Source organism: Lactuca sativa, chromosome 7 (assembly GCF_002870075.4).
Source record: "Lactuca sativa cultivar Salinas chromosome 7, Lsat_Salinas_v11, whole genome shotgun sequence".
Taxonomy (NCBI): Eukaryota; Viridiplantae; Streptophyta; class Magnoliopsida; order Asterales; family Asteraceae; genus Lactuca; species Lactuca sativa.
In genome coordinates, this window is record NC_056629.2 from 83,141,607 (window position 1) to 83,213,695 (window position 72,089).

Genomic DNA, 72,089 nt, shown 5'->3' on the forward strand with positions numbered 1-72,089 from the left:
TAAGAGTCCATATGTTGCTTAGGGCCTAAGCAAGGGAATTAGGGTTTCCAGGTTGATAACCCTAGAAGCCTCAACTATAAAAGGATCCCCAAGGCTCCCCAAAATCGTGTCAATGCATTCTTAGAGAACCCTAGACGTTTTTGAAGCCTTTCCTCTCTCTCTCTCTCTTTCTTCCTCTCTCTCTCTCTCTCTCTCTCTCTCTCTCTCTTGTTCTTCCTTGTTGCTAGTGGTGTTTGTGACTCCATTGGAGGTACAACACTTAGGGCACTAAGCTTTCTAGAGTCAAGGACTTTGTGGATTGTTCTTCTTATTGCTACATAACAAGTAAGGTTAGATTTCAAACCCTTATTTACATATGAATTTCATTCTTAGACATGTTAGATTAGGGTTTATGCTTTGGAAGATTGTTTTCATGTATAACTTGAGAAAAACCTAGATCCAAAGCATTAGGGTAGCATGTACACCATATGAATGATGTTATGCTCAAAACCCATCACTTACGTACGATGGGCGTACATTCATGTATGTTGGGCGTACACCAGCATGGGACAAAGCCTAATTTTTAGGGTTTAGATCCTATTTAAAGATCATTATGACCCCAGACCCGTCCTTACCTCTAACCTCCATTCGTCTAAACCCTGAGATCGAAAACCCTAGCCTTGAGAGTGAAATTTGAAGCTTTTATGTGAGCTTTGTGCATTCTTGTTTGTGAAGGAAGATGATCAAAGGAGTAGTTTTGCTCTCAAGTCTTTGGATCCAACAACTTCTCAACCTTGAGCATCATTTGGAGGTATAAAGCTCCAACCTTTATGTACATTTCTTTAGATCTTGTTCAAACTTATAATTTTACACCTTTTTGTCCAAATATTGACCCTTGTGAGTATGGAATACTCCAAATCCCTAAGGCTGTCCTTTCAAACGTTTTAGGGTGTGTTAAGTCATAAAAATGCAAACTTGGACCTTGTTTTTCTTCCATGCAAGAGTTATGGAGTTGTAAATGGTTGATTGAGTTAGGGTTCTGATGTTGGGCTCCTTGTGGCCATGCAAAGGCATAAAGGTTGCAACTTTATGGCCTTAGATGTGTTTTCAAGCTTAGATTTGAAGTTGGACATGAAATCTTAATGCATTAAGACCACTTAGATAAGGTTTGGACGTCGGGGTATTACGTTGGGCGTAATGCTCTGTATGCTGGACGTAGAGGGCTGAGGCCCTATGACCTTTCCTTCGAAAACCAAGCCGTATGTGTGGCTTAGCAGAGAGTATGTTGGGCGTACTCCCAGAAAACCCGCTTGGGCCATTCTTTTGGGAGTTGGACCATTAAGGTTTGGATTTTTTGAGTTAGGCTATGAATGGGAAGGTAAAATGACCTTTTTTACCTTATTAAGATAAAGGAATAGTTAGAACGTTTATTTTTGGTTGAAAACCCTGATTATTTATTAGGGTTATTTTTGGGATATGTTTAGTGTGAGGAGCTATGTTAGCAGCAGCTTGAGTGTACGGTTCAATTCTCTTCATTAGAGGTGAGTCTTCTTACCACACTAGTGGGTCAAAGGCACCAATGTCGACCCACTTATTTGTATATGTTGGATGTATATGATTATGTGACTATGATTGAATGATATATATATATATATATATATATATATATATATATATATAGCTAATCTGGGCTCGGAGTCATTATGGACTCGGGGATTGATACGGACCCGACAGAACTACTTGTTGTCATATAGGTTGATATCGATTCGGGGGTTGATACGGACCCGACACATCTACATGTTGTCATATGGGGTTGATATGGACATGACATAGCCACGTGATGTTATATGTTCATGTGAATTGAATGTGGTATTTTGGGGAAGCTCACTAAGTCGTGTGCTTACAGTTATGTTTATGGTTTCAGGTACTTCTAGCTTGAAATGGAAGGGCCCGACATGATCACAGTGCATCCACCTATGTTTAGTTTTTCTTATGCTTTGAACTTATACTTTGATGATTTTTCTCATATTGACATACTTTTTTTGGGGTTGTTATGAATACTTTCCGATTTTCGATAAAATTAAAAATGAAAATTTTATCCATGATTTTGGGGAGTTACATAACTCATCTCATGTAGTCTCTTATACTCTTATATATGCATCTCATACATTGTGCATGTCTCATCCCGGTTATATTTTGTTATACTCTATATATCTCATCCCTTACTCGGTCTCATATACTTTGTATGTCTCATCTCAATTAGATCTCGTGTATATATATATATATATATATATATATATATATATATATATATATATATATATATATCTTCCAACAATCAATCTTATATACTCTATATGTATCATCTCAATTAGATCTCGTATACTCTATATATCTTGTCTCATACTCAATCTCATAAACTATGTATGTCTCACTCGATTAGATCTCGTATACTCTATATTTCCCGTCTCGTACTCAATCTCATATTCTATGTATGTCTCATCTCAACTAGATCTCGTATACTCTATATATCTCATCTCATACTCAATCTCATACACTTTGTATGTCTTAACTCGTCTCATATAAAAATTTGACTTCCCACAGGAAATATACTCATTTTGTAATCTCATTCCCGAAGCAATATACTCATGTTCCCAAAGAATATCAATCTCATTCCTGAAGGAATTATGCTCATCACATGCTCTGCTACATGTTTTTATGTATATCCTATACATATATTCCAAATATATACATACATGCTCAAATACATGATATCTATGTATATTCATGATCTATTTTTGTCTTATAACTTGATGGCATTCACTTAGTACCCCCAAGGTTCTCATACATATATGTATAAATATATAATTTAAACATATAACATTCATAAGATAGAGTGAGAATAATAACTCACCTTATCACTTAGTGAGCACTAACTGTCCCACTATGGATCTTTTTATCAATTATTGCATCTTGATCCATCTTTTGCTTCTAGGCCTATTCATACACATTCACAATAAGCTTAATACTTGTCTTAATCTATTAAGAGCTAAATAACTCTTAGAATAAAATAACCACTTAATGGGTTAAACTCTATCTTTTCATTATCTGTCTCAAAATCTCAATCAACCAATGAATTAAGTTCTCCATAATACTTAATTCATTATAATTTAACTCTAAATCATCAATTACACAAAATCATTAGTTAGGATTTCATATCCTAACTTTTAATGGGTTTATTTTACCATGGAAATCACTTCCCAAGCTTGATTAAAGCTTCTAAACACTCTTAATAACATCTTAGACAAGCAATAGGTCAATTAATTCAACCAATATTACCTAAATAACAATTTCACCAAATGGAGAAATCTTTCCCTTAATGGAGGGAGGATGAAAATCCTTGCAATCCACCACCTCTAGCTTGTCTTGGTATCATTTTGGCATCCTAATCGAACCATCTCAGCTCCCAATTGATCCCTTATGAAGAATAATCAAAATGAGCTCTTAAAACAAATTATATTGTGTTTTATGTGTGTCGTCACATCATGACAAAGGTTGGTCAAGTCGTGATGGTTGCAGATCAGTTGATTCCATTCCAACTCGAGAAAAATTTTCTTCCAACTTCAAACACCCATAACTTCTTTGTTTCTTATTCATTTTCAATGATCTTTATATCCATGCAAAGCTAGGAACATATTCTACAACTATATTAAGTCATTTCTCACTAAATTTATACATGTCATAATTTATTAAGTCACAAAGTAGGTCTAAAAAGCATAAAAAGTACCAATTTTACACTTTTGGCCAATAATGCATTTCTCATGCATTCTTTCTCTAGAACTCACTCATATAACCTATTATAGTGACTTAAACTTATATTTGTCATCTTCATAAAGTTACAAATTCATATTCTAATCTTGTATCATAAATGACCAAATTGTCCTTTTTGGTCAATATTTGACTAAAAGTCAAATCTTTTTAAATTTTGGGTTGTTACATGTGATTTATATGATCTATGTGATTGTGTTATTTTGGCTATTATTCACTAAGCCATTGTGGCATCCCTAAATTTTACGGCCAGAAAAGACCAATTTGTTTATGCTTATTTAAAATCAGAATATCCTAATATTATGAAATTTGTTCCTAAAAAACATGATAATAATATTATCAAAGCATTTACGAGGAAATGTATTTTATTTATATTAAAAAATTTGGGATGTCATTGTGAATATAATACATAAGCTTAAATGGAAATAATATAGGCCTTACAGACGCTTATCATTCTACTGGTCTATAATCTATAAATCCTCGACTGATCATCACACATGTGCTCTCGTGTGACTACATATAACACAAGAAGCTGCTTGGGTCATGCTTGGGAGCCTGGTGATCACATAGGGTTGTCAACCCACAATAATTAAATCTCTTAATTATATTTTATCATCTGAACATCAACCTGATTACCCTTTTCCCACTATCCTCACTATCTGTCCCTAACATCTATTTTCAAGGGACCTATCCTAAGGATCATATTCGGGATAAATAATATTTATTAGGGGATTCCCTAACAATATATGTCAATAAGGAAACCATGGGGGATGGGGATGGAGTACACCTGGTGAACACTTAGTTTAAAAACACCTACAGGTTGCGAGCCTGCTAGCGTTCCACTAGATTGTCTACAATAGTCCGTGGTGGTCATTTATACTCCGCTAGACGACTGGATCATCTTTAAAGTCAAGGCCTCTCATTATCTATATCATCTTTCATCTCTCGTCATCTATATCATCTTTCATCTACCAATCTTTACCCAATATATTTATAGGTAATAAAATACATATAAAATTTAAATTAAGTAAAACATGTATAAATCGTTTATCTAGCATAGATACCAGTAACACAGATAATAGGCACATATAACATGTAACTATCTTAAATACTTTATATCTATGTGTAAGATGAAAGTAACTATGCACTCACTTGTTAAAGTGACGACTCGAAATTCAGGCAAAGCTTCGCTTCTAACAACTGACCTTTTCTTTGACGTGAACTAGTATCATTAACACTAAGATTTAGCCTAACGTTTCTAATGACAAACTAGACTTATCAATCATTCCAATGCATACCGATAGTGATGGGTTTTATATGTTACAAAAACTATTTTTGGCAGAAAAACATAAACCCCAAGTTCACATGCACCCTAAAGGATCTATGTTCTCACTATGATTTGCAAACAACTATTAAACATCAAGAACCTTATAAGTACATTGCTATTTTTGAAATCCCTAAAGGGTTGTTAGAAAATAAGTACCTTAGTTTATTATCGCAAATAAACTAGTATTCCTTCCTTTGTAGATCTTCAGAAAGAAAGCAACAGAAGTCTCGCGCCTTTAATGGCTCACACCCAAACCCCAGCATATTGGTAGGGATGAGCATGGGTCGGTTTGGGTCGGTTTTTGGCTAAAACCAAGCCAAATCGTAGAAAGTCGGTTTTTCGGTTAAACCCATATAGGTTTGGTTTTTGCATGGTTCGGTTTTTTGGTTTTCCGAGTTAGTTTTATGGATTTTCGGTTTTAAAGCGTGGGTTTATGAGCTCCTAATTTTTTTTTCTAATTTTTGGGTTCACACCTAGTGAAAGTACATTGCGATAAATAGTATCGTATCTACTTTAAATATACTAAAATAAATAGTATGGATTCTAGTATTCTAAAAGTAGAAAAGTGTTCAAAAGATCAAAGTTTAACACCACTAACAGTTTGTTAAAAATAAACATAAAGTAATAAAATGGATAAAGTCTAAAGTCTAAAACTAAAAGTTTAAAACATAATAAATAATATATATGTGGGTCGGTTCGGTTTTTATGGGTGATTTTTTACATCAAAACTGATCCAAACGTTATTTTTTGGTTTTTGTGAAATTCAAACCTAAACCGTTGGTTATTGCTTTGATTTCGATTTTCGGTTTCGATGATGTCGGGTTTTTTTTGGTTTTTCGGTTTTTGGTTCGATTTTTGCTCACCCCTACAAATTGGAGGCTTAAGAGGAGAGAGGAGGATGAAGGAGAATTTTTGGTTTTCTTTTAGAGAATGAGATGGCCAAAATTATGAACCCCATGGAGGGTTTATATAGGTGACTAAGGAAACTAGGATAAGACATGTTTCCTTAGATAAAAATTATCATCTTTCCTTGCTCCTTAAGGATTCCTAGGCTTCCTTAATGCCCAAGAAAATCCCCATAACCATCTAGAATCCCCCCCCCCCTCTCCTAAGGAGGTTCTAGAATTGGTCATTGTTCAACTTTTGAATATTGTCACCTTTAGTCATTCCATTTTTAAGTATTTCAAATAATCCTAAAATTAATTTATGATTAATTTATAGTTAAATAATATTATTTCCAATCAATATATTATTCTCATAATATATTAATAAATCATTTATTTTGATTTCTAATTAATTTATTAATCATATAATAAATTAATAAATCAATCTCTCTCTCTCTCTCTCTAAATAGCAATCCAGTCCATTACTATGTTTGAGGGCAACCCAAAAGGACTTTGCTAATAATTCAAGATTATAAAAATTTAGTTATTAACTTAGACAACTAATCCAACATATAGTTCTATCAAATAAGGACCAACCAGACAAGACAGTTGGGAGGCATGATTATTTCGGCATAATAGCTTTTTTGAAATCCAACAACCAAGCCAATGTGACCATTCTAGACACCTTTCCCATAAGTAGATCAATCAGTATAACACCATGGAATTACTGATAGTTCTTATTTATAAATTCTTAACAACAACTATGAATTTAAATATAAATTATACTAAAGTAAGATAGAGTGTAATTTAACTTACAGGGGTTCCCTAGAGAAAAAATATGGGAATTGCACTGGCGGAACTTTAGGATGATAGCTACTAGATACTGGGCTCTTAGGGACTTCTAAACTTGCCAAAAATACCCTAACTCTAAGAAGAATTCAGACCAAAAGAGGTAGAATCGAGAGAGAGAGAGACAGACAGAGAGAGAGAGAGAGCAAGCGAGTGAAATGGATTTGTGTAGGAAAGAATGAATTTATGGTGTCTATTTATTGGCTAAGATATATGCATGCATGTCACACACATGGTCGATATGCTTGCCTTGATGCGGTGTCACGTGTCAGATTTTGGCTGGTGCTGTGCGGCAGCTTCTAAAAGGTCATGCGCAAGGCGCGCATACATGCAACGAATCTCAAACTTCAAAATTATGTAACTTCTTCATACAAACTCCATTTTTAATGTTATTTATATCCACGTGTAGCTATTTACGAGATCTACAACTTTCATTCAGACTCTATTAGCTAACTTTGACTTTATTTATTTCATACATGCTTATACTGTTAAATCCAGTATAAAATGCATAAATTGTCGTCTAATGTCCGTTTTCGGCTATCTTTATATTGTTGGACTCCTATTAATGAGATCTTCAACTCTCGTTCAGACCGTTTCGGCTAAAAATCTAACGATCTAAAATTTGATTTTTGAGTCATATATTACTACGCTGAATTTTAGAAAAATCATAATTTCCTCTAATGAAGTCAATTTTAGACTTTCTTTATATGCACACTCTTGGTTTAACAACGACTACGGCTTTTGGTTAGGTTACTAAGGCTAAAAAGTACCCTACAAAAATTTATGTTTTACGATGCGCATTGCCCAATCAAGTCGAATTGAGAATATTCGAATGCTCGTAACTTCTTCATTATAATTCAGATTTAAGAATTTCTTATATCTCCAGAATCCTTGTCATGACTACTTCAACTTTCATAAATGATATTCGGCCTAATCGTTATTCTATTTTAGACGTGTATTTTATTCATATTTTATTATACTATTATGAGCACGTATACTACCAATAATTACACATAAAACACATAATACTCACATAATGTCCTTTATCTTACCAAATAGGTTACAATTTGTTGACCCTAACTATTACATCATATTATTAATGCCTAGCGAGAAATGCAGACGTTACAACCTTGAGGCTTACATTTTTGTCATGATCTAATTTGCAGGTAGATTATTGTGACGCCCGGCTCAATACTATACTTGTGGCCAGTACAATCCTTGTGCTAACTTCTTGTATTCCAGAGTGCCAGTGTACACAAAGATTATATTTTTGTAAATTTTAAATGAGAAAAGAGAAATTTTGGGGTGTACTTGGTCTGAAAATTTGTGCGTTACTAGTTGGTATTAGATATGTGGTTTAAGTTAATTAGGTTTTATAGTAGATTCCTAATCTTAAATCATAAAGTAAAGATGATAATTGATCTAATCTGATAGTTATGAGTTATATATATTATTTTACATTTAGGGATTTAGATACACACACACACACACACACATATATATATATATATATATATATATATATATATATAAAGAGAGAGAGAGAGATAGAGAGAGAGAGAGAGAAAGATAGGTTCACATATTTTAACTAATTATTGTGTGGATGTAGGAATGATTGTTGGCTAATCATTCCAAAAGGGTATCTGTGTAATGTTACATTTTAATTAATATTTTTAATTTAATTAATTTAATCTTAAATATAGTTAATTAGGATAAAAAATAACTTTCATACTTAAATTCCTTATAATTATGCTAAAAAAATTGACTCCTTAAAACCTAGTTGTTTGGCCTTTTATCTGATCAACCTCACAAACACACACAAACCTCATAAAGAAGTCGTCTCCTTCATCATAACAAAGACATCCGATTCTTCCATATCAATCTCCGCCACCGGCCTACTTCCTCTTCGTCTATGTCGCTGCTATTCCTTCGTCTAATACCAACAACACCCACCTCTAGTACCACCCTCCACTAACACTGCCAGCCTCCAACGCCTCCTCGGTTAACTCTTTCTCTTCGTCGACTCTAGCCCTTCGACGACAGTAGCTTCCACTTCTTCATCAGAAGAGCCTCATGCCTCACTTCTCCTGATTCTGTTTTTAGCCATTACTCCTTAGGGACTCCAACTTTTTTTTCCATATTAGTCGAGATATTTGTGGAATCATACGGATTCGCCTTCTCCTTTAAAACTGGGTACTAAATTAACCATCTAGTTATAAATTATCTTGAATCTATTTTTTAAGGTTTTTCAATTGTCAATATTGTAATGGTGTTTGGGTTATCGTAGTAAGATTCTCTACTCCATCAATATGGAGCTGCTACTTCAGAGGGTTTCATGTCTACTCTACATGTATGTGTGTTTATGCTTTAGTCTTGTCATTGATTGTAATTTTGATGCAGTAGATATATTTTTCCTTTATTTTCATATACTAAAACTGATCGTAAAACATTTAATGTTAGTTTTTAGTGTAAATATTGATGATGGGTGTGATAAGTTTTCAAGTAAGTATTTGTATCTTTATTTATTTTCATTAATTTATAATTATGGAGGTCTACTTATGGAGAATTAAAGTCTCTCAAAGCGCTACTTGGGATTCAATGATATGTCAAATGTTGTCCTGGCACACCTAAAAGGTGAAATCTCTAACATTCATGTGTACTTAACATACTAATATTTTCCAAAAGTTCATATATGTAAGCTTTGACATATGCTGGAGAGCTTGAATATGGATTCACGTAGAATTGGGGATAATGGATTGGTTCACTTAGCAGGTAATTACCCCATATTAAAAATTCTTTCAAGTTTATGATAAAATGTGTACTTGTCTAGAATACATATTAGAAAGCTACCTGAGAGAGGCTTCATATCAGCATCAGTAATGCAATTACAACAGTTCATATTAAGTGCCTCCAGCTTTTTTAAACTGCTATATATTCATTATAGTTGATTATCTAATTCTGATTATTGAATATAATGTGGTACAAGAAGAAGAAGAAAAAGACCTCTTAAATGGACAAGACCACCATTGTTATTGTTTTCCTCAATTGAAGAACCCACACACATATGTAAGTAATCCTTTATTTAAAATTTGCGTAGTCATTTTAAACCGAAGCTGAACTAAACTTTATTTTGAGCTGAAGTGTTGTAATCTATGAGAATTCATCATGCTACCAATTTTTTGATGTAATTACTGAGTACACCAAATTATCTCTATTTATGTAAAACCTGAGTACACCAAATATTGACAAACTATATTTATGTGTCTACACAAAGAGTTTTTTATTTAGTGGTTATGTTTGATTAAGATGAAGATATCATGTTTTCCAAGGTACAAATTATGCAGAATTTTAGCCTTGTTTCAAATTGTTCTTGGAGTGTACAGACATTGCTGAAGCGACGTTATAAATTTTTATGAAGCTATAAATTATGAAAGAAATAACATCAAGTAAACAAAAAAGAAGCTTGATGAAGAATGGAAACTCGATTTGAAGCCTGGTGAAGAATGGAAAGTAAGGCAACAATATTCATTCAGAATGGATTAACATTTTTTTGTCAGAATGATTAGCAACATATATTCTATCAGAATGTATTAGTGTTTTACTTAGATTTCAATGTTTTTATTTGATTTTTAACCATTCTCAGTTTATTCTTAAAGAAGAAATGTAATTGTCAACCATTATTACTTATATTATTTCAGAATGAATGTCATTTATGTATGTTCATAGTTGTATTTGTTAAGAATGAATGTAATTATTGATTTTAAGATATTAAAATTAGTTTCATATAAAATCTGTTTTCATTAAAAATTATTAATATTGATAATATATGTTTATAGTATTCTTCTAGCATTTAATGTTTTTTTTTCAAGATAATCATAAACACATTCTTTTAGAATGTCCGAATTAATATATTTATTATCCAAAAAAAATCATATTTTTAAAGTTTAGAGAATTAATTATTCCTTAAAATCTGCAATTTTTCTTTTTAAAATTTATGTTAATTGACTAAAATACCTTTAGAATGAAATTAGATGATATTTTTTAATTATCTTTAATTTAATAATATGTATTAATCACTTTCTTAAAATAAGTAAAATGATTGGCCCACAATCATTCCTACATCCACACAATAATTTGTTATAATACAATAACCTAAGCATATATATATATATATATATATATATATATATATATATATATATATATGATTGTGAGATCCACTGTGGAATATGTAGAGATACACGGTGCAGTGATTAGAGATATGAGATGCAAGTAGATCGATAATTGGAAATGTACTTCACTAACCACGGCGTGAACATGGAGTATCCATGGCGTGGTCTTAAAGTAGGATGATATACTTAAGAAGCGGAGAACATGATGTGGTTGGAGCATGACCACGACATGGTTATGAAGAGCGGGTAAATGGGGTAACATACTCAGTGATACCGCGACACGACGAGAGTTTTCTACGGCACTGACTGAAAGTACCACAGCGTGACGTGAAGTTTACCAATGCGCGATGCAAAAATGGAAAACAAGTAAGAGTACATACATATGCAAATTGGTAGTTCGACACTTTTGTACTCTCAATGACAACCCTCTATTCCAATTGATTCATTGATCTTATCAAACCTAGAATCACTACCAATACCCTAAAACACATCGAAGGGTCAACCCATCGAAGGAACCCACGTCTTGAAAAGGTCCAAAATTACCTTCCAGGGTTACAATTTGTCCACAAAGTGACCTTCATTGCTTCATTCCCACATCTGCAAGTCACCATCTTTGGATACAATTTTTTTGGATCTTCTCAAGGGTGCAAAAGTCGACGAACAGTGGAAGAGAGAAGAGAGAAGATGATCGCAAGTAAAGGGTTTTCCCAAAAAATCAGTTATGCAATCTTTATTTTAAAGAATGAAGGTTACAAGTGAAAGGACAAAGTTTCCCCTGTAATATTCTATTAAAAATGAGTTAAGGACTAAATGGTAACGGAGTGAGTCATAAGGATTGAACATTAAAAGTTTTGAAACCATTGCACAGGGACCATCTGTGAGGTTTTTGAAACTTAATGATGAAACTTCATATTTCTAGAAACCATAGGGACCATTTATGATTTTTTTTTTTTTAAACCATTTTTCTATCTCATAATGTTATCTTCAACGTTTTCCTATATTGTTATTAGTTTACATTGTAGATAAGAGAGTATAATAGTTGTAATCTTATGTACTATATAGTATATACATTCATTTCAATACAATAAGAACATTCAATGCCAAAAGAATATTTCTTACATGATGGAATAAGTAAAATGAAAATATAGAAAATAACACTAATTATTTTGATTAATAACCTAGGAGGGTAATAATGTTATAATTTTGTCCACATTAGGTCCCCAAGGTTTTTCTTGTACATATTATACCACATGGTTGTTATAACCGTTTAAATGTCGTCCCTCTTACCGTTTAAAATGATGATATTTAAATGGTTATAACAAACGTGTTGTAATATGTACAAAAAGACCCTAGGGACCTAATGTGTACAAAACGCTCCTAGGTCATTAATCCTTAGAAGCTTTTAGAAAAATTGCATAAATAGACCTTACAATTTACAAAAAATCATAAATTTAGTATTTAGTTTTTTTGACATGGATAGTCTTGTGGTTCCAACTTCTGATTGCATGGTTGATTGTAATTACTTAAATATAATTTTTAATATTTTTATAATTTCATTTAACTCTTTTACAATTTATATTAGTATCTAGTTAAATGTCTTCATCATTTCATCTTCTCATTTTAGTCGTCCATTCACTACAACCAACGGTTTCAATTGAAAGGTTACATAACAATTTTTTGTCATTTTTACAAAAAAAAAAAAAAAAAAAAAAAAAAAAAAAAAAAAAAAAAAATTAATGCTTAAGGCTATGTTTGGCGCACCACAACTAGCTGAAAAACTAGCTTATTTTTCGATCTTTTTTAAGTTGTCATATTAGACAAGCCAAAAAAATAGTGTATAAGTTAACGTTTTAAAGAACTACTTAGGCTAATTTTTTAAGAGTTGTTTTAAAATTTTCCAAATATACTTATTAATTAATTATAGAAAACATATTTTTTAAATGATCTTTTATGTTATTATATAAATTTCAGATAAATTATCAACTAGTAGCGGAGCCATGATCAAAGTAAAAGGGTATTCAGACAAGTAAAAGGGTATCCCCGACAAATTATGTATCTCTAATCTATTTTAGAAGGGTTAATGACCTAAGAGGATAATAAGATTTCAAATTTGTCCACATTAGGTTCTTAAGGTCTTTTTTTGTACATATTACACTAACATGATTGTTACAACTGTTTAAATGTTGTCCCTCTAATTTTAAAATGACGACATTTAAAAGGTTGTACAACCATCTCGGTAAAATATATATACAAAAAAAAAACTTTAGAAACCGCATATAGACAAATTTAAAAGCTTATTATCCTCTTCAATTATTAACTCCTAATTATTTCTTAAGAGTGTCGGTCCCATGTCAGACTTGTCTTACCTACTATGGTCCAACGGGTACGTCTTTTCATATGCCTCTTTTTTTCTAACTTATTTATTTGGCATACATCACCTTGTTTAAAAGTCAAAACTTATCAATGCGGCATGAGTGACTTACACTAATTGAATACATGAATTTGATAGCATAATATAACCTATATCTAGTTTGGTTATAAATTCATTAATTCTTGTAGTTGTTGCCATGTAAAAAAAATTAGAAACCTTATTGGTATGTGAAATTAACTAACTATAGCCGTCGAGTTTGTGGATTTGTCACAAAATAAAGACTAAAACAGTAAAACTTTCGTATAATCATTCACCTTGACATGATTTTATATGCATTTCTTTTCCAAATATAATTGTTACTTTGAAAGAAAACTAAAGAAATTAACAAGTAATTTCTTTATACCAAAAACATTTTGTTTTGATCATATCTTATTATATAAAAGTAACTTCCCTTGCGTCTGTGTACACAGTGGCGAGTCTAGAATAGAAATCCAAGTGGTTTACCAACTAGGGTCGGTTCAAGAAAAAAATCGGGTTTACCCAGAAAAATAACTAATTCAACATGTATAAAAACTAATGGTGAGAGAACCGAGCCCAAACCGATCAACCTTAATTATTTTTACTAAAATCAACTTAAATTTAAAATAAAACCGATTTGTTAATTATTATTCACACATGATACAAAAATCTATAAAGAAAAAATGATATGAAAATCTATTTAAAAGTAAATAAAACGTGTGTGAGTGAAGGTTTTTCTTTAAAGAAAAAATTATATAAAAATCTATTTAAAAGTAAATAAAAACAAAAAAGAAATTAACAAAATGGATATAAATTCACGATCAGATTGGAGATGATTTATCCGCAGGTTCCCTAAAACAGCAAAAATCAATAAATAAGATATATGTTTATTTTTATTATAACTCTAAATATAAATTAAAAAATAATAATATGATAATGTAATAAAAGAGAGTCCATTATCCTTAATGGAATTGGGAACTAAAGTAGCAAAAAAACCTATTATTCCTAAATAATTTGAATTGTTGTTCCATTGCCTCACCTCTGTTTCAACAATTGAGTTTTTTTTTACCAACCCAAAATCTCTTTTTCTTTTCTTTCTTTTTCTTTATAAGGTAGGTCCTTAGAAAACCTTTAGGTAGTTCCTCAATGTCTTGGTATAGAATTTCTATTATTATTTATAAAATTAGGTGGGTCATATGACCCACCTTAGCCATGCATAAACTCGCCACTGTGTGTACACAAGATTATTTCGAGTATAAATTAAAAATGGTATATGGCTGATTTTATGGAACATATTTTAATATCAAAGAAGTAGGTAAAAGTCTACATGATCATTATTAGATTTAACTTCATTACAAGTCCTCCTCGCCTGGGATTAAATCCATGATGTCTTTCTAATACATCATGTCTTTCTAAGCTTTTATTATTGATCATGGTTATTCTCAATCAAATTCAAGGGTCCTTATCGCCTTCCCCAACCAAGTATGACGTTTTTCTAAGTTTCAGAGGTGTTGACACTCGTAATAGTTTCATTGATCACCTTCACAAGGCATTGTTGGATGCCAATATCAATACCTTTTTAGATGAAGAAGAGATCCAAACAGGAGAAGATCTTAAGCCAGAGTTGGAGAGCGCAATCAAAGCTTCCAAGGCCTCCATTATTGTGCTATCCAAGAATTATGCTTCTTCAACATGGTGCCTTGATGAACTGGTATTGATCCTTGAGCTACGTAGGAACTATAAACATATTGTTATCCCAATCTTCTACCATGTGGAGCCCACACATGTTAGGAAGCAACAAAGCAGCTTTGGAGATGCTATGGCTAAGCATAAACACAGGATGGAAGCAGAAATAGATGTGCAGAAGAGAAATCAACAGGCATATAAGATGGAGTTATGGAAGGAAGCCCTTGTGGAGGTTGTTGATTTGAAAGGAATGGATGCAAACGGCTGGTAATTAATCAATCTTGCTAATATTTCCACAAGTTTTCCATCACTTTTTGTTTAATTAACATCGTCTTTTTGACATTTCTTGTGTTAAACGCTACTTAAAAAAAGTTGATAGTCGCTGTTAACCAACCAACTATTTTGTTTTATCATCACTAAGCTTTTTTTGTTGCGTGGTGTAGGTCCTTAAACTTTTTAAAAAATGTGTCAAAAGTTAATATTATTCCATAATTGAAGGGGGTCATTGACATTCAGTACGTTTTGGTCAACAGAACTTGTTCAGGTGGCGCTTATATGACATGTACATCACTTTTATTATTTATCAGGATAACATTGTTTTAAAAATAAAGTATTTAATTATAGTATCGTCAAATCACCAACACCAACAAACGGATTTTATTGCATAAAATGGAAACAACTTTTTTTTTTTTTAATTTTTGTTTTTACCTGCTTGAAAAGGTCATTTTACAATTTTATATTTTTTCTCCAAGTTCTAAATTTTGTTATGTTTTTAGTCCAAACTTTTATTTTTTTACAAATTCTGTTGAAAATTAGTTTTTCTTTACAAATTCACTTTTAAAAGACTTTTTTACAACTTTTATTGAACTTTTTATAAACAAAAATTTACAAATTTTTGTCCAACCTTTTCTTTTCCTTTGGCAAATTGTTAGCCCATTGTAACCTCTTCCATTGCCTATTTTACAAAGATTAATATCACAAACTCTGGTACATACTTTTGTACATTTGTTTATTTTATTCTATGCGTAAACTTTAGATAATGGGAGTTTACTCAGTGATTAGTTAATCAAATAAAATATAAAGTTAATTTTCTTGAAGTGGTTCTAATGTTGTCATTGCAATTACTATTTAGTCGAGAAACGATGTTCATTCAAGAGATTGTCATGAACATTAGCAGTAAATTAGATCAATGCATACGTGGTAAAACCCCACACGTAATTGGGATGCACTCATCGGTTAACACCATCACATCATGGCTAAAAGATAAATCCTCTGACACTACTGACATTCTCACAATATGGGGAATGGCTGGGATTGGAAAGACATCACTGGCCAGATATGTCTATGAAGTGCATTATAATGATTTTGAAAGATGCAGCTTTATTGAAGATATTGGAAGGAGATGTACTGAAACGACCCAAAAATACGACCCAAAAATTTTGTTTTTAATATGATCAAAACTGTGATCAGAGCATCATATAATAAAACCATGCGTGATGTATTCCAAAACATAATAAAATACTATGCGGAAAACTGTATCATACTACATCAGATCAAAACATCTAAATCAATCCCAGGCTAAAGCTGAGGCGGTGGTGTGTGCGATGCCATCATCCCGAGCTCTTCCCTTTGCTTGCGGAAGTACCTGAAACCAAAACTGAAACTGTAAGCACGAAGCTTAGTGAGCTCCCCCAAAATACCACATACCATACAATAACATATAACACATATTGGGCCTTGCCCACTGCATCGGGCCGAAACCCGGAAACTGCATCGGACCGAAATCCGGAACTGACTGGGACCTTGTCCCCTGCATCGGACCGAAGTCCGGAACTAACTGCATCGGACCGAAGTCCGGAACTAACTGGGACCTTGTCCCCTGCATCGGACCGGAGTCCGGAACTAACTGACTGAACATATCATAGCATATCAACTAGCATGAACACATATACTGCATACTACATCGAGCCGTAGCCCGGAACACATAACACGTAACACATAAAACATAGCACATAAATCCTGTCTGAGCCACGAAGGCATCAAACGTTCTAGCTGCTACATCGGACCGAAGTCCGGAAACTACTGCTAACTGGACGGGCCGGCATTGCGACCTTAGACCCGTCCCTACTTGAAGGAAACTCACCTCGTAAACTGGCGGCTGAGTGTGTGTCTCTGAAAGCTACCGGCTGCTGCTCCTGAATCTCCTCGGCTACAAGCCCATGAACACACTCAATCAAATACTAAACACTGCACTTGGGGTAAAAATAACTCTTTTACCCTTGGTCAAAGTCAACTTACTTTTGGGGCTGACTCGCCGAGTTGGATCACCCAACTCGCCGAGTCCTACTCTCACTTCTCAGTTCTACCCGCTGCTACTCGTCGAGTGTGGCATCGACTCGACGAGTACCCTCTTGATCCAAGAACTCAAACAATCTTCATCCGACTCGCCGAGCCGTATGAACAAACTCGACGAGTTGTTCATGATCCTAAGAAGATTGTCTTGGACTCGCCGAGTTGTATGAACAACTCGCCGAGTCCCTCCATCACTGAGTCTACCCTCAACTCGCTGAGTCCACTTTCTAACTCACTGGATTCACTCGACACTGGTCAAAATGAAGGACTCGGGAACTCGCGACCCAACTCGCCGAGTCGTTCTTCCCGACTCGCCGAGTTGCCGCCATGCAACTGATTTTTACTCGATTTTGTTTGAATCCAACGCATACAATTGATAGATCTGAGTCCAATAAGCTGATTTACCACGTAAAGTTTCCAACTTTACGTGCACAACCTCATGAATAAGGGAAATAAGGCTAAAAGATGCATAAAATGGGTAGATCTATGATTAATAAGCAAAGTAACTCCAAAAAGACAGAAGATATGGGCTCTACAACACCCCAACATTCAGATCCAAAGGTATTTCGACTTATTAAGACATTCATGCAAACATAAGGCTTGGAACAAACATCAATTAGCTCTTAGAAGAGCTCTAATGGAAGTTTAAAGCATAAAATAAGAAGGGAACTCCGAAAATACCTCAATAAACTCATATTTGCCCTTGGATCTTTGCAATACAACTCGTTTCCTTGCTTCTTTCTTCTTCTCCTTCTTCACACCTTCACAAAATGGCACCAAATCACTTATAAGCTCTCAAGGGAGGATTAGGGTTTTCTCACTGAGTTCTCAGGGTGAGGGAGGCAAGAATGGGGCTATAAGGTGGTTTAAATAGTGGGCAACCCGGGGATTTAGGGTTTCACCCAGACGGATGGACTCGCCGAGTCCAGAATATGGACTCGCCGAGTCCCCGGCTCACGCGTGCTCGCAGCCGCGACCCTACTCGGCGAGTCAGGCTATGAACTCGCCGAGTTCCTCTTGCAAAACTCACAACAAAGACCAATAAATTAACATACCGGGAACGGGTCGTTACATGTACACAACAAGTGAATACATTGTTTGATTTACAAAAACATCTACTTGTAGACATTCAGAAAGGAAATTTACAAAAGCTACATGACGTCAATTGGTGCACCAATAAGATTGAGAATGTTCTACTCCATAAACGAACACTGCTTGTTCTTGATGGCATTGATAATTTCGAGCAGTTGGATGTGTTAATTGGAACAAAAAGATTTCATCCAAGAAGCAAGATCATAATAACAACCATAGATGGATCGTTGACTGAAAAGAGTGGTTTATTTGGTAAGAATATATCACTCAAGCATATGAAGCACTTGCTTGAAGGATTGGATGAAACCGAATCACTACAACTTTTATGTTTACATGCCTTTAAGTGCAATGATCCCAAGGAACGATACCAAGAATTGTCAAGAAAGGTTGTGAAACATTGTGGAGGACATCCATTAGCACTTAAAGTTATAGGTAGTTCTTTACGCAATGACGATGTGGTTGCATGGGAGGATGCCATAGAGTTTTTGGAGAAAGAACCAAATCCTGATATACAAAAGTTCCTACAAATAAGTTATGATTCTTTAAGATCCGAAAACGAGAAGGAATTATTCAAGCATATTGCTTGTTTTTTCGTTGGAAAAGATAGAGAGTTCACTGAAATGATACTAAAGGAGTGTGGTATCAAGACAACGTCAGGGTTCTCAAAGCTCATTGATACGTGTCTTGTAACTGTTGGACCAAGAAATGAGTTAATGATGCATCAACTACTTCAAGGTATGGGGAGGGACTTAGTTCGTCATGAATCACCTAAGAAGCCATGGAAGCGTAGTCGATTATGGCATCATGATGAATCATATGATGTGTTGAAACAAGATAAGGTAATAGAGGTCAGAGGAGATACATGTGTCCTTATTTTTTTATATATAAATTATTTTGCATTATACATATACATGAATTAATAAGTTAATTTGCTAATGTGTGCATATTTATTTTTCTTGTTAGGGTACAAATAAAATTCAAGGCCTTGTCCTTTCCAAGAAAGTGGTTGAGGATGATACTTTAGGTGGTACAAATACATCCACCAAGGAACTTCCACGGATTCATTGGCTTTGCAACTTTTTCTCAAAGATTTGGTGCTTATTTGTTTGGGTATTCTTATTGTGTTTCTCTCATCATGACAAAGTCGACTTAAGAACAATTGCACTTAGTAAAATGGATAAACTAAGACTACTCCAACTCAACTATGTACAACTCCATGGGTCCTATAAACATTTTCCAAAAGGCTTAAGATGGTTGTCTATGCATGGATTCCCTTTGAGTTACATACCTTTTGACCTACAAATGGAGAAGATGGTTGCTCTTGATATGTCTTATAGCAATCTGCAACAACTTTGGAAGAAGCCAAAGGTATCAAACATCCAAAGCATTAATCATTTAGTTTTCTCAAATGGCTAATATCTGTTAATTTTCTTCAAATGGCTAATATCTTTTAATTTAATGCTAAAATCAATAGTTGCTTCCATCATTGAAGATTTTAAATCTCAGTTTTTCCAAGATTGTGAGAATCGGTGACTTCTCATGGCTACCAGCACTTGAGAGATTGATACTAACAAGATGTGTAAGTCTGGTTAAGGTGTGTGAATCAATCGAGCTATGCAATAAACTTGTTCTCCTTGACGTGAGTTATTGCATTAAGCTCAAAAGGCTTCCAAGAAGCACGAGAAGGTTGAAAAACATTAGAATTCTATTAGTAGGTGGTTGTACAAATCTTTGTGAATATCCACGCCATATGAAAGATATGAAGTCATTAGAAGTTTTGAATGCTAGAGAATTTATCATCAACTCGCAATCATCTCCGTATGCCATTGTGGATGTGATACAAAAAGGTTTAAAAGGTTTTTCACTTTTCAACTCCTTAGTAAGAATATCCCTCAAAAACAACAATTTATCCAACGAGTTATTCCCCATGGATTTTAGCAGCCTGACAAAGTTGAAGGTGTTAAATTTGAGTTGGAATCCGCTAACTTCTTTGAATGTGAGAAACCTTAGTAGACTTGAAGTCCTCTGTTTGGAAGGTTGTCATTACCTAAAGTATGTATCATGTATCAGTATGATCGCATATATGAATATCCATAACTGTAGTTCACTAGAAAAATTAGAATATGAACCGGTGACAAAACCAAATATCAGCTCTTTATCATCTGTATCCGTGGTTGAAATTGAAAGCATGCGCAAGGTACAACCCCTAGCACAAGTGAATGAAAACATAATCCGTAATTTAGGCTGGAAGGATTTAGTAAATGTGAAAAACCAAAATGTGCATATTATAGATGGAATCAGATGGGATACACCGCAGAAACTTCAAGTCCAGGTTCTTCTCTCTCTCTCTAACATATACATACATACATACATACATACATACATACATACATACATACATACATACATACATACATACATACATACATACATGGATCTTAAGCTAATGATGATCTAGAGAGTAGAGACATGAAATTAACTTGGTTTATATTAATTAGACTTCTTGATTTTGCAGATGCTATATGAGCTTGGAATATTTAGCATATTATTCAAGCAAAGAGCGATTCCAGAATGGTTCAGTCAAAGAAGCAAGGGATCATCAATAACATTTATTGTGCCTTCATCTCCTTACAATCTTAGGGGATTAAATGTAGGCTATGTATATACATACTCGCAATATGGTGAATGGGTCGATTTAATTCGTAATAAAACTAAGAACCTCCACCAGAAATATTGTCCTAATTTACAAGTGGTCAGAGTAGACGATGATGAAGAAAGCATAGTATGCATAAGACATTGGGTGATTTCTAATAATGAGATAGAAGAGGGCGACGAGGTTACTGTTGACATTGCACTTACTATGGGGAATGGTTAATGGTAATTGAATGTGGTATAAATCTTGTTTACAACCACAAAGATGATGGTGATAACTCTTTGGCTGTTTACCAGTCATGGAAATAAAATATTTGTGCATATCTACAACACTTTTTGTTAATGATGGAAACAATTACAAGATGTACCACTAGTTTACTTCTGCTCCTGATCCTTTTTAACAGTAAAAATCTATTAATTCCTTGGCTACATTGAGAGAACCGATTTGGAAAACAAAAATACTCGTTAACTTAATAAAGAACAAAAGATAGGTGCATCTCAAAACAAAAGAAAAAATTCAAAACTTTGTTTGCCTTTAAAGCCGGCCCTAATACCCATTTTATTGACCTTCCTAAACCCATAAAGCAAAATTATCTACTGATAAAAGAAGACTCCTAATTAGACTCCAAATTATAATAAGCTAAGATAAATATAAAACATAAAAATATTGAACACTCCATGAACTTTTCTTTTTGCTCCTTTCCTGTACGATTCATATCAATACCCCTTCGCTGAAAATCCACCTTGTCCTCAAGGTGGAAAGTGAACATGCTCATCGGTTTACAGGTTTACATCTTCCTTATCAACCAATAACTTGTTGGGTTTTATCGGGGTAGCGATGACCGGTGCAAATCTGCATTCACAACGAAAACAAAGACCATTGACTCTTTTTATCGGTGAACTCCGAATTTGTCATTCTTTTAAAATGTATTTTGGTTGGTGCTACCCCATATTCTATCTACGCAAACGTATTAGAAGTACCTTGGTTTCTTACTACCTCGGTTGTGGGGAGTGTCCCTGTGAGTTTCGGCAATGTACTGTCTTGCTCTACTGTTAGTTAGCCTGGTTCAACTTATCAACCAGTAATGCTAATTTAATCGTTTATCCGAGCCCCGCAGATTGCATCATTCTCACCGTGTTGTGCAACTTTGTTTTGAACCCCTTAATGAAGGTTCCTTCCAACACCTGTTCTTGAATTCCATCCAACTGTGCCACCAACTATTCAAACATACCAACATACTCACGAGCTGACCCATCTTGTTTAATGGAGAGGAATTGTTCATATAGGTTGCCTTCGTAGGATTGATGGAACTGCTCAGGTAACCTTAGTTCAATCTCCTCCAAACTACAAAACCACCCCCTTTATGCTCGCTTCATCAGTACCATGCCAATACCATCCCCTCTAGGCATAGTACTGCTTCCCTTAGTCTTTATCCCGATGCTGCTAACCCTTGCATATCAAAAAAAAAAATCTTTCTGCTTAGTACACCACTTTGTATGCATTTTCTCCTTCAAATAAGGGCATTTTAAGTTTTCGTAGGCAATAATCCATATCGGGAACCCACCCGCACCCGTAACCATGGCTTGTGATTAGGTAGCTTGTGGTTCCCTATTCCTAGTCCCCACCCGCATATAGCTACATTGGCTCTAGAGTGTATTGTATGAGACCATGTATGCGGTAGTAGGATGTTAGACATGTAAACTAGTGTAGATAGTTGTCTATGTTGATGTGACAACCCGAAATTTCCATTCTGAACAAACCATTTGAAGCCAATAGAAGTAGAACAGTTACAGTGAAAACTCATATTTCGAGTATAAGTTTGGCAGTTTTCAGGATTTTTACACTTAAGGAGATATTAGGATAGTGGATGCACTAAGGTTTTGTGCAACACTGTTATTCCAATACTCTAGGACATTAGAATTCGTTTCAGGAATAAAAATATTTTCTGCCAAAATATCTCAGGACTATAAATAGAATTCTGAACCAAATTGGTTCATTAGTTGAATTCCAATTAGAGAAAAGCCAAAATTCTCTCTCACGGATCTTCGGGTTTTTATCCCAAATTGTGAGTAACTCTTTCTAGTAGTGTTAGAAAGCTTTAAATGTGTTCATAACATAGATTACATAGCTAAATCATTCGATTTAGGAGTTTACTCCCCAAGGTGTTCTTGGGCGGTAAACTCCCGAAACCAAGCCTAGATTGTCCCCCGTGATATACTACTGCCTTGGACTTGTATAGGAGTGTATTAGGGACATGAAATCAACCAAGAATCACCCAAGTTTGGGAGTTCACGACCCAAGAATATCTTAGGCCGTAAACTCCAAAAAGCATGCTCAAAATGGTGCTTTTAAGGCACCTAAGGCTTAGACTTGATTTTAGACATGTACCCTAAAGTGTTTAAAGCCTAGAAAACATAAGGAATCACAAGTATTAAGGATTTTATGGCCAAGACAAGTTCTTGGGTCGTAAACCCCTATAAAGGGGTCAAATGACACCCTAATTCCTTCCTTATGCCTAGAACCCAACATAGATCATAACCTTGAAATGTTAGAGACTTGAAAACACCATAAACACCCTCCCAAGGTAGTTTACAGCCGTAAACTACAAGGGAATATGGTCTCTGGGCCGTAAACTCCTTAAAGGAGTTAATAGGAAGCCCAAACACTTGATTTAGCCTTGAAACAATTCACCACTAGAGTTGTAGTAATTCTAAGCTTCATTTAGTGACCCTAAGGAGAGTTTACGGCTAGGAGTTTACTCCCCTGGGCCTTAAACTCCAAATCATATGGTCATTAGACCTTAAACTCCCATTAGAGGCCTTTCACTCCTTTGTTGCAACCCATTAGCCTCCTAGCACTTGACCAAAAGTGTTTTCCTCGCGTTTAAATGTTTATACTTGTATAATTAGTGTTTTAATCACTAATTATTTATATACATATGTCTTCATATGTAATTAGGATCATTGTGTGTGTCTAAAGTCTTCACTTGACACCAAGCGCTTGTCCGATCCTTCCTTACGATAACAGTTCGTTCAATTCCAGTCACTTACTGCAGGTGAGTTCATACCCCTTAATCAATGTTTTAAATTGTTTTTAAATGTTTTATGGGGGGATACAAGTAGAATTATGCTAATTATTATATCAATCACATGTGATTAATAAGCAGCATTCAAATGCTTGGCTACTCATTAACCGTTTTACCAAACAGTTTCCTTCAAATGTTTTTCATAAACACTTTACGTGTTTAAAAACTCCTTATTACACTGTATATTTTATTCTGTATATTACATTTCAAACTTATTTACAATTGTGTTTCAAACAAATGTTCTTTATACTAAACTGTTTTATCAAACCCGTTCCTTCGAAACCATTTTATAGATCGACATCAAGTCGATCTTTTCTTAGAAAATATTTATGTTCAAAGGTTTTACAAATCTTATTTTATGCTTTTATATTATAAATTGCATGCCTCTATATGTATAGTTATATAATAAATGTTTAAAAGACTTAGGAAGGCTATCCACCCTATTTCCTTTTCGCGCTTGAGATGTGGTCTAGTGGGATATCGGGTACTCGTCCGAAGGTCGTTTAAATATTAGTTATATATCATGTGTACATATATAGTCATAAAAGGTCCTTCCAGTTCATCCCATGCCCTTGGGTAGCAAGGGTATACATCCATGTTCATACGTCCCAGTTAGATTACTAGTAAACTACCATATGGGTAGTTTAGGAAGATACTAGAACTATTACTAGAACGCGATATCATACAATGAGTCAGTTCATTCATGAGTCTATACTTGCTAGATAGAGGGCACATACATTACAGCTAGAACATTTCATTACTATGAGTACATATACAACTATACTAGGAAGAGAACATATACAACGATACTAGAACGAGTACATTACTATACTTGCTAGATAGAGAGAGAACACACATTACAGCTAGCACACGTAGAACATTTCCGTACATTACACTTACATTAATACGTTAATAAAATTGTGATCCACTGTATCGAAGCATGCCTTAAATGTCATGCCCGAGTTGTAGCCAGAGTCTCTTGAAGGGAGAGCGTGAGTTTGCGTATAGATCTATACTGGATTGACTATCCTACACCTTGCTGCTAGCTACAGCGGGACCTGCAGGTCTGCGGGTGCCAAACGTCATACCTTTTTACGACCATTCTTATGTCGTTGTTACCAGTCAATAGTATGGTGCAATTAATCACATGATGCCTTAATATAAATCCGGTTTAAGGTAATTAGTACAGCAGTAGTTCTTATAGCGCTACATTTTAGTACTACATTAATTTTCCCTGTACACATATTTAGTGATCTTTTCACTTAAACTATAAATGTAAAAACTATATTTTGTTAATAATAGTTACACTTGGGAAAATTACACACTTTTACATGACACGAACATTTAGAACAGTTAAGTCTTGGTAGAAGACTACATTGAGAACAGTTAGGTCTTGGTAGAAGACACCCTTATATAATAGTAGGAATCATTGGGATTTCTAGAGTTTTTCAAACGTTTACAGTTGTTTTACAAACATTTTCATACTTACAGTTCATATACATTTACAATACTTACAATTTATTTACTTACAAATTCTGACATACAAATTAAGACACTAAAATACTTATGATCTCACCAGCTTTAAAGCTGATACTCGCTTTCAAAATTACTTGTATCCTCAGGTCATCATAGACAGGTACCGATGCAAGGAGAAGGGAAGATGGAGCTTGTTCAAGACTCATCTTTCATTTTGATTTATGCTTTAGTGTTTATCAAAATTTGACAGAACACTTGTATAATAATTATATTATTAATGCAATGGATGATGTTGTTGCTTGTTTACTACTTTTCATTGTTGTGATACTGTACATGACGTCCTCCGCCCCAGAACGTTTCCGCCGTTCTTGGTTTTGGGGTGTGACAGTTGATGTTCTTGTTTGATTGTTTGCTTGCTATATATATGTCAACATATCTGATGGTGGGTTGTGGTGGTCTTGCTCTGTACGGTAGGCCAAGATACTCGGGCGGGCCAACAGTGTGTTTTAGGTCAGGTGCATACCAGTTGTATGTTGTAAGCATAGGAGGCAGGCTAGTCATGGACTGAAGGCCGGTATTGTGCATTCAGGATAGTGGTCCAGGTGTACTCTAAGTCTCGCGAGGTAGTCCAGTTGACTAAAGGTTCGTGTGTGCATGCATTGTATGTATATTGTGGTGTGTGGTATTTTGGGGGAACTCACTAAGCTTCAGCTTATAATTTTGGATTTAATGTTTTCAGGTACTACCGATGATCGTGGGAAGGCAAAGATGTGAATGTACACATTCATCTGCAGCATTGGAGTTTCACATTTAACCTATATCATTCATGTTTTCATATAATTATATTACGAACAAATAAGTTTTCTTAACTTGGGTTTTATGAAAATGGTGTTTTTATCTTAAATAAAAATGAAGAATTTATTTGTGAAAATGGGACGTTACACCCTTCTTCGTAGAATCTCTAAATCGGACAATATACTGTACTTGATGTTGTCGTTTGTAGGGCTTTCTTTGATCGATATGTTTTTTTTTCTTTTTTGTACTGAATGGCTTTATGACTTTGAATCCATAGAATATGGGCTTGCAACTTTGAGTCCCTAAAATTTAAGGCCTTGCGACTTTGAATCCCTTAAATTTCCATGATTTCGCTTTTGGTTTCACCCTTCCACGTTTTTATGTTTATCCAGAATTTGTCTAATTAACTATCATGTGGAACAAATAGGAATTGAATGCGAAAATGTATCTTCATCTCATCGCATCAATGGAATGGACGTCATTTCTTCATCTTCAAAAGTGATCATAACTACTTCAAGGATTTCTTCATTGGTAAGGCGATTTAGGGCAAATTAGCATCGATCTACTCTAAACGGTTTATGGGCAAAGTTGCAATTTACACTAAGAATCAAACCATCTTGATGAGAGCCATCAAAGGTTGGCCTCTTTAGCTTTCTTCCTCTAATCAATAAAAAATATTTATATTTGTAGTTTTGTTGAAATTCTTAAACATAACTCATATTCCATGGAAATAAGAGACACATCTTTGGATTTCCCACTCATGAATCTACTCAATCGGTGAAGGTTGAGGTCTTCAATCCCGCGAAGGGACGTCGATCTAAATTCTTTTAGATACATAACATTTATTTTTTCGATCGATATAAGCTGGGGAAGGAATTTCTGAGGGTGTCATTGTCGATCCATTTATCTACCCAGAATAATGTATCATTTCCCACATTAGTTTGCTTTTTTTATAACTTCTCCAATTAGGATGCCAATTTTCGCTAAATCTCCCTTGATGCCTCCTATATTGTTCCAACCCCCAACTATTGACCTTGACATACATTCATCATGCTTTAAATAGAGGTTGAGTATCCTTTAATAATGCAACTCCATAGTGAAGATGAGTCGGTCTTAATACGTCACCACCACTTCACTATAAGTGCAATATTTAGGGCACGAATTGATCCATGTTTAGGGCACAAATTGATCTAACACCAAGCCCCCCACAATCTTTAGGTGCCATTACATTATCATATGATATCCAAGTTCATTTTTGTTTTATTATCGACCCAACACCATAAGAATTGTCTTTGAAACCGCTCAAGGGTGTTAATTACACCCACAAGAGCAATAAAAAGTGAAAAGAAATAAGTAGGAAGATTACCAAATATTGACTTAACTATGGTAAGTCTCTCACGAAATGATAAGGTCTTCGATTTCCAAGATGAAAGCTTAGATTGGAACCTCTCAATTATCGGCTTCCAATTCTTCTTGAGGTTCATGTTTGCCCCCACAGGAACACCAAGAAAGGTAAATTGAAGGGTAGTCGATTCACATCTAAGGAGAGAGGCCCACCGATTGGTTTTGTTCATTGAAGCCCCAATACCTAAAACTTTGGACTTATGAAAATTAACTTTTAGACCGGATGAGACTTAAAAGAAACGAAGGATTCGGGCTAAGTTCTTGATGTTGCTTTCGGACCATTCCCCCACAAAAAGGCGTCGTCGGCATAGAAAATATGGGATATATAGTTTTTCATTATGGGAAATTTTAAACATTTGAATATACATTTTTCACAAGTCGTCTTCATGGATCGTATTGCCTAATGCCTTTGGAAATAGAAAGTTCATTGTCGGTGCCCCGTTAACAAGAATCGATGCTCTGGAGGATGAAAGACACCCATTGATCCACATACGTCATTTGAAGCCATAACCTATTTGCATGAGAATAGAATCAAGGTACTTCCAATTAATTGAATCAAACACCTTATCGAAATCAATTTTAAATAAAGAACTTTTCGCTTTGGTTTTTTCACCCAAGAGCATACTTCATTAACAATATGAGGTTTGTCAAGGATGTTCCGACCCTTCATAAAAGTTGATTGTACCTTGTCAATATTGTGCCTAATAACCACTTTTAGACATATAGCGAGAAACTTGGCAATGATCTTGTATACACATTCAATAAGAATAAGACTGATTGGACCGTAGTCACTGAGTTTGAGTGGATCCTTGATTTTTAGGGCAACAATGATAAATGATGAGTTACATCCCCTGATGATTTTCCTATATCTCTTGAAGTGCTTCACAAAAGCCACAATATCGGTTTTTAACAACCCCTAAGAAGTTTTTATGAATTGGAAACATCTCGTTTGGGAGCCTTTTTGTTACCGCACGCCCAAACAGCCAAATTTGATCAATTCCAAGGAAATTAGGGTTTCTAAGTTCAAACTAATCTCAGGGCCATTTTCCATGAACTTATTCTTAAATAATCTAAAGACTTTTCAGTTTATCACACCAACCTTAGTGTTCTATTTATCATTAATTATGAGCCCCACGTATTCGATTCTTCATGTTCTTGTTACCATACCCATGAAGGGAAAAAAAAGTATTTTCGTCACCATTAACCGCCATCTTTATACAAGACTTTTTTTTTAAGTCGAGTATCACTACCTTTTCCAGTTTAATAATTTGTTGGTGATCGCTTCTTTGTTCTGCCATCTCCAAATCAGAAAGCAATATGGACTACAAAATTGTATCTAGCTCATCAACCCATTGTTTTAATTGTTTCGTATCACGAACCCCTTGGGATGATCAAGGCCCTCCGGTTCTTGATTTCATTTTTTAAGTGTCGTGACTTCTAACTAATTCATCTTATTTATACAACTCTCTAACCCATTAAAATCTCCACATGATAAATTGACTAATGTACCCTTACCATTTAAATAAAGTGCAATAACATAAATGCCCCTCATCTTATTTCTGTATGCTTTCCCTAGTCTTGTTTTCATGCCTTGCACTATGGTCCGTGTTCATCATTTGATAATCATTGGTTTGAAGACTGTTGCTCAATTTGCATTCCATAGAGAAAAGAAAAGTGAGCTTCACTGAACTAAGGAGCCTCACTCAAACCATAATTAGACCCAAATTGATGTATAAGCGTTCCATTAAATCAAATCCAATAATTCAAATTCTTAAGACAAATGGCACGCAAGACTTATATTAAACAGCTATTTTTCTACATAAATTTCAACAAACAAATTAAAATTTGTGCAAATAAGTCTCTCATTTCGTATCCATTTTCAATATGGAATCTTTATTTTAACAAGTTGGACTAAAGAGTAGAATAGCAAATTAGCAACTAACACAAGATTTAATACAAGCAACAGAAAACTAAAAGTAATTCCACAAACAGCACCCGATTTATAAAACATTAGCAACTTTCTTCTACAAACCTATATATCATTATCTTATAAAGATAAAAATAGTTGCTATTTTAGCCTTATACCCTTTTATGTCATATACCATTGAAACCAAAGTTCAAGATGTTATCACAGGTCAACAAGATATGAGGGCAAAAAGGACATTTATATTGATTACCACCATCATTTTCCAAATCTTTTTGTATTTGTAAACATTCAAGTCTATCAAGTATTAACATACTAGTGATTCCTCATTGTGTGGCATTGGAAGCTTTTCCATGGCCCTAGATTGTATCTGTTTCAAAAAAAGACAAAATGATCAAGCTGTCTGGATAAATGACAGTGTCAGTGTCAGTATCAGTGAAACAGGGACGTATTTGTAAATTAACAAAAAAACATACAACGGATTAAAGAAGGTTGTAGAACTATTTTGAGGTGCTTGTTTTGTCTTGATGCACACGTTTTGCCCTACGGCGTGTATGGCTTGTATGGGAATTACGCGATCGCTTTTTTGACTTTTTACTGCCAAAAAAAAATCAAAAATAAAAAATAAAAAATCAAGAACCACATTTGAATAAACATTTGTAAAAGCAATAACACAAACCTGAATAAAGATGACACCATAGTAAGTAGAACCATCACAGGGAAAACCATTAAAGCGGATGCCTAAATTAATAACATAATAATCTCATTAACTATAAAATTATATAAACTATTTTTATAAAAATAATCACATTACTTAAATACTTCAAAACACATACCATAAACCACACAAGTTCATTAGTTGCAAAGGCACGTGTAATTTCATTTTGCTTCATCACTTCATGTATGTTACCTCGTACCTTCCGAAATAAAATCCACGTCATCAATAATTATAAATAAAAAATAAATAAATATTACATTCTTTTTCCTTCCAACATATAATCAAACTAACCCTAAATTATATATTCAACTAAGTCTCCACTTAACCCATGGTTAGGCTACAAAACACAAGGTTAAATGACATAACAACAAACAAAAGGGTAAAATTGTCATTTAAAAAAAAAAGCAGAATGTTACCTGTCGATGGTATTTTAGGGCGTATTTGGAGAGCCTTTTATAACCACGGAGTAATTTCTTGGAGTAAGGTTTTAAAAAGATGTGTGTTTTATAAACATAAGGTTTCAGTGTCTTTGAAAGCCAATTGACATAAGGTTTTGTAAACTTCTTGACTTCCTGTAAAGATATACAACACATGGTAAATGTTATCCCGGTTTTTAAATTTTATACATAAATAAAAAAGAAAAATAACAAAATGAAATGATTGGGTAAATTTTACAATAACAAGACCTTGATGTAAGGATCCAAAATGGTTTTTATATTGGTAATTTGAGACTGTAATTTTTTCATGGATACATGGTAAATTTCAATAGTCTTGAAAGTAAATTTTTGTGCATGTGGTTCCATATTTGTCACTAATGTAAGCCATTGTTCCTTGATAATAGGAATCCATTTCTGTATATAAAAAAAAAGATAACCATAAATAGATCAATCAAGATGTAAACTAATATTAATAATAAAAGATAAATGAAAAAAAAAGAAAAAAGTTCTTACTGTGTGAACCATATCAATGTAGGGCCATGTCCACCTTTGAACTTGAGTTTGTGTTTCCATTGCCTAAAAAATTTCATAATATTAATAATATAACTTTAAAGATATTATTAATATTAGTTTTGCACTATTTTAATTTTTAAGTCTGTTTATCATGTGAAAACAGTGTTACAACTTACAACAATATCAGAAAGTAATTATATAATATGAAAGAAAAAAGTTATAGTAAAAATTCTAGAAAACCTTTTGAAATGCAACATCAAGAGCTGGTTTTCCATACACATTCCAATGAGTCACCATGAAAGACTGCATATTGAGAAAAATAAGAAATAGAAATGTTTTTTTTTCATTTATTTTAAAGCAAAAGGAAATGGGAATATACCTGAAAATGAATTAAATGAACTGCTAGCCATGGTGGAAGCCATGAATCATGGACCTGATGCATAAACATTTTTTTAAATAACAAAAATATATAATGAAAGTACATTGTTATTTTTTTTTTTTGTATTTCAATTTCATATACCTCTGCAAGTTCTTTTGAGAAGCGTGCAGCTTTAAATTGGACTCTGATTCTTTCTTCCTATAAACATATTGGAGTCTTTGAAATTTTGTAAAAGTAGCCAAAGTTTTTAAAAAAAAAAAGATAAAAAAAAAAAAAGTAGAGTTTTAGAAAACCTCAGCTTTCTTTAGAGCAAGTTCTGTTTTATGGATTCTAATCTTTTGTTCTTCGTTTGTCCTCTGAAGCTGGAAATAAAGATAAATTTATACAAAGAAAATTTTATACATATATAATAAGAAATAATACAAGTAGAAATAACTGATTATAATAATAATAATTCATGGGTACCTTCACAAGTTTCTCATTTAATTCTGCAATTTTTGTTTCAGCAACATGTATTCGAGCTTCAAGTGCATCTTTTTTTGTGTTTTGTTTTGCTATTTCAATTCTAAGATCTTCAACCTATTGAAAAAAGAAAATTAATTTAGGAATTGGACAATGAGATTATATCTTTTGATGATATTATGAACATCACCTGCTTTTCAAGTTCACCAGCTCTTGCATGAGCCTCACCCATTTGTTCCTTTGCATCAAAAGATTCCTTTTTCTGCAAAAAGAAATGGAAGTATCATGTATTGATACATCAACTTGATAACTTAAGATGCAAACAATAACTAATATTGTTGGAAAATGACCTGGAGAGATTGAATTTCACTACGCAAGGAGGCCAAACTGTTTGATTTCTCAAGAACATTTGTTTCCAGTTGTTTGATTCTTTCATCTTTGGAGTTAATTTCACGGCTCCTCTCATCAATGCTGGATTCTGAGGATGAAATCCTTGGAAAAATGAATACATTTGTGCAGAAATTGTAAATAAACTCTCATTTCCATGGTACTTTTATAAGAAGAAGATGCAAACGAATTGATAGTCATTTGAAAATGGTTGAATAAGACTGTAAATGTTAGAGCATACAAGAAATGATACAGAGATAAACGTTATAGTTCATACCATCAGTTAAGAAACACATCTTACAGCTATAGGAAAAAGGAAAACCTAGAAACGATATCATCCATAATCACCAGCCTTTTACCAAAATCTAAGTAAATCAATTTTCGGAGTTCATTGTACATAACGAAAATGCTCTGTAACGTTGAAACACGAAATTGAGAAGATAGAAGCGAGACCTAAATTGAGAATCTTTGATAGGAGCTGTTCGTGCTTGATTTTGAGAGATGAATCGTCCGACTGGTCTACTTCGTAATCATGAAGGGTTTCTGAAGATGCAAAGAGGACGAGAATTAGGGTCATACAGAAGAATAGCCGTCGTTTTGGGGCCGCCATTGGAGTAAAATTCGAGCTCATAAAATGAAAGGAAATTTTTTTGCTTCCCGATTTTATAGTACTGGGAAAAGGGGGGAAAGAGAAAGACTTCCTTTCCATATATAGAAGAAATTTTTGGAAGAACCAAAAAAATTTGTTTATAAAATAGTTTTTTAAAAACTATTTATTTTTAATTTTTTAATGAGTTTAATCATTTTTTAAAATTCTTTTTAATATATATTTTTATTAAATAAAAATTTTATTTTTATATGTTATTTTATCATTTTTTTTTCATGAAGTTTTCATTAATTTAATTATCACCATATAACGTGTGAGACCACAAACGGTAAGTCTTTTTGTATAGTAAAATTAATTATTTTAAATATTACATCCCTAGATCTAGGGGATATAACATTGATATGCATGATCCGTTGTACTCTATTAAGAAGCTTCACTGCATCCGGCGTGAGGAAACCAAACGTATCAAATGCAAATGGTATGAACACGTGTTGATTTTCCATGCACGGTTTTCTTATTTTTGGTGACTTTGCATGTAGCATTTTTTAAAGCAGCATGTCCCACCGTGAAACCCCCAGCCCTCAAGCCCACGAGAGGGGATACCCCCATAAGGTCCACACATGTATGTTTCCTTCCAACCCATCCTAAAATCAAAATGTCAGCCGGTTTAAGGGTTAACCTTCCTTCTGCCAGGTCAGTCAAGAAATTCACAGGTGCCTCTTTCTTGGCGGAAACTTCGGTATGCTTAAATATGTCAAACATATCGTACCTGTATTTGAACCCCGGGAGTTTTTTACAATGAACTACATGTTCTCCAAATAAGTCCAGACATGTCTTGCGACACAACGGACATATCTCGTCAGCTGCGAATATTTGAATCATGAGTCGATATTTGAGGATAGTACGATACTCCATAGGAGAAATATGTTGGCCAAACCCATCTACAGGGATAGCTAGAAGAAAATCTTGAGCATGTGGTGCACGTAAGCACTGGAAAACCGCTTTCTGTCGAGCCGTCATGTCGAGATGCACTTCCATATCTTGGACAATTTTACAAAGAAAGGCACTCGCCAATGTATTATGGGATTTAAGGGGGCGGTGTCTTTAATAGTAAAAATGCTAAGGTCAATATTTGGAAACTTGTTACGAAGAGAAGCCAAGGCACAATCATAATCAGAATACATACAATATATGTCGTTATCTCGTAAGATGTTATCTCGCAATACCCAAAATTGGGCCCATGATGCAACAAAAGCATATGAGGTAGCCTCTATTGCCGAGTATAAATCCAAACCACCAAACCTAATGGGTAAAGAAGAAATTCACCATTGTATGTCGCCAAAGAAAGGGCCACCACAAACCACAATGTCCTCAATTGCCCCGCGCAACCCATTGTCAAAGAATATTGCCGCCTCTTCCATGTGAACAGTTTGACACGTCCTCAACCCAAAGAAAATCTTAGCAATACCCATACAAGACCGAAGCAGAAGGAGCTTGTAACACCCTAGTATTCAGGTACTTTTAAATTCATCCTTATGGTTTTAATTCAACTCATTTTGGTCCCTGTAATAGAAGGAAGTAGCCATGAGAAGCCCTAGTTGCAATTTTGTAATTTTGGGACAGGAGGAGTACACTAAGCGTACATGAAGGTACATTGAGCATACTAGGGCACGTCCTAGTACGTTGGGCATATACTTATGTACGTTGGGCGTACTTATGTCTGGAGGAAACCCTAAGTTTTAGGGTTTGAGGGGTATTTAAAACATCCTTATGGCTCATTTATCCCCCAACTTCTTCAACCTCCAAAGCCTTAGAGTTGTTCTTGCAAAACCCTAGCCCCTTAGAGTGTGATTTGAGCCTTAAAGTGTCTTCTTGGTGTATCAGCGGATGGAGAAGTTGATGGGTTTTATACAAACAATCCTATATGTGCATGCAACCCTAGTTTCGATTTATGTTTTCTCTATTAGACATACAACAAATGAACACAAATAGGAAACCCTAATATGCATCTAATATTTTCGAAAATCACATATGAAAGATTATATTGCATACCCTTTGTTGCTATATATTAATAACAACCCAAACATGAAGATCCTTGCTTTTGAGAACAAGTAGCATAATTATAGTACCTCTAATGGCTCACAAACACACTAGGATAAGAGGGTGGATATGAGAGAGAGGAAAGGGAGTGAATTGCTCAAAAAATCAGCTCCTTCTAGTGTTTCACAAGGTGTGGTCGAACTCAAGAGCTAAGGGCACTATGTATACTTAAGGCTAGCTAGGGTTTTAAGGTGGAAACCCTACTTCCTTGGGTTAGGGCCTAAGCAAGTCCATGGACTCCCTTACCTTAGGCCTTGGACGAAAATACCTAGAATCTTCTAGGGATTTTCGGCCCTCCCTAATAAGGATGATCAAATGGCCCAAAGCCTCGAGTATCAAATAATTACAAAACAAACCCTGCGCTTTCAGTCCGTTCCTTTAATCCCAAAATTAATTCCAAATTAACTTCTGATTAAATACTTATTAACAATATGATTTCTAATTAATATATTATTCTTATAATATATTAATAAATCATATTTATGCCCCAAATTATCATTCTAAATAATAAATTCAACCTCTCTCTCCAATAGTCATCCTGTCTAGTTACCAGTGTGAAGGCAACCCAAAAGGACCATGCTACCATCAAATCAAGTACATACCAATTACAATTATGGGCTTAGAAACCTAATCCAACAGTCTCCCACTTGGATAAGTCTAATAACTATAATTGCAAGTATGACTTCATAATCTGATTAGCAATCATAGCTCTCAAAAGCCGTTGTTGAACTCTGACTTAGTCAGTTACGTGTCCTTAAGATAAGGGATCATATAATCCTCCGTTATGCAAGATATCATGTAGAAAAAGACATGGAACATAATCATTCTCAATGTCCAACAGTTTTTCCCGATTTCTGATTTGTTTGACAATGAACTTAATTGAACATATCAATTCAGTCATGATCGGGCCCGACACATAAGTCAACACAAAATCATCGAGGGGCCCAAGATATCGCTTTTACCCTCTTAGGATAAAAGGAACAAATAAACTTTGACTTATACGCTTGTACTATTTACTCATCAAATCGTACACAACAACACATTTTATAACGTCAAGTTACTGATGCGTTTACGCATTATCTGTAACGCCCGTAGATCAGGGCTAGTCAATTTAAAGACGATAAGCGTCAAAAATGAGTTTCTGATAGAAGATTATTTAGAATGAATAATCTTAACTAGGTTATAGTATATGTTACAAGGATTCCGTAAATATAAAGAACGTCGAAATCCGAATTATAACGAAGAAGTTATGACCTGTCGAAGTTTCGCGACAGAACCGGCACGACGCTGAATGACGTAAAAAGTGAATTTATGTTAGAGCGATATTTAGCCTTAGCGATCTAAAAGAAAGTCGTAGATTTCGTTAAACCGAGAGCGTGCATAAAAGGAACGCCCAAATCTGACTTCGTATGAGGAAGTTATGATTTTCTAAGTTTCGACTTAGCAGTATGCAGCCCGAATACTCGATTTGAGATCGAGCGGTTTTTAGCCGAAACAATCTAAATGAGAATCGAATATCTCGTTGTTAGTAGCGAAACGATGAAAAGTTAGGCGAGAACGGACGTCAGACGAAGAAGTTATGAATTTATAACGAAGTTTTTCTGTCCCGACCTTCTAAAAATAAATAATAAAAATAAAAGTCAAAATTAGTCGACATAGTCTAAATGAAAGTTATAGAGTATGGTCTGACCTTCGCGTGGATATAAAGAACGTCGAAAACGGAGCTCATATGCGAAAGTTACGCAATTTAGAAGTTCGACGAGTCAATTACGCCCCGCGTACTTAGGCGGATGCAAGTTGCCTGACCGATACTCGAGTGCCACAGATCGACACATGCAGTGACGTCAAAGTACGCCCTGCGTAACCGAGTACGCCCCGCGTACTGAGTACGCCCTGCGTAATTTGAGAGTACGCCTCGCGTAATCCCAGACCCTCAGCCTATAAATAGAACTCGAAATCAGCCATTTTCTCTTGTTCAAACTCTTCACTCTCTCTAAGTTTTGCCTCGATTTGCATGCCAATCATATCCCGAAGCCCCGGTATCATTCCCGAGCCCTGAAGCGAGATCCGAAGCCCCGAGAATCCCGAAGAGCGTTATTCCCGAGCCGAAGCCCTGCCCGCGAGGAGCCGGTTTTTGTGAAGATCTTCCAGATCTACGAAGAGACACTACTTCTGCAAGACGTAGTGCTGTCAGATCATCTTCTGATCAAGTGAGTATATAGTCACTTTCATCTTACACATAAATATGAAGTATTTTATAAAATACGTGTTATGTGTATACATATATATTATTGTTTATATGCGTGAGTGCATAGTACTTTCTTCTAATACATAAATATAAAGTATTAGCTATGAAATACGTGCTAGGTGTTATATATTAATTATCTATTTGAGATGGATTTGGAATTGATGTTTTTATACGGGTGTTAAATGATTTAAATTGTGTTTGTATTTATATCTACAAAAATGTTGGGTAGAACATGGGTAGATGGAATAGTTGGTGACGATGCGACTTTGTGCCTATTTGATAAACCTTGGTGACGATGTGCCTATTGTGTAAACCGTGGTGACTATGAGACGTAGTGCCAATTGTATGAACCCAGGTGACTATGAGACGTAGTGCCTATTGTGTAAGCCCTGGTGACTATGAGACGTAGTGCCAATTGTATGAACCCAGGTGACTATGAGACGTAGTGCCTATTGTGTAAGACCTGGTGACTATGAGACGTAGTGCCAATTGTATGAACCCTGGTGACTATGCGACGTAGTACTTATTGTATAAACCGTGGTAGCAAATGGACTGTGTGCCAGTTCCTCAGGTAAACCCTTAGGAATGAATGAAGAAAGTATAATCGATTCTTAGGGTAAAACCTTAAAGAAGATAATGGGGATGGGTATTTGGGTTGATTGTTGATAATTGAATATAATAAATGTATTATTGTGGGTTGAAAACCCTATATGCTCACCAGGCTCCCAAGCCTGACCCACTCAGTTTTCTTTGTATCACAGGTATCAATACGAAGACATAATTCACTGAGAGAATAAAGGAGATGTAAATCATTAGTGTAAATGAATGTAAGTTCTGTTTATGCTTATGTTCCTGTATTGACGATGACATCCCAAACGTTTTAAAATGAATAAAATACGTTTCTTCGAAAATGTTTTAATAACGTATTTATCATGTTTTTCTGGGGACAAATTCTGCGACACTTTTATTAAAGAAGTACTCTGATTTTTATAAAGCATAAACAAAATCGGTCTTTTCTGGCCGTAAAAATGGGGATGTCACATTATCAATACATAACTCTTGTAAACAACAACTCATATATCTCGGTTTAAATATTATACGATATTATCATCTCACACTCGTGATAAATTCCATGAAGTAATTCAAATGAGCGTGGGTTTAATCCAATACTCAAATCCTATTTCAGGAGTACTCATGAATGTTGCAGCAAACATTTGCTATGTCTAAGCACTTAGACAATCTACAAACCAATTCATGACAGTCTTGCCTCATTACTTACTTCCAAAGAACGATCGACTGTGGATAATTCAAATAATCCAATTATTCAGGAATTAAAACATACAAAACTGAAACATAAAATAAACAATTAATTAAAGATAGTAAACAATTGCTTATAAATAATTCTCCATTGATTAATCATCAAATGTTAATTACATTTATATTGTTACAAGTTTCTAAAATATCTATCAATCACTAAAACTAATATTGTCATTTAGACCAATGCTCCTTGCATGTTGAACGTGCTTAATCCTACTTAAACCCTTTATGAGGGGATCCGTAGGATTCTCTTCTGACGATACCCTCTTGACCACAAGGAGTCCTTCTACTCGATGTCTGATGAAATGGTAGTTTCTGTCAATATGTCTGGATATGTCATGATCCCTTGGTTCCTTGGTTAAGGCAACCGCTCCTTCATTATCATAGAAAATCTCCATGGGCTCCTTTATGGCTGGTACAACTCCAAGGTCTCCAATGAAAATTTTCAACCATATATCCTCCTTCGACGCTTCGCTCATAGCTATGTACTCCGATTCTCACGTTGAATTAACCACGGTCTCCTGCTTGGAACTTTTCCAAGTCACTTCTCCTCCATTTAGGGTAAACACCCAGCCCGATCAAGAGCGGAAGTTATCTTTATCGGTCTGAAAGTTAGCGTCACTATACCTTGTCACTCTCAGGTCATCACTCCCACCAAGTATAAGGACCTAGTCCTTAGTCCTTCGTATGTACTTAAGAATGTTCTTAAATGTTGTCCAGTGAGCTCTACCCGGGTTCCCTTGATATCGGCTAACCATGTTCAACACAAAAGCCACACCAGGGCGAGTACATGTCATAGCATACATGATCGAGCTAACGGCGGAAGAGACTTCTTTCCTTCAAGAAGTTCTACCAGTTGCCAAACCTTCAGCTTCTTAAATTGATTCAACTCTTCATGCATGGCATCCACCCAAATTGGTTTGTTAAGATCCATCTCAACGTTCTTTGGCTCGATTTGGGATATGAAGCACGAATATAGACATTCATTAACATATCCACTATGGCTTCTGGTTTTGACTCCATCCACCAGGGAACCTATAACATTTTCGATGGGATGGTCATGCTGACCCTTGAAGAAATCTCATGATCCACCGCTTGTGAAGAGACTGGAAGATTTGTGATGTTCTCTACCCTGCATGTGGTTGAATCACTTATATCCGATGATCGGAAGTCGTATGAAGTACTCGCCACATAATCATCAGGAATTCTCTCATGAAAGAGAAAATCCATAAAAGTAAAATCAAAAGTTTTTGCAGAGTCAGTGATGACATTTTCAGTAGAGGTGACATTTTCTTCCAGAACCAGTGAATCGTCAGCCTTTTTCATAGATTCAACAGATGTGTCATCATCTATTGGTAGGGGATCTGAAGCACCGTCATTCAAGCTTGTAGGTTCATCCTACAGTATCAATGGCTTAATACGTTTAGTAATGATCACTTATTCTTCATCGTCCCTACTTGATCCACATGAGTTTGGATGGGTACATGATGATGGGTTTGATCCAAAAGAACATCATATGTGCTCATGCAAACCCTAATGCTTGGATCTAAGTTTCTCTATTGTACATGCAATTCATCCAAGTCTTGAAAACCCTAGATCTAGTGAGTATAATTCGGAATTTACATAACAAAAAAGATCTAGATGATTACCTCTTCTTGAAAGCTTGAATCTTTTGTCCTTGGAGCTCAGAGCAACAAATGTCACTCCTCTAATGGCTTACAAACACCAATAGCAAGAGGATGATCTTGGAGAGAGGTTGGAGGCTCTAGAACTTGGCTCTTACACTCTTAGGAATAGGGTTAGCCGATTTTTGAAGCCTAAGGGGTCTATTTATACTTGTGTTGCTAGGGTTTCTAACAAAACCCTAATTGGATAGCATAGGCCTTAAGCATTCCAAAGAATCTTCCAGAATGAGGCCTTGGACGAAAATTAGACGGGCTCCCACTCTAATTTCGTCCACCCCTTAGTTCCAAAGGATTCTCAGCCCAAATCAACTATCACACAATTGACAGTTCCAGTCCCTTTTATTTAATTAATCTCTTTTAGACACATAATTAATTCTTAATTAATTATTGTCTAATATTAATTAAACTACATAATTTCTCTTTTAATATATTAATCATATAACATATTAATAAATCATAATAACCTCTTTATTCATAAATCATCATATCATGTTGCTTTGGTGAAGGCAACCCAAAAGTACCATGCACAACTGGGTCAAGTACTTACCAGATATAGTTACGGGCTTAGACACTAATCCAACAGTCTCCCACTTGGATAAGTTTATTAACTACAAATGTAAATACAATCCGATTAGCAATCATAACTCTCAAAGACACTATCGAACTCTAATCTTATCAGTAACATGTCCTTTAGATAAGGGATCGTGTAATCCTCTGTTCTAGATATCGTGCGGACACTTACATGGAACATAGTCATACTTATTATCCAGCAGTTTGTTTCTCGATCTCTGATTCATTTGACATAAAACTTAATTGAACACATCAATTCAGTCTTGACCGGGCCCGACACATAAGTCAAACCAAATCATCGAGGGGCCCTTATATCGCTTTTACCCTTTTAGGATGAAATGAACAGATAAACTTCCACTTATATGCATTTAATATCCACTAATCAAATAATACACAACAATGTGTTTTATAACATCAAGTTACTGATGCGTTTACGCATTATTAATGCACAACCAATTAGCAAACAACAAACCATATATCTAGGTTTTAAGACCATATGATATCATCGTCTTGCGATCACTCGTGATAAATTCCATGAAGTGATTCCAGCAAGCGTGGGTTTATTCCAATGCTCAAATCAAGTTCATAAGCACTCATGAACGTTGTAACAAACTTTTGCTATGTCTAATACACTTTAGACAATCTACACACCAATTCATGATAGTCTTCATTCATATCTACGTCCAACATATGAACGACCGTGGACCATTCGAATAATCTTATTATTCAGGAAGTTAAAACATGCAAAATGAAACAATAGGTAAACAATTAACATAAGACAGTAACTTTACTCATAAATAATACCCATTTATTTAATCATCGAATGTTAATTACAATTTATCTATTACACGTTTCTAAACTATCTAATCTAAACTAATATCGCCCTTCAGCCCAATGCTCCTAGCGTGTTGCAAGTGTTTAACCCTACTCAGTCCCTTCGTAAGCGGATCTGCTTGGTTATCCTCTGACGATACCCTCTTCACTACGAGGAGTCCTTCTTCCACCCAATGTCGAATAAAGTGATATTTTCTGCCGATATGTCGAGATCTTCCATGATGCCTCGGCTCCTTGGTCAAGGCAACCGCTCCTTCATTATCACAGAAAATGTAACGACCCAAATTTTTTTTTTTTTTTTTTTTTATATTACTTAGAAAACATTAATAAATAAAAACATTGTCTAAATAAAAAGGAAACATTGTTTGTTCACACCATAACACATTGCAACCATGTTCTCAAAAGCCAAACCGTACACCCCATCAAAATATCAGAGTACAATCCCAGTAAATCTCATAAATGCGGAAACCGAAGAGTGTGTGTATGACGTGCCGCTACCGCGCCGTCTCCTTCCCCTTCGATGCAGAGGTACCTGAAAACAAAACTGTAAACGTAAGCACAAAGCTTAGTGAGTTCCCCCAACGTACCGCATACCATACAAACACATAACATATATACTGCCAGGCTATTCTGGGGTGCCTGACTACCCGGTACGGCCATTCTGGGGTGCCGACCTACCCATACGGCCATTCTGGGGTGCCGTCTTACCCATGTCAAGCCATTCTGGGGTGCTGACTACCCATCGGTCCTAACAACCGATCCTCGGGGACTATTTCACCCCTACTACTACGATCACATATAACAAAACAAGCCAACATGCATACATATCGTCACATACTGTCAGACGTATCTGGGGTGTCTGACTACCCTTCGGTCCGAACAACCAAACTCTACTACTATCATATACGGCATATCATGCTATCATATAACGTGTCAGGTACTAGCGAACTTAGATGATATCACAAAGACAATCATCTATCATACAACTCCTACTGGTGGGTCGGCATTGTGGCCTTAGACCCACCGCTACTGGAAGGTAACTCACCTCAAAGTAGCTGCTGAACTGATCGGGAACTAACTGACTGCTGCTGCTCCGGGAGTCCTCCGGCTGCAATTTCCACGACATACTCAATCAAACACTGCTAACTGTCCTTTAGGTAAAATGACCATTTTACCCCTGGATTAACTCTAAGCCAAAGCTGGAGTCAACTTTCAGTTGACCCGACTCGCCGAGTGGATCACCACTCGCCGAGTCCCTAGCAAACCAATGTCCTGGGTCCCTGGTTCTACTCGTCGAGTCGGGCTATGACTCGACGAGTCCACCTTCTAACTGCCATTCAACACCTTCATCCTACTCGCCGAGTTGTATGAACAACTCGTCGAGTTCATCTTCATCCGATGAACACTTTATGCTAAGACTCGCCGAGTTGTATGAACAACTCGCCGAGTCTGTTCTTGAGCTATGAAGATTGCCTTGGACTCGCCGAGTCAGGGCATTGACTCGCCGAGTCCTAACATGGGTGAGTTCAGCTCCCAACTCACCGAGTCACCCCCTGTGACTCAAGGCTCAACTCGACACATGAAGAAGGGACCAATTCGGTGACTCGCGACCAGACTCGCCGAGTCACCTATGCGACTCGCCGAGTCGTCGCCATGCACTCCTTAAATATACCGATTTGCTCGGTTCCAGACCATGCCATTCATAGATCTGGACTTCTAGGACACGAATCACACGTAAAGTTTCCAACTTTACGTGTGGATATTCACCAATATGGATTATAAGGCTCGAAATGTCTCAAAATGGTAGATCTAGGGCTAACAAGCCTCATGAGGCCAAAAAGCTAACAGATATGAGCTCCTGGAGCTCAATCTTACATAGATCCAAAGGCCAAACGCCTTATTACAACATATAATGAACATGCAAACTTGGGGAATTGACCAAGAAGGACCCAAATGAAGTTTTAAGCATAGAATCAAGGGGAAAACGGGTTATACCTCAAAGGAAATGTTGAAATGACACAAGGATGGCTGATTTCCTTCTCCTCTTCTTGATCTACTCCTCTTACTCTTCAAAACCTTCAAGAACACACCAAGAACACCTCAAACTCTCAAGAAAACAAGGGAAAACGATGTAGGGGGAGTTCTGGGGGTGAATGGGGACGAGTTGGGGCGGAATGAGAGTTTAAATAGGGTGCAAACCCTTGAAACTTAGGGTTTCATCCCGCAGCGGTGACTCGCCGAGTCCAGGATATGGACTCGTCGAGTCGCCTACTTAAAACGCGTCCTGAGTCTCGTCCCTACTCGGCGAGTCGGACCCTATGACTCGCCGAGTCTAAGGCTAAATTAGGGCAATGCTCAAATAAAATTCACATACCGGAAACCAGGTGCTACAAATCTCCCCCACTTATTTTAGACTTCGTCCTCGAAGTCTGCTGCCTGATCCTGAAACAGCTCGGGGTAGTGCTCCATCATCTCGTCTACCGGCTCCCAAGTCCACTCTGAACCCTTGCGGTGCTGCCATTGCACCTTCACTAGCTCCACCCTCTTGTTCCTTAAATCCTTCGACTTCCTGTCGAGGATTGCGACTGGGCGCTCGATGTAGTTCAGGCTGTCATCAACCTGAATATCCTCCAAAGGTACTACTGCAGAATCGTCCACTAGGCACTTCCGCAACTGCGAAACATGGAAAGTGCTGTGGATCTGGCTAAGCTCGGCTGGCAGATCCAGCCTATATGCTACCTTGCCTACCCGGGCTAAGACCCTGAATGGTCCGATAAATCGCGGGCCCAACTTGCCCCGCTTCCTGAATCGGATGACGCCTTTCCCTGGTGACACCTTCAGGAGGACCATATCCCCGACCTGGAACTCTAAATCGGATCGACGCTTGTCGGCATAACTTTTCTGTCGACTCTGAGCAGTCTGAAGCCTGCTCCGGACCTGCTGTATCTTCTCAGTCGTCTTGAGCACCACTTCGGTGCTTCCCATAACTCTCTGGCCAACCTCACCCCAGCATATCGGGGTCCTACACCTCCGTCCGTACAACATCTCGAAGGGAGGGCGGTCGATACTCGCGTGATAGCTGTTGTTGTAGGAGAACTCAGCCAAAGGAAGATAGGTATCCCAGCTACCACCGAAATCCAGAACACACGCCCGCAACATGTCCTCCAAAGTCTGGATGGTCCGCTCACTCTGTCCATCTGTCTGCGGGTGAAAGGCGGTGCTGAAATGCAGACGAGTGCCCAACTCGTCATGGAATCTCTTCCAAAACCTGGAAGTAAAACGCACATCCCTGTCCGAGATCACCGATACTGGCACCCCATGCCGTGCCACAATCTCCCTGATATAGATGTCGGCCAATTTCTCGGCCGATATGCTCTCCGGAATCGGAATAAAGTGAGCACTCTTGGTCAATCTATCCACGATGACCCAAATCGAATCCACTCCACGCGCGGTCCTGGGAAGCTTCGTGATAAAATCCATCGTGATATCTTCCCACTTCCACAGTGGAATGTCCAACGGCTGCATCTTGCCATGCGGCCTCTGATGTTCGGCCTTGACCTTCCTGCAGGTCAAGCACCGCTCGACGTACCATGCCACATCCCGCTTCATGCAGGGCCACCAATAGTCTAGACGAAGATCCCTATACATCTTCGTCGCCCCGGGATGAATAGAGAATCGGGACTTGTGCGCCTCCTCCATCAAAATCTGGCGCACGCCCCCGTGATACGGCACCCACACCCTATGGTGTAGTGTCAATAACCCTCGGCTATCATAATCGAAGGAGGAAACCTGACCTACTACGCGCTCGTTCTTCCGATGCTCCTCCTTGATAGCCTCCTGTTGAGCTTCCCGAATCTGCTCCAACAGGGGAGTCACCACAGTCATCCTCAAACAGGCGTCCCTGATCGGCGCCGTCTTGCGGCTAAGCGCATCGGCCACCACATTGGCCTTTCCCGGGTGGTAAAGGATCTCGCAATCATAATCCTTCACCACATCCAACCACCGACGCTGCCTCATGTTCAGATTAGGCTGGTCCATGAGGTACCTCAAGCTCTTGTGGTCCGTGTAGATGGTACACCGAACCCCATAGAGGTAATGTCGCCAAATCTTGAGGGCAAATACCACCGCCCCCAACTCCAAATCGTGCGTCGGGTAGTTCGCCTCGTGAGGCTTGAGCTGCCTCGAGGCGTAAGCAATGACATGCCCCCTTTGCATCAGCACCGCGCCCAACCCAGAAATGGACGCGTCGCAATAAACCACGAAATCCTCTACGCCCTCTGGCAGGGCTAAGATCGGCGCCTCACACAATCTCTGCCTCAGCGTCTCAAATGCAGCCTGCTGCTCGGGTCCCCACCGAAAGACCACGACCTTCTTCGTCAACCGTGTCAGGGGCACGGCTATCTTGGAGAAATCCTGGATAAATCTCCGATAGTAGCCTGCCAATCCTAGGAAGCTCCGAATCTCAGATGGGGACTTCGGAACCTCCCATCTCATCACGGCCTCGACCTTGGCCGGATCGACCAGAATCCCGTTCTGGTTGACGAGGTGCCCCAGAAATTGCACCCCGCGCAACCAAAACTCACACTTGGAGAACTTGGCATACAAGCTCTCCCTCCTCAGGGTCTCTAACACCTCTCTCAGATGCTCCTCATGTTCCTCCCGGGTCTTGGAATAAACCAAGATATCATCGATAAAGACTATCACAGACCGGTCCAGCATCGGTCTGCATACACGGTTCATGAGGTCCATGAACGCGGCAGGAGCATTGGTGAGCCCAAACGGCATCACCACAAACTCGTAATGGCCATAGCGCGTCCGAAACGCGGTCTTCTGCATATCCTCCTCCCTGACCCTCATCTGATGATAACCCGAACGCAAATCAATCTTGGAGAACCAAGATGCGCCCTGAAGCTGGTCAAAGAGGTCATCAATCCTCGGAAGCGGGTAACGGTTCTTCACCGTTACCTTGTTCAGCTCCCGATAATCTATACACATCCGATGCGACCCATCCTTCTTCTTCACAAACAGAATCGGGGCTCCCCAGGGCGAACTGCTCGGCCGAATAAATCCCTTGTCCAGCAGCTCCTGCAGCTGCGTAGACAACTCCTGCATCTCGGGAGGAGCCAACCGATACGGTGCCTTGGCTATCGGAGCCGCACCGGGAACGAGGTCAATCCTGAACTCCACCTGTCGCTCCGGAGGTATCCCAGGTAGTTCCTCCGGAAAAACATCAGCAAAATCTCGAACCACCGGGACCTCGCTCACGGTCGCCTTACCCGCCTCCCGGGTGTCCATCACGTACGCGACATAACCCGCGCATCCCTGCTGAAGGTAGCGCCTAGCCCTCGCTGCTGAACATACAGTGGGTCCACACTGCGGCCGCTCTCCATGAATCACTAACTCTCCCCCGCTTGGGGTCTTGACTCGCACTAGCTGCTGTGCGCAATCTATCACTGCCCCATTAGGGCTCAACCAATCCATACCAATAATCACCTTGTTCCCACGCAATGGAATGGGAACCAAGTCTACCAGGTAACACTCCTCAAACAGTCGCAGGACACAATCTCGAAACACCATCGATGCTCGCACCGATCGATCATCGGCAATCTCTACCTCTAACGGGCAATCTAACTCGCCTGAAGTCTCATGAAATCTCTTGCTAAGAGCAAGAGAAACGAACAATCGGGATGCACCCGAGTCGAACAATACCTGAACCGGGATGCCGTTCACATGGAACGATCCTAATACACATGTATACACACGGAGCACATATCAATATCATAACAACGTAAAATAAAAGATAGAAGGAAGGAATCATACCCGTCACCACATCGGGCGCGGCGCGTGCCTCCTCGGCAGTCAACTGAAATGCCCGACTCCTCACCACTGGAGCCTCTGCCTTGCCCTGACGGCCATCCGTGATCCGCAGGGTCGCTGGAGCTGGCGCCTTCACTGGCGCTGAAGCTATCAACATGGGGCAATTGGCCTTCTTGTGGCCCCTCTGGTTGCAGTGGAAACACAGCAACTCCGATGTCTGAATAACGGTCGCAGGAGCAGTGCAATCCCTGCTGATATGCCCAAACTTGCCGCACTTGTAGCAGCCTGACGATCCCATCCTGCACGCCCCCTCGTGCGGCCTGCCGCACCTCCTGCAGCGGCTCGGTCCCGACTGGCCTTTCGGTCTCCCATCTGATCCCTTGGGCTTCTTCCCCGAAGCCCCCGATGACTGACCATCCTCAAGTTTCCGTTTCCGGATGTGCTCCAAATCTATCTCTCTCTCCCTAGCCCTGGCAATCATGGAGTCCAGGGTAGGGCAAGCCGAAAAACTAACATGCTCCCGAATGTCAGCTCGTAGCATATCGTGGTAACGAGTCCTCCTCATATCCTCGTCACCTGCATACTGGGGCACCAATAAAGCCCTCTCCCGAAACTTGGCGGTGATCTCCGCCACGGTCTCTGTCGTCTGCCTCATGTCTAAGAACTCCCTGGCCAGCTGCTGAAGCTCGACCGCTGGCGCAAACTCTGCCCTGAACCTAGCCACAAAGTCCGACCAGGTCATTGCCTCGATAGCCGAGGCTCCCATCGAGTCACCCACTGACTCCCACCAATCTCGGGCCCGGTCCCGTAAACACCCTGCTGCGTACCTCACCTTCGACCCCTCGGGGCAGAAGCTAATCAACTGGGCGGACTCGATATCTGCAATCCACCGCCTGGCGACAATGGGGTCCTTCACCCCATGGAAATCCGGCGCACCACTGCTCCTGAAGTCCTTGAAGGACAGTGTGCGAGATCCTGACTGGCTAGAGGCCAAGTCGCTCCTGAATGCCCGTAGGCGATCCTCCATCATCTCCACGATCCCTTCCTTGATCGACCCAAAGATGATGGGGGTCGACTCAAGGATGCCCCTAGTGATCTCCGACGTGATGAACTCACGTAGCCTCTCCTCAATCGGCTCGGTGCCAGATCCCGAACCTGACCCCTCTCCTGACCCGCCATCTGTCGGTCTCGGTCGAAGTACCACCATTCTGCAAAACATCAATAATAATCATTAGTGGTACTGCTACTTTCTGAGGGATCTCAACTACTTACAGGTTCCTTGGTCTCGTCTTGGCCTTCCTCGGCTCGGGTACGGATCCTCTGCTTTCAGTAGTACGGGCCCATACTACCTTCCACATCTATCCGTACCTTCTCCGAGGAATTCCTCGACTCCACCAACTCCCCTCTACTACTGCTACTCTCCGATATTCTCACCCTAGGCTTGCCCTAGGGAGAACTCAAGTTCATCACAACTGGTCCTCAGCTGCTGTAGGTCTCCTCATAATGCCAGTTAGCCACCACCTAAACACCACCACCTGTGATGAGGATTAGATCATCCTTCAAGTAAAGGCCCGTCCCTACAACGGTTGGACTCAAACAAGAGCTGCGCAATAGGGCCAGTTCCAACACTTTGGGATTATTCAACCCTGATTACATGTGGTGTGACGTGTTTACCTAGTGGCTCACTCCCATTACTCAGAATCCCACCGAGCACGAAGCAAGCAGCATTCGGATAAGGAAAAACAGACTCAAGCCAAAACTGTTCTTAGAACAAGAAACGACACTTAACATAGGATGCTAAGCTCATACTATCAGGCATAACCTAAACAGGCTACCCTACTGCTGTCTACTCAATTCTAGCATGCAATATTCAATAAGCTGTAACAAATAAACAGGCACATAAGGCATCACTCCTAGATCCTTAGCCTATTCTAGCATGCAATATTCATAAAGCTGATAAACATAACATAAACTTGTATGGGTACTATGGGGAATACTTACTTGAGCTCGGCCGGTCGCGCGCGTCACACACTTTACTCTTTCTCGTGACTCTTTTCCGGGTTTTAAAGAATAATTTCTTTTGGAAAAATCTTTCAATCCCTCGGTTTGAGTCCAAACACTCCCGAAGGCGTGTCCGAATCCCTCAAACCAGGGCTCTGATACCAACTTGTAACGACCCAAATTTTTTTTTTTTTTTTTTTTTTTTTTTGATATTACTTAGAAAACTTTAATAAATAAAAACATTGTCTAAATAAAAAGGAAACATTGTTTGTTCACACCATAACACATTGCAACCATGTTCTCAAAAGCCAAACCGTACATCCCATCAAAATATCAGAGTACAATCCCAGTAAATCTCATAAATGCGGAAACCGAAGAGTGTGTGTATGACGTGCCGCTACCGCGCCGGCTCCTTCCCCTTCGATGCAGAGGTACCTGAAAACAAAACTGTAAACGTAAGCACAAAGCTTAGTGAGTTCCCCCAACGTACCGCATACCATACAAACACATAACATATATACTGCCAGGCTATTCTGGGGTGCCTGACTACCCGGTACGGCCATTCTGGGGTGCCGACCTACCCATACGGCCATTCTGGGGTGCCGTCTTACCCGTGTCAAGCCATTCTGGGGTGCTGACTACCCATCGGTCCTAACAACCGATCCTCGGGGACTATTTCACCCCTACTACTACGATCACATATAACAAAACAAGCCAACATGCATACATATCGTCACATACTGTCAGACGTATCTGGGGTGTCTGACTACCCTTCGGTCCGAACAACCAAACTCTACTACTATCATATACGGCATATCATGCTATCATATAACGTGTCAGGTACTAGCGAACTTAGATGATATCACAAAGACAATCATCTATCATACAACTCCTACTGGTGGGTCGGCATTGTGGCCTTAGACCCACCGCTACTGGAAGGTAACTCACCTCAAAGTAGCTGCTGAACTGATCGGGAACTAACTGACTGCTGCTGCTCCGGGAGTCCTCCGGCTGCAATTTCCACGACATACTCAATCAAACACTGCTAACTGTCCTTTAGGTAAAATGACCATTTTACCCCTGGATTAACTCTAAGCCAAAGCTGGAGTCAACTTTCAGTTGACCCGACTCGCCGAGTGGATCACCACTCGCCGAGTCCCTAGCAAACCAATGTCCTGGGTCCCTGGTTCTACTCGTCGAGTCGGGCTATGACTCGACGAGTTCACCTTCTAACTGCCATTCAACACCTTCATCCTACTCGCCGAGTTGTATGAACAACTCGTCGAGTTCATCTTCATCCGATGAACACTTTATGCTAAGACTCGCCGAGTTGTATGAACAACTCGCCGAGTTTGTTCTTGAGCTATGAAGATTGCCTTGGACTCGCCGAGTCAGGGCATTGACTCGCCGAGTTCTAACATGGGTGAGTTCAGCTCCCAACTCACCGAGTCACCCCCTGTGACTCAAGGCTCAACTCGACACATGAAGAAGGGACCAATTCGGTGACTCGCGACCAGACTCGCCGAGTCACCTATGCGACTCGCCGAGTCGTCGCCATGCACTCCTTAAATATACCGATTTGCTCGGTTCCAGACCATGCCATTCATAGATCTGGACTTCTAGGACACGAATCACACGTAAAGTTTCCAACTTTACGTGTGGATATTCACCAATATGGATTATAAGGCTCGAAATGTCTCAAAATGGTAGATCTAGGGCTAACAAGCCTCATGAGGCCAAAAAGCTAACAGATATGAGCTCCTGGAGCTCAATCTTACATAGATCCAAAGGCCAAACGCCTTATTACAACATATAATGAACATGCAAACTTGGGGAATTGACCAAGAAGGACCCAAATGAAGTTTTAAGCATAGAATCAAGGGGAAAACGGGTTATACCTCAAAGGAAATGTTGAAATGACACAAGGATGGCTGATCTCCTTCTCCTCTTCTTGATCTACTCCTCTTACTCTTCAAAACCTTCAAGAACACACCAAGAACACCTCAAACTCTCAAGAAAACAAGGGAAAACGATGTAGGGGGAGTTCTGGGGGTGAATGGGGACGAGTTGGGGCGGAATGAGAGTTTAAATAGGGTGCAAACCCTTGAAACTTAGGGTTTCATCCCGCAGCGGTGACTCGCCGAGTCCAGGATATGGACTCGTCGAGTCGCCTACTTAAAACGCGTCCTGAGTCTCGTCCCTACTCGGCGAGTCGGACCCTATGACTCGCCGAGTCTAAGGCTAAATTAGGGCAATGCTCAAATAAAATTCACATACCGGAAACCAGGTGCTACAGAAAATTTCCATAGGATCTTGTATGGTCGGCACAACTCCAAGGTCTCCAATGAATTTCTTCAACCATATTGCCTCCTTCGATGCTTCGCTCGCTGCAATGTACTCTGATTCGCACATTGAATCAGCTACGGTCTCCTGCTTGGAACTTTTTCATGTCACTGCTTTTATAGACACATCACCATAATATTGTACATATTGATGTTGTATCTTATCCCATGAGTTCAATCTTAAAGCTAAGTAAACTCAAAAATCACTAAACTTGTGATTCCACTCGTTTGTAGACTTGTCTAGAATCCATGATACGGTAAATCATTTGATTGGAAATGTAAATGTAGTCATGAAATGTGCCTGCTTAGTCATGATTCCCCTAATAAATATTCAAGTGCATTACAAAGTTGTACATGTATGAATAATGTTTTTTCATGGGTTATGTTTTGAAGAGAAGCAAGAATGAATCTCATAATCATTAATATCAGTAGGAGATGACATGAGATTTGCTGTAAATGAGTAAAGGGAAAATGAATCAGGAGGGTAACCAACTATTGCATTTGTTCTCATTTGGTCCCTTTCCTTTTTTTGTACTCAATATACCATCGAACTTGTTGTTTGTGCTCACAATAACCCTTTGACCGGCTATCACAGGTCAAAAGCCGGTCAAAAGGGTTATGATGAACACAAACAACAAGTTCGATGGTATATTGAATACAAAAAATAGGAAAGGGACCAAATGAGTACAAAGACAAAAGTTGATTACCCTCAAGAGTCATTTCCCCTTTTTCGACTAACAACTAATTTTTTAGTTAGTTAACGGGACATAGTCTAAGTTTCTGGTTTGCTTCAAAAGATTGACGATGGGGTATTATTAAGGGATATTTGTAAAATTAATCCATTTTGTATGTTTTATTTAATAAAACAACCGAAAAATATTTAAAATAATAATAATAAATAACCAATTTGTGTCCATTGACATTTTTTAATCAACTTTGGTTGGATACTTGGATACTTCATCAGGTATAAGTGGTCCCCATTATATATACATTGTTTCCAAAATGTGGTACCTATCATATCTCACAAGTGACATTTCAAACTCTTTTGATGATGAATATTGTAACAATATAAATTTTCAACTAAAATTTTCATTTTTAAAACACAATAAACCACATGTCATATTTTCTTAAAACTCACAAGTAACAAATTATCAACACATTCTAAAAATCGTTTATCACAAATCCAGGATCCTCCAAAGACATATCTCTAACTCGGATGTGTGTACAATCAAGTCGTCGCCTTCCCGCGATCATGATAGGAACTTGAAACACATAACACACAATACGGTAAGCACGAAACTTAGTGAGTTCCCCAAAATACCACATACATCACATTAGCCACTCGAAGCTATAACACCGTAAGACCCTCCGGTCTATGTGTCTCGGTAGGACCCTCCAGTCCCACGGCTCGTTGGACCCTCTAGTCCGGTCTGGTTGGGACCATCCAGTCCCATTGCTCGTTGGACCCTCCGGTCCGGTCTCAATAACACATAATATAGCATATATCACAGACAAATACACAACTCAAGTAAGCACATAAGACTTTCAGGTCACACATAAATACCGCTCTAGGTAAAGTTTAGTGAGAAGACTCACCTCGCAAGCAGGTGAGCAAATAACCTCGCACTCGGATCTCGAACTAGCCTCCGCCTAACACAAATGATGAATATATCTAATTTATACTCTTTTCACGACTCAAATAACCGAAGGTCATTCTTTCTCTCTCTAACTCTTTGAAGTGGATAAAAGACCATTTTACTCCTACATGATCTCTGTTACTCAGGTTGACCAAAACCCCAAAGTCAACAGAAGTCAAACTCGAGTCAGCACTCTTGTGACTCGTCAAGTTCCCTCGTATCCTCAGAAGTCTCAAAAAGTCCAGCTAAACTCGTCGAGTTGACCCCCAACTCGCCGAGTTATCGTACAACCAACCCATCGGGATAAACCCTCACCGACTCGTCGAGTCAGGCCATGGACTCGGCGAGTCCCATCGATCGGATTCCTCATTCAAACGATTTAAGGCAAATACATCACTCCAAACACTAGATCTACCATTCTAAGGGTCGATTGTCACGTAAAGTTGCAAGCTTTACGTTTAAGCATGGCATATAAGACTCATAATGCCAAAACATGCTCCCACAAGGGCTACATGCACAAAAGCTAGACTCTAGCTCAATAAAGCTTGGATGTTTGGTCTCTCAGGTCCTTCTTCGGTCCAAATCTGAGGTTTCAACCTCATGATATGCTCAAATAACTCTTTGCCAAGAATATATGGGAGAAAACCCTCAAAATCTCCCTAAACTAAGATCTCACAAAGGAAATGTCAAGATAGGAGCTTTTTACCTTTGTACTGAAGCTAACCACTTGAGAAATCTGGATCTACAACCCCTCCTTGACCAAACACACCAAGCTCTCCAAATCCCCTTCAAAGGATGCACAAAACCACTCAAATTAGCTCCTCAGTCACTCTCTAGCTCTAATGGTGATTAGGGTTTGCTCTTAATGGTGTAGGGTAACTGGTGAGGCGTAAATGAGGGCATAAGTTCCCTTATATAGGCCCTAACCCTGGGAAATTAGGGTTTCTATGCCCATAACCTACTCAGCAAGTCGGTTCTCTGACTCGTCGAGTCCACTCATTAATTCCATGCGAATAACTCGACTTGACTCGACGATCTGGACCCTCAACTCGTCGAGTCTCTCCATAAATCTCAATATTAAAATACATGATAATGTACCTGAAAATTTGAATGTTACAATTCTCCCCCACTTGAATTTGATTTCGCCCTCGAAATCGCCCCTCAACAACACATAGATCAAACCCAATAACCCGAAAAGCACCACTGAAAGGATCTCATACCACCCAGATATCTTTCCCCTTGGACACCTGAATCCAAACAGGAACTTCCATACCCGGAAAAAGACGGGCCTTTCTGCTGCTACGACACCCCTTCTGACTCTCCAGATTCTGGAAACTCTAGTGGCCTGTCTCACTGCCAGACCGTCCTCTCAAGATATCACCATGATAATTGCTCCTTGAATAACAGACCCCGATAACTCATTGCCCCTCTGATTCTCTCGTTGTGACAGATAAACCAAGACAATGCCCAAAAATCGACTGTCGATCACTTAAACCGGATATATTAAACAATCTAAATCATACTCAAAGAAATAAACGGATCACATCACACCATGGACCCATCCACTGAGCTGTAAATAAAACCCATCTGAACGATGAACTCTCAAGACCCTTCCCTCAGACACAAAAAAAGATCATGCTTCTCAGCAGTATCCTCCGACATCTAAAAAACATAAACCCCAACTCCCTCTTCAGATATCCCCTTTCAACACTGAGCACTAGGTCATCTCCTGACCCAGCAATTGAACCTCCAAAGGTTACCCAACATGTTCCAAAACGTCTCACTGACTTCCTTCTCACAATAACTATCCCGGCCCATTGTGACACACAAGTCACGAAGCTCTCTTTACCCCAAGTGATTACTATAATCCCAACTGAAATCGTCTCACCCTCGACCTTTGTCGTCAACTAACCATTATTTCCATGCGTCTCGCGGTTTTCCCATACTAATGAACTGACCCACTCAGGTCTAAGACGCCAGATGAAAAACAATACCCCCTCCAAAATGAAATCCATCTCTGAATCTGGAATCTCATTCCGCCTACTCAATACACCGCTATAATCAAACTCAACTAGAGAGTCTGGTCCGGCACATAATTGGAACCACTCATCCCAACGAAACACTCAACTCGCGATCCATGACCCGCAACCCACGCGTACATCACTTCTCTGATTCCTTCCGATTGCGATCTCCACAGCCTAACTTAGAATATAATGATTCCCGACCATTATGGAGACCTCCGTCTCTCTCCTGGTCCGACCACCTGGTTCCCAAAGACTTAATCCAATAAGGCTACTCAAGCCTAAGAACTCTTCTGTGTCATGCTCTGGCAAACGAATAACACGACTCCCCGCAGCACCACGACACTCTCTCACTGGCTAGTGAGTACTACGGCTCCTCGCAATATCACAACACCCTCTCGCTGACTAGTGAATACTACAACTCCCCATAATATCACAACACCCTCTCGCTGACTAGTGAGTACTAGGGATCCCCGCAGTATCACAACACCCTCTCGTTGACTAGTGAGTACTACAGCTCTCGGCAGTATCACAACACACTCTCGCTGACTAGTGAGTACTACAACTCCCCATAGTATCACAACACTCTCTCACCGACTAGTGAGTACTACGGCTCCCCGCAGTATCACAACACCCTCTCGCTGACTAATGAGTACTACAGCTCCCCGCAATATCATAACACGCTCTCGCTGACTAGTGAGTATTACGACTCCCCGCAGTATCACAATCACCCCACAATCTCATCCTCAGGTCATTACTGATATTCGCATAATTAGCCATATGTTTAGCATACATTTTTATTCATTTTTAGCTAATTGTGTGCATAATGTGGACAAAAGGTACTTAATAATGCTTAAATTGTGTTTTCAGTCCAAAACACATGCTTGCAAGTAAAAAGGAACAAGGAGAAGCAATTAGAGACAAAAGAATGAAGAAAAAGGAAAAAACACACACCAACTCGGCGAGTTCCCAAGAATGTTCCCGAAGATAAGTCAAGACTCCTGGCCATACACATATTTTACGCTTCTACTCGGCGAGTTGAGTGACCTACTCGCCGAGTTGCCCCTGTTTTGTGATAATTATAAATATCGAACCTTTATCCGAATTGGGGACTTTTTCTGGCTTTTGGGAGGTGCATCTACGATTGAAGAACCCTTTGAAGAGATGAGAAACCCTAACCTTCGATCTTGTGAAGGATCAAGGCAATTTAGGTTATAATTTCCACTTAGTCTTAGGATTTAAGCATGTCTAGCCTAGTTGAACTTGTTTTTGAGCTTGTTTTTACTGTAACCATGAGCTAAATTCGTATTGTTTCTGTTTAGGAAGACCAAGTTACTCCTATGGTTTAATTATTATTTGTGATTGATTGTTTATTGGTGATTTTATTAAATTAAGTTTGTTAAAGAACCTTATGCATTAACCACAACTATTTTCTGTTAATTGGAAGACAATTAAGCTGCATGAACATCTCTTAGTTGTTAACCTCATATGTATGTGAACACTTTATCATATGCCTATGAATAATGAACATGAAACTAGGATTAATTAGAGAATGGGTAAATTAATGTGTGAGCTTGTTTGAGAAACCAACAAACAAGAGCTTAATTGAACCACCAACTTGATTAACCAATTACAAATCTTATTTAATCCAAACAATTGAACTAGGGAATTAATTAGTTTAAATAATTGGCCACTGCTTGAATTGATTAATTGTCTAAGGGTTAGTAGTAATGAACATGAACCTAACCGCTATAGCTGGTAACCAATAACAATTGATTTATCATATTATCATATAAATACCATAGGAGTGAATTGGTTGGACCTAAACAGAAACTCTTTATCAAATTTGGTGAATTTGTTACTTGTTTTAGTTGCTTAGTTAATTTCGTATTAGGTGGTGTGTTTAAGTTTCTAGTCTTGCAAAACTAGAGAAAAAACCCTTTTACTTTTATTACTTGTTTAGTTAAAAATTAGCTATTAGTTTAATTTCTGTTCCCTGAGTTCGACACCCTACTTATCCAACTATACCACTAAAAGACAGGTTCACTGCCTTTGTGTGCTAAATTTATAAATTAAAAGTAGGAATAAAACCAGTGTATTTTACACACATCAATTACTTCACTGCGTTCACTAACTCATGCTTCGCGGACCATCATAGATAGGTACACACTCCCACCCAGGCTAAGCATCACTACTCCTGACGACCACTGTCGGGACAAAACACTTTTTCTTGCTGCAATTCACGTTCTCAGATAATCCTGTTGGATGTCAATTAGCTGAAAGGGATCCCACTGAAACCGTAGACACCTGATACACCACTCGCCATATCATAACTCAAGTCTCGAAATAATCCGAAATTTAGGACATCATACTCGGATACCTCGGTACACCATCACAGAACCTCACGATGTTCTGCCTCAACCACTGATCTCATACTTACGACATTATACACATATACAACAATGCATTCCTTCAGAATCTCATAACTAATCTTCATTTCACACAACACGTAACTTCGGAATATTCCAACTCTCAATTGAAACATAGAAGAATCATCAACGACCCATAACACGTTGACGAACATCCGAAACTCCCTTCTATATTGCTTAAAATCCCATGCAAGAATACCCATACCGAATCGAAAACTAGTTGCCCAATCAACTTCTACCCTTCCCAAAGTGCATATACCAACCCATACATTGAACCAGAAATTCTCAACCGTCAAAACTATCCTTACGATCCACCACACGGTCTTCGAACGACGGCCACCTGTCATGGAGACACGCATCCCTTCATATAACATGCATTATATAGCTTTGCCCTCGCCTCGACCACCAATAACCATGGCCTCTTGTGTTCGCACCATATATCTCTATAACCATTTCTCTAACCGTACTTGAACGGATCGCTTATCCCCTCAATAGAATACCCAATTCTCCCTCACTCAAGGTTCGAACCATCACCAATTGGCATGCCAACAATCTATTCCATTGACTATTTTGCCAGGTATGTCACACTTGACTCTTGAAACGTACTACGCAGTCACTCAAGGACCTTCCTAATTGAACCAAGCAATCTCCAAATGTCCTGTCTCTAACCAAAAATCTCTAAATCCTCCCAACGTGACTACCTCTAGTCATCTTGAAGCCTCAGACCGACACATCGCCGGGTACCTCACTGTTCTGAGTTAATTTTGATTCTCGGTCTGGAAATAATGCACTATCACGCACTTCGTCACTGACTCCTCGATCAGCCTCCTAACGCGGGAATAATCATAATATCAAGAGACCTCACTCAATTAGCCATTACACAACTTAGACAATGAAAGCCACCGCCCCAAAAATGCTCCTCTTGATTACTTGACACTGCTTCTAACACGTGCCCTACTATACTCAAATAGGGTATATCCTTGTCCTTGATCATCTCAGTCACCACTGATGATCGTCTCTTACTATAATACTACCTTATGGTAGACATACCGCCCATATACTCTGGTGAAAGATCGCAACCAATGCTACCCCACTAGGTTTACCCCCAAGCTCAAAAACCGAAAGTATCAATATCTCTTCTGCTTCTCACGGGAAACGGAAATAGCACAGCTATGGTCACAGAAAGTGACATCTCCTCTATCGGCCGATTGCTCAATTCAGACAGTAATCCTCCATAAATCACCATCTTCTACTCATCCCTAAGTCTTGCGATTCCAACTGGCACCTCACTAAAAATCCCTCGGAAACTAAGTCGATTTCCTTCTTAAGGTATGCTCCATTGAAACTCATTCAACATAGCCCTCTGGCCCATACTCTTTGACATCTGATCTCAGTCTAACCAGTCACAACGGAATAACTAGTAAAAACCAGAAGTACTCGCCGCCACGAGTCATGGTACTCGAACCATGTGGCCACCTCTCAATCTGCTATAAATCATGGTACTTGAACCATGTTATCTCCTCTTAATCTACCACGAATCGTGGTACTCAAACCATGTTCTCTCTTCTCAATCCTTTAATTAGAACTTCTGGAAATTCTCCCTGTTTCGAGTATGGGTCCTCTGTTTTCAGTAATACGGGCCCATATTATCTGCCATATCTACCCATACTTTCTACATGGATCGTCCTAAATTTCCTAAGTAGTTGTTCAACCTTCTTGATCACCAGTCCCGATATGTAAGTTCTCCCTCCAACGAATACTCTCCTCCGTCAGCGTACTCATTTGACTAAGTTCACTCCCTAGGCTCTTCCTAGGTTCTCACACTTCTCTGCCATCAGCTGCTGAAGAAATGCTCATGATGCTAACCATCTACCTCCTGAATATCATCATATTTACTTAGTAGCTGTCTCCCAACATCAAGATGTAACATCCTGTTTTGGATTGTCCATGATTAGGGTTCGTGAGCCATGAGTCGGGCATGAGGAGGTCTCGGGTTGTAGTGAGTTGCTAAAGCGTATGGCATCTCATCACCTTTCCTTAGATATGAGGATCTTTGGAATCAGAGTTATATCAAAGAAGCTATGATAGTTTGGAAGTTGTGGCAAGTTTGGTCCTTATTGAGAAATGGGTGGCAATCAGGTACGTTGGGTGTAAGTATGGGTACGCTTAACATACCTATGAGCGTGGAATGGACACGAGGACCACCTAGTACGCTGGGCATACTAGGCACAAAAAGAAAACCGTAATTCGAGTAGCGTCCCTATTTAAAGAATGAAATGATCTCATTTCTGGCCACCTTCCTCAGTCAATAAACCCTCTCAAACCCTAATATCTATTCTTGAGCTTGTGGGTGGCCCTGTTGAGCTTATATGTGTTCTTGTGGGCTCTTTGGAGTTAAGAAGGAGCATGGAAGAGAATGGAGTTGAAGTCCAGGCTTAGGATCTGAGTTTTCCTGGGGCTAGAGCATCATTTGAAGGTATAATGCTCAAAGATTTCCCATTCTTTTTGTTTTGTGCATGTTATGGTCCATTTTAGGGTTTTTGGTCCCAAAGCTTGAAACTTTATGAGTTGTTAAGCTCCAGAACCCATTGCATGTCCTTTTGAGTGTTTTTGATGGTATGGTTTCATAAAAATGAGATCTTGGATGTTAGCGCCAATTTATGTATGATATAAGAGCTTAATGAGAAAAGAGAATGAGTTTTCCCATAACAATAGCCATCATTTGAGCATCAATATGCCACCCTTTGAGCTGTTGTATGGGAGGAAGTGTCGGACTCCCATTTGCTGGGGAGAGGTCGGGCAGCGTGTGATGGGCAGCACGGAGATAGTGCTTCAGACGACTGAGCAGATTCAGTAGGTCAGACAGAGGTTACTGATGGCCCAGAGCCGTCAGAAGAGTTATGCGGATAGACGACGGTCAGAGCTCGAGTTTCAAGTCGGTGACTTCGTACTCCTGAAGGTATCTCCTTGGAAAGGAGTGATCCGGTTCAGGAAGAAGGGAAAGCTGGGACCCCGATATTTTGGTTCATTCCGAGTGATTGACAGGGTAGGCCGGGTAGCCTACCGGTTGGAGGTACCTGCAGAGTTGGGCTAGATTCATGACACCTTTCACGTATCACAGCTGAGGAAGTGTATAGCCGACAAGTCGGCAGTGGTACGATTAGAGGATATTCAGATGGATGTGAGCATGAACTATGTTGAGAGACCGGTTGCGATTATGGATCGGAAGATCAAGGTTCTGAGGAACAAGGAAGTGCCCCTGATGCAGGTCCAGTGGCAACATCGGAAAGGGTCCAATCTGACTTGGGAGCCGGAGCGAGGGATGCGTGAGCAGTATCCAGAGTTGTTTGCGGATTAAGACTTCGAGGACGAAATCTAATTCTAGTGGGGGAGAATTGTAACATTCGGATTTTCAAGGTTATTATTGTGTACTTTAATCTTTTGATTAAAGGAGAGACTCGACGGGTTGAGGATCCAACTCGCCGAGTCGAGTCGGGTTTCTCACGCGGGTTTAATGAGTGGAATCGACGAGTCAGAGGAGGGACTCGCCAAGTAGGTGTTGGGCAGAGAAACCCTAATTTCTCGGGTTTTGGGACCTATTTAAAGGTCCTTATGGCCTTCATTTGCGGCCACTACACCCTGAGAAAACATGGAGAGCAGAGAGGAAGCTTGTAGTGCAATAGGAGGGCTAATTCATCATCCTTTGGAGTTTCTTAGCAAAGGGAAGGAAAGATTTTGAGTTGGGTTATCTTGTGGGACTCAAATCTCCCATCATTTCATTCAGAGTTGCTGTAAGAGGTAAGGATTCATGTCCATCTTCATTGTTTAGTAGATTTCATGAATCTAGGGTTTCTTCATGCTTTATTTAGCTTGAATCTAGAGTATGAGAGGTCCCATGGTGAAATGATTCCCTAGATCTGGACCATAAGAGGTCCAGAGAGTCCCTTCTATTCTACTTTATGCCTTTTCCTTGGAGTTATGAGCTAGGGTTGTCATGATATGAAGGATTTCACCAAAATAAGCATAAAGAGCCTTGCATGTGTACCAAGATTCGACCTTTATGTGGTTATTGGTCATAGGGAAGTCATATCTATGGATCAGAGGAGCGGATCTGACCTCAGAAGGTCATATGAGTGTTGTCATGGGAGCAACTTGCCGAGTTCATGAGAGGACTTGACGAGTCGAGTCGGGGTTGCCCCGCGATTCATACCAGGTGTAACTCGTTGAGCAAGGGGTTGACTCGACGTGTCAAGTGAGGCTAGGAGGAGGATTCCGTGGACACGTGTGGACTCACCGATTCGCCCATGTGCACTCGACGAGTCGGGTCAAAGTTTGACCGTTGACTTTCGTTGACTTTAGGGTTTTGGTCAAGACTGACTTAAGAGAGTTCAGGAAGGGGTAGAATGGTCTTCTACCCAATCTTTAGAGCCGAGACAATGAGAGAGTATTGATCGGGGATGTTATTGGAATAATAGGAGGCGGCCAGGTCGGGACGTTGAGCACGAGAGTTTATCCGACTTCGTTGAGGTGAATCTTCTCACTATACTTTACCTAGAGTGGTAACAGAGTTATGTGACAGTGTATCTTAGAGTTATGTGCCAGTGTATTTGTATGCTATTTATGTGTTGAGATTTATTGCGATATGTGATATGCATGATTCAGAGTTTTCAGAGTTAGGACCAGTGGGTCCATAGAGTTAGGACCTTTGGGTCCATAGAGTTAGGGCCCACAAAGAGTTGGACTGGAGGGTCCCACTGAGACACACTGACCAGAGGGTCAACAGAGTTATAGTCTTGAGTGGCTAATATGTGTTAGAGTGGTATTTTGGGGAACTCACTAAGCTTCGTGCTTACAGTGTTTTGTGTTATATGTTTCGGGTTTTCTCAGGATCACGGGACGGCACCGGCTCGATTGTACACACCGAGGAAGCGTTTGTTTTGAGGATCCTGGTTTATTAATTGATTGAACAAAAGAGTTATGTATTGTAATTTAAATAAAAAAATGAGATTTTTATGAAAAGTGTTAAAGAGATAAGCGATTTTAAATGAAAATTTTGTTTTGAAAATTTCGGTGTTACACTCACTATACCTTACCTAGTGTGGTAATTATGTGTCACCGGAAGGTCTTAAATGCTATGACGAGTATGTGATATATGTTTCTATGTGATATGTATATGTTATGTATGTTATGAGCAACATGGTAGGGACCGGAAGGTCAGTATGATATGGACCGGAAGGTCAACAGTATGTGGACTGGAAGGTCAATATGGTATGGACCGGAAGGTCGACAGAGCAGGATCGGAAGATCCACTCATAATGTGGGACCGGAAGACCCCTGAGACACATGGATCGGAAGGTCTCATAGAGTTATAGCCTCGAGTGGCGTATGTGCAGTATGTGGTATTTTAGGGAGCTCACTAAGCTTCGTGCATACCGTGTTATGTGATATGTGTTTCAGGTTTCTCAAGATAGCGGGACGGCACCGACTTGATTGTACACAACAAAGGAAGAGTTATGTTTGAGGATCCTGTATTATTAATTAATCAAATATGGAGTTGTGTTTTGAAAATTGAACAAATGAGATTGTTATACAAAATGTTATGAAAAGTGTGCATTTTAAAAAGGGAAAAATTTGTTTTAAATTTTCATGTCGTTACAAGTTGGCATTAGAGCCTTGGTTTGAGGGATTCAGATGCACCTTCGGGTATATCTGGACTCAAACTGAGGAATTGAGGAAATTTTTTAAAATAAATGATTTTTCTAAAACGAGCAAGAGTTTCTAAGAGAAAACGAGAAAGAGCAGTGTATACAATCAGCCAGAGCCCGAACGGTGATTTCCTAAAATACCCTTACCTTATGTGTTATGAGATATTATGCATGCTAGAGATAGGCTAGGTATTTCATATTTTAGGACTAGAGTGGCCTGATTTGTGATGCCTTAGCCTAGGAATTGTTATTATCTATGATGCGCTTTTGAGTATGTGTTGAGTGAGAGTATCCAGCAGGAATCCTTTTAGAAAGGGATTTGAGTAGAATAGTAATCTAGGAGAGATACCTAGATGAGCATTTATGGAGACTATCGAGAGAGTAGTTAGATACCCACGAGGGGTAGAGTTGCAGAGTTCGGTGATATCTTTTAAGTATGAGTAGAGCAAGTGGATTTATCACCTAGAGCGGGTTTTACATGATAGTAAAGACTATTCGATGCCCGAATGTTGTTTGCTTCGTGCTTTGTGGAACTCTTGACGATGGGAGTCAACTACCAAGTGAATATGACGATATTCAGGAGGTAGGTGACTGGCGTCATAAGGAGTTCTTCATCAGCTGATGGCAGCATAGTGTGAGGACCTGGGAAGAGCCTAAGGGGTGACCTTTGTCAAATGAGTACACTGATAGAGGAGAGTATTTGTAGGAGAACGACCAGGTATAACGGGATTGGTGATTGAGGAAGTTAAGCAGCTACTTAGGAAATCTGGGATGGTCCGTGTGGAAAGTATGGGTAGATGTGGCAGGTAGTATAGGCTCGTACTACTGAAAGCAGAGGACCCATACTCAATATAGGGAAAATTCCAAAGGTTCTAAGTAGCAGATCGAGAGGCGATGTCATGGTTCGAGTACCATGATTGGTAGCAGATCGAGAGGTGATGTCATGGTACGAGTACCATGATTGGTAGCAGATCGAGAGGTGATGTCATGGTTCGAGTACCATGATTAGTAGTAGATCAAGAGGTGATGTCATGGTTCGAGTACCATGATTGGTAGCAGCTCGAGAGGTGATATCATGGTTCGAGTACCATGATCGATAGCAGATCGATAGGTGATGTCATGGCTTGGGTACCATGATTCGTAGCAAAAAATGCTTGCGTCTTTTCTGGTTACTCCGAGGTGATGGTCTAGATTGAGATCAGATGTGAAGAGTATGGCGCCAGAGGTCCATGATGGAGTTCTAGTGGATCATCCCTTGAGAGGAAAATCGAGTTAGTTCCGAGGGATTTTTGGTGAGATGTCGTTTGGAGTCGCAAGACTCAGGGATGATTAGAAGATGGTGATCTATAAAGGAGTACGGTCTGAATTGAGCAATCGGCCGATAGAGGAGATGTCACTGTCTGTGACCAGAGTTGTGCTATTTCTGTTTCCTATGGGAAACATAAGAGGTGTTGAGATTTCGGTTTCTGAGTTTGGGGGTGAACCCTGTGGGATTGCACTGATGGTGATCTTCAACCAGAGTATCTGGCAGTAGGTCTGCCGTGAGGTAATGATATAGCATGAGCATGTTGTCAGTGGGGACTAAGGCATTCAAGGACCCGGATACATCCTATTGAGTATAGTAGGGCATGTGTTAGTTGTAGCGGCGGACGATCAAGAGGAGTATATTAGGGCGGTGGCTCTTATTGTCTTTGATGGGTATTGAGGGTGAAAATGTGGTTTCTACTCTTATGATAAGCAACGTGATGGAACGTTGGTTGAGGAGTCGAGGATGAGGAGTACGATAGCTCGTTATTCCAGACTAAGAGTCAGGATTAATACTGGACAGTCGAGAGGTCCGGTGATGGAATGGTGTGAGATTCTGAATGACTAGAGGCAGTCATGATGGGAAGTTCTGTGGATTTTAGTTGAGATTTTGGGTATTTGGAGTTGCTTGATCTCTATCAGGGAGATCATCGAGTGTTGCGTAGCACCTTCCAAGAGTAGGTGCGATGTCGCTAGTGGAAACAGTCTGTGGGATAGATTGTTGGTGCACCAATTGGTGTTGGTTCGAACCCTAGTGGGGGAGAACTGGGTATTGAGTGAAATGATCATAGATTTGTTCGAGAAATGGTTAGGGATATGGATATAGAGACCTACGGTGCAGATTCATGTGATCAGGGTTATTGGTGATTGAAGCGATGTGCAGAGCGAGATAATGCATGTGGTACATGTTTGGTAAAGGATGAGTGTCTCCACGACAAGTAGCCATCGGTTAGAGACCTTGTGGTGGATAGGAATTCTTCGAGGTGGTTGGCTCGTAGGGTTAGTTTGGCGGATGAGGAATTCTGGTTCAATTTTTTGGGCTTTTATGCAAGTTAGGGAAGGGAAGAAGTTGATTCGACAACTAATTCTAGGGTCGTTATGTCATAACTAGCATTCTAGCTAGGAAATTCTGTACTCTTGTAAACATTATCTACTGTAAACTCATAACCCTAGTTCATGTTATACTTGAAGTTATTCCTATGGAAAAAAATTCAAACCTAGATTCACCAAGTAAAGTTGAAAACCCTAAAAATCTCAGTTTAAGCCCAATATGGACTAGAGTTTTCTTATTGGGCCTAATGGACCAATAAGCCTCCAATTTGATTTTTGTGGGCTTAGAACCTTTAAATGGGCCATAATTGGACCCACATTCATCAAACCTAATCTTTTGGGCCTCTTTGGGCCTTAACTAATCCAATTAGCCCTAATGGACCATAAATCAATTCTTTTATGCTAAGTCTGGGCCATGAACTACTCTAAAGGCCCAATGGGCCGAAAAACCTCAAATTGGGTCCATATTATGGACTCAAGCACAAAATGGGCCAAGCCATTCTCTTCCTTTTCTCTCTAGGCCCAAGTAGAAAACAAAAAAAAGAAGAAAAGCGGGGATTTAGGGGAATTAAGGAGGGTTAGCCACCTCCTTATTGCATATTGGACTTCCATGCATTTCACATATCTCCATGCATCCATCCCTTCACCTCTCTTTCTCTCTCTCTCTCTCTCTCTCTCTCTCTCTCTCTCTCTCTCTCTTCTCATTCTTCTACTCTCAGTCGAGGGTACCACACATACACACTTAATTCACTTCCAATCCTCTAAAGAACATCTTCATTCTTCCTTCAAAATTTTCGAGATTAAAGGCATTCAAGAAGGTTTTCATCCAAGAATCACTCCAAGATACATACTTGTGGTAAGATCTTGACAACATACTTGCTTTTTACAACTTAATCACTCTTCTTACCACCTTAAACTCTTAATCATACTCCTAGAATCATCTCAAGTTCGAGATCTACTCAAAGGTGTTGCTAGGACTAAAAACCTCTTCATATTTTCTTCAAAAACCAAACCCACAAACTCAAGGTGAGTTCATACCCCTATATTTTCGGTTTTCATATGATTTATGAGGTAGAATACAAGTAAAATGTGTAGATTTATGTGTATTTGTATGATATGTGTGATTTCTTGTGCTTATGTGGTAAATATATGCTAAAAATGAAAGATATTTTGAGATCTATAGTTCAAAAACGAGAAATAAGTGATCTAGGATGTTTTACACTTAACAAGTTAAGAAAAATATCATATAAGTGGTTATAATAAGTATATTACAACATAAAACTCATTATTGGACTATTTTTGTCAAATAAACAAAAGTTTGGGAAAAAGGTTGTCATTCACGGTTTTTACAAGGACCAAAAAGTCAAAAAAGTTAAAATAGGAGTTATTATGAATACTATGCTTTTTAAAGGACTAAAAGTGTAAATTTTAGCCTAATGGGCTAAACTTTTGGGCTTTTCGACCTTTAGGCCCAAATTTGCGAAAAATATGATTTTTAAGGGGCTGAAATTGTAAGTTTCTCAAAACAGGGGTTTGAAACGTAAATAACATATTTCAGGGGTTTAAATGGCCTTATTCTCCAAAAAGGACTAAAAATGCAAAGATTTTGAATTTTGGGTAAAAAATGTAAAATTTTCGAATTATGGGCCAAAACTGTAAAATTTTGTAAAAAATGGACTGAAAATGTTCAAATTTTTTAATTTGAGCTGAAACCCTATTTTTTTAAATGCTTTTGGCCGAAAATGCCAAGGAAAATAAATTCAAGGACCAAAAATGTCTCTTTTTGTCTAAAAAGGACTAAAAAGTCATTTTATTTGAAAAGGGGCTAAAAGTGTAACTTTTTGGTAAAGAATGGACTGAAATGCTCAAATAAATACTTTGATCAAATATGTCAAGAATACAACAAATTCTATAACCGATGGAAATATATATATATATATATATATATATATATATATATATATATATATATATATATATATATATAAATACATCGTCGTTATAAACCGAACGTTGGGTGTTTTTGCTTCGTAACTAAATAAACAAAGTAAAACAAACCCTAAATTACTAATTAAGAAGACAAACAATATGTGATACTGTAATTGGGTCCATAGTTCCCTGGTTATGCTTATTGGGCATTCGTGACCCAATGTCATAATCTCTTGTGCCCATTACAATTAAAATATGTTTAACGGGCCTTGTGGGCCTAGTTGCATATTTGGTAGACCCTCATTAGCTTTTAAATACTATTGGGTCTCAGTGGCCCATTTGTATTACTAATGTGGTCCCAAATATTCATCACGAGCTTGACGGGCTCTAACGGGCTTGTCGTATGCTCGAAGGCCTAGAATAACATACATGACCTACGGTCCGTCATGGTCCTCACTCATGTTTGTTAGGCCCACTTCATATTCACAAAAACATTAAACAAGTATGGACAAGGTCATTCATATTCATAAACTATCAGTTTGGATTTAGTGAGAAACGTCGTTCAACACCAACGAGTGTTTGAGCGTAGCCTGTAGTTATAATCAGAGTCTCCTGTAGGGAGAGCGAGAGTTTGTGTATAGATCTATACGGGGGTGACTCCCCTACTCCTAAGTTGTTCGCTACAGTTAGACTCGGTCAGTCTAGGGTGACAAAACCTTGATAAAAAAAGTCGGCATTTTCACAAATGCCAAGGCAGGCGAAATAGTCATCATCATGTATGGTTATAACGACTCACGTAGAGATCCGTTACTCATTCCACTTCTTGGGAAAGCGAATACATTTATGTTGATTGTACAAGCGGTTATTCGATAATACAAAATCATTATACTATTAAAATGAAAAACATCGGGTTTTCCTGGGGTTAACAATAATATTCAATACGTTTACAAACACTTATATACTATTAAAGGAACAAAAATGAAAGTTAATCATTTCACGAATCACACACATATACATTTATGGGATCTTCACAATATTTTTCATAAACAGTCTTTTTACAAGCAACATAAACTAATTTACATCAAACATGCTTATGAACTCACCAACATTATATATGATGACCGTTTTCAAAATAACTTGTATTCTCAAGTAATCATTAGATCAAGGAAGCATTCAGGGTGTGACGAAAGTTTCTTTGTTTTTGTTAATCACCAAACTCTTTATATTTTGGATTCATATAATGTAAACTAAGTACTTGATGTAAACAATGCCAGTTGTACTATGAAATGTTTGGTGGTGAATGTGTTATGTTTCATGTATATTCATTGTGATGATATTTCAATTGTTAGTCACGCCAACCCCGGACATTTCCGCCGTCTGGTTCGGTGGTGTGACACGTTATGAGTATTCTAGCATGAGTTTGAGCAATATAGGAAGGAGTTTTGGATTATCGTCAACATGTTCTGAGTCATTGACGATCCCTCCTTGTTGCAAGTGAGAATTGGAATATTTCAGAATTTCGGGTTATGTAACAGGAAGATCAATGGTTGAGGCAAGACATCGTGAGGTTCTATGGTGGTGTTTCGAGGTATCTGAGTTTAATGCCTTGGATTTCGGATAATTTTGGGTCGTGAGTTGAGATGGCAAGAGGCGTGTCAAGCATCTATGATTCCAGTGGGAACCCTTTCGGTTAATGGCAACAAGTGGGATTATCTAAGGCAATGGATTGCAGCAAGGAAGGGTGTTTTGTTATGACGATTGTCGTCAGATATAGTGATGCATAATTCGGGTAAGTGCGTACACCTATCTATGGTTGGTTCGCAGACATGAGTTAATGATCGCAATGTGGTGTCGACCTGAGGATGAGATTGTAAAGTGGTAAGAGCAAGTGCGGTGAGACTGCGGGGAGCTGCAGTTTCAATGAGTTAGTGAAAAGAAGTGTGGTGATATTGCGGGGAGCCATAGTATCCACCAAATAGTGAGATGGTGTGGCGATGTTGCGGGGAGCTGTAGTATTTGCCAATCAGAAAGGGTGTTGTGATGCTACGGGGAGTCGTAGTACTCACTAGTTAGCGAAAGGGTGTTGTGGTGCTACGGGGAGCTGTAGTACCCACTAGTCAGTGGGAGGTTGTTGTGATGTTGTGGGGAGCTGTAGTACTCACTAGTCAGCGAAAGGGTGTTGTGGTGCTACGGGGAGCCGTAGTACCCACTAGTCAGTGGGAGGTTGTTGTGATGCTGTGGGGGAGCCGTAGTACTCACTAGTCAGCGATAGGGTGTTGTGATGAAGTACTATCTGATTAGAGCATGACGCAGAAGAGTTTTAGGCTTGAGTAGCCCTATATTGGAGTTTTTGAGAGCCTGATGGTCGAACTAGGGGCGGGACTGAGGTCTCCATATTTGTCAGGAATCGTTATACTCTGAATTGAGATGTGGTAGTCGCAACCCAAGGGAATTGGAGGAGTGGTATGTGCGCGAGTTGCGGTCCATGAGTCGTCAATTAAGCGCTTCCTTGGGACGAGTGGTTCCAACTCTGGGTCGGATCAAACTCCCGAGTTGAGTTGGGTCCTGGTGGTACGTTAGGTAGACGAGATGAGATTCTGGAATCAGACGGAGGGTTCCATGTTGAGGGTTATTGTTTGTCATCTCATGTATTAGACCTGAGTAGGTCAGTGCCTTGGTTCGGGAGGTACCGTGGGATGCATGAAACTAATGAGCAGTAAACGATAGAGTTTAGGGGTGAGCCGATCTTCAGTAGGGTTGTAATGTTTGTTTGGGGGAAAGTGAACTGCGTGACTTGTGTGTCACTAAGATTTGATATAGTTACTATAAGAGGGAAATCGGTGAGACCTTCTGGATATGGAATGAGTGAACTTGAGGTTCATCTATTGGGTTTATAGAGGTCAGAGGATATTTACAGGCGAGCATGATCTTTTTCTTGTGTCCGAGATTAGAGTTTTTGGGTTCATCCTCTCCGATGAATCCTGATGATAGTTCTTGTAGTGGGTCCTAGAGGGAGGGGGAGATTATGAAATTTCCATTCCTTTTAAGTTGTGATCAGGATCGATCAGGGAATCTAGGTTGGTAGGGTGTTCTTAGAGTCTGTTAGTCGGCGGGCAATTAATAGAATGTTGTTTTTTGAGGGTGGTCTGGCAAGGAGATAGACCGTAAGAGTTTTCAAGTTCTGAAGATTCAGATTGAGCACCACAGCAGAAATTGGGTCTGTCCCTTTCGGGACGGGAGTCCTTGGTGGGATCGAGTATCTTTGGAAGTGATTGTTGTATGGTTTGAGGACCTTCGGTGATGCATCTCGGTTTGTTGCACTCGATCTATGTGTTGGCAAGGAGCGATTTCGAGGGCAAAATCTAATTCAAGTGGGGAAGAATTGTAACATCCTGTTTTGGATTGTCCGTGATTAGGGTTTGTGAGCCACAATCCGGGCATGAGGAGGTCTCGGGTTGCAGCGAGTTGATAAAGCGTAGTGCATCTCGTCACCTTTCTGTAGATATGAGGATCTTTGGAATCAGAGTTATATCAAAGAAGCTATGATAGTTTGGAAGTTGTGGCAAGTTTGGTCCTTATTGAGAAATGGGTGGCAATCGGGTATGCTTAGCGTACCTATGAGCGTTGGATGGACGCGAGGACCACCTAGTACGTTAGGCGTACTAGGCACAGAAAGAAAACCCTAATTCGAGTAGTGTCCA

General features: G+C 38.8%; 3 protein-coding genes across 4 annotated transcripts; 2 read left to right on the forward strand and 1 right to left on the reverse strand.

Annotated features, from left to right (window-relative positions):
• The first annotated feature begins 14,658 nt into the window (after positions 1-14,658).
• On the forward strand, positions 14,659-26,111 carry LOC111887710 (toll/interleukin-1 receptor-like protein). Its single transcript, XM_052765197.1, has 2 exons — positions 14,659-15,381; positions 25,919-26,111. The coding sequence occupies exons 1-2, from the start codon at positions 14,861-14,863 to the stop codon at positions 25,926-25,928; spliced, it is 531 nt and encodes a 176-aa protein (XP_052621157.1). The 5' UTR covers positions 14,659-14,860; the 3' UTR covers positions 25,929-26,111.
• Positions 15,375-21,600, forward strand: LOC122194403 (disease resistance protein RPV1-like). Its single transcript, XM_042896419.2, has 3 exons — positions 15,375-19,926; positions 20,033-20,890; positions 21,074-21,600. The coding sequence occupies exons 1-3, from the start codon at positions 19,732-19,734 to the stop codon at positions 21,431-21,433; spliced, it is 1,413 nt and encodes a 470-aa protein (XP_042752353.1). The 5' UTR covers positions 15,375-19,731; the 3' UTR covers positions 21,434-21,600.
• Positions 26,112-29,951: 3,840 nt separating the features above from the next.
• LOC111887681 (uncharacterized) lies at positions 29,952-33,479 on the reverse strand. Of its 2 annotated transcripts, XM_023883856.3 has the most exons (15): positions 33,245-33,479; positions 32,755-32,882; positions 32,595-32,666; positions 32,408-32,521; positions 32,236-32,304; positions 32,084-32,140; positions 31,943-31,996; positions 31,804-31,866; positions 31,564-31,626; positions 31,300-31,464; positions 31,030-31,185; positions 30,732-30,812; positions 30,575-30,636; positions 30,372-30,492; positions 29,952-30,265 (listed from the first exon to the last, which is right to left on the reverse strand). In XM_023883856.3, exons 1-14 carry the CDS (start codon positions 33,420-33,422, stop codon positions 30,396-30,398), a joined length of 1,359 nt encoding a protein of 452 aa, XP_023739624.1. In that variant the 5' UTR covers positions 33,423-33,479; the 3' UTR covers positions 29,952-30,265; positions 30,372-30,395. The 2 variants fall into 2 exon arrangements, with proteins under 2 accessions (XP_023739624.1, XP_023739625.1); XM_023883857.3 differs by lacking the exon at positions 31,300-31,464.
• Positions 33,480-72,089: the final 38,610 nt, after the last annotated feature.

Coding starts and splice junctions, on each gene's coding strand:
- LOC111887710 (XM_052765197.1), top strand. CDS start 14,861: ATGGTTATTCTCAATCAAATTCAAGGGTCCTTATCGCCTTCCCCAACC.
- LOC122194403 (XM_042896419.2), top strand. CDS start 19,732: ATGGATAAACTAAGACTACTCCAACTCAACTATGTACAACTCCATGGG. Junction 19,927..20,032: donor AACTTTGGAAGAAGCCAAAG/GTATCAAACATC, acceptor TAAAATCAATAG/TTGCTTCCATCATTGAAGAT. Junction 20,891..21,073: donor CGCAGAAACTTCAAGTCCAG/GTTCTTCTCTCT, acceptor TTGATTTTGCAG/ATGCTATATGAGCTTGGAAT.
- LOC111887681 (XM_023883856.3), bottom strand. CDS start 33,422: ATGAGCTCGAATTTTACTCCAATGGCGGCCCCAAAACGACGGCTATTC. Junction 31,867..31,942: donor TTCATTTAATTCATTTTCAG/GTATATTCCCAT, acceptor CTCAATATGCAG/TCTTTCATGGTGACTCATTG. Junction 30,637..30,731: donor ATGAACTTGTGTGGTTTATG/GTATGTGTTTTG, acceptor TTATTAATTTAG/GCATCCGCTTTAATGGTTTT.